At 36.3% G+C, this 72,089-nt stretch overlaps 1 protein-coding gene across 2 annotated transcripts; it reads right to left on the bottom strand.

Annotated features, from left to right (window-relative positions):
• Positions 1-32,726: 32,726 nt before the first annotated feature.
• ANAPC4 (anaphase promoting complex subunit 4) lies at positions 32,727-67,001 on the bottom strand. 2 transcript variants are annotated; one of them, XM_051965903.1, is made up of 29 exons: positions 66,777-67,001; positions 63,325-63,430; positions 60,516-60,648; positions 58,508-58,582; positions 58,344-58,370; positions 58,210-58,254; positions 56,958-57,042; positions 56,002-56,112; positions 55,172-55,255; positions 54,107-54,193; positions 53,515-53,579; positions 52,887-52,929; positions 52,437-52,513; positions 51,664-51,764; positions 51,528-51,579; positions 49,821-49,876; positions 47,245-47,291; positions 43,497-43,553; positions 43,057-43,113; positions 42,531-42,624; positions 39,515-39,612; positions 38,069-38,130; positions 37,951-37,989; positions 37,743-37,844; positions 36,622-36,696; positions 35,259-35,432; positions 34,055-34,178; positions 33,432-33,546; positions 32,727-33,158 (listed from the first exon to the last, which is right to left on the bottom strand). In XM_051965903.1, the coding sequence occupies exons 1-29, from the start codon at positions 66,882-66,884 to the stop codon at positions 33,151-33,153; spliced, it is 2,307 nt and encodes a 768-aa protein (XP_051821863.1). In that variant the 5' UTR covers positions 66,885-67,001; the 3' UTR covers positions 32,727-33,150. The 2 variants fall into 2 exon arrangements, with proteins under 2 accessions (XP_051821863.1, XP_051821862.1); XM_051965902.1 differs by having other exon boundaries at positions 32,727-33,546.
• Positions 67,002-72,089: the final 5,088 nt, after the last annotated feature.

Here is a 72,089-nt window from a genome sequence, read left to right as displayed (position 1 = left end):
CTTATTAGCTAGCTCTGACAGGTTGGGCAAGTAACTTTACCTCTCCACCCCCGTTTCCATATCTCTTAACTAAAGAGATCATATTTCTAAAGGGCTTTGAAAACCTTCAAGGGCAATATAACTGAGAGCTATTGTTATTATCATTTCAGGTAATTATTTGTTTCTCAAAGTCAAAGTCAAAGTCAATGTAAAACACTACAAAAGAAGAGAAAAAATGGAACAAAAAGTCCTTAATGAATATGACTAAGATACACCTTTGAGTCTAGAGAATACACCCAGAAAGTTGAGTTAAATCTGAAATTCAGAAAATGAAAGAACTTAATGAATTTTTATTCTCTGTTTTTCCCTGAAGCCTTAGGCTAAGCCCGCATAGAAATGAGCTCCTGAATTTTGTAAAAGATTCTCTGAGTTTAATCTAGGCCTAGAGGCAAAGCCCAGGTATTGATAAGCACCGGACCAACTGATAGATCAAATTGTCGAACAGTGGAGTGAGACAATCTTCTTCCTTGCCTTCCTTTTCTAGCTTCATTTCCCACCTGGCTCTGAACTGTTTTTTGAAATTGTTTAGCATTTTCTCCATCATGCTCCCAGTACCCTCATCATCCCAAGAGATCCAATCAGCCTCGGTACTCCTGCTTCAGCAGCAGTTTGAAGGGCCCTTTAAATCCCAAGTCCTATTGGACTAGTCCTGCATAAGTTGGGGTCCGATTTTAATGATTTAGAAAAAATAACAACAAAATTCATATGGAACAATAAAAAGTCGAGAATCTCAAGGGAATTAATGAAAAAAAAAATCAAATGAAGGTGGTCTAGCTGTACCTGATCTAAAATTATAAAGCAGCAGTCACCAAAACCATTTGGTATTGGCTTAGAAATAGATTAGTTGATCAGTGGAAAAGGTTAGGTTCACAAGACAGAATAGTCAACTATAGCAATCTAGTGTTTGACAAACCCAAAGATTCTAAATTTTGGGATAAGATTTCATTATTTGATAAAAACTGCTGGGATAACTGGAAATTAGTATGGCAGAAATTAGGCAAGGACCCACACTTAACACCACATACCAAGATAAGATCAAAATGGGTCCATGACCTAGGCATAAAGAACGAGATTATAAATAAATTAGAGGAACATAGGATAGTTTATCTCTCAGACTTGTGGAGGAGAATGAAATTTGTGACCAAAGATGAACTAGAGACCATTACTGATCACAAAATAGAAAATTTTGATTATATCAAATTAAAAAGCTTTTGTACAAACAGAACGAATGCAAACAAGATTAGTAGGGAAGTAACAAACTGGGAAAACATCTTTACAATTAAAGGTTCTGATAAAGGCCTCATTTCCAAAATATATAGAGAACTGACTCAAATTTATAGAAAATCAAGCCATTCTCCAATTGATAAATGGTCAAAGGATATGAACAGACAATTTTCAGATGAAGAAATTGAAACTATTACCACTCACATGAAAGAGTGTTCCAAATCACTATTGATCAGAGAAATGCAAATTAAGACAACTCTGAGATATCACTACACACCTGTCAGATTGGCTAAGATGACAGGAAAAAATAATGATGAATGTTGGAGGGGATGCGGGAAAACGGGGACACTGATGCATTGTTGGTGGAGTTGTGAACGAATCCAGCCATTCTGGAGAGCAATCTGGAATTATGCCCAAAAAATTATCAAATTGTGCATACCCTTTGATCCAGCAGTGTTTCTATTGGGCTTATACCCCAAAGAGATACTAAAAAAGGGAAGGGGACCTGTATGTGCCAAAATGTTTGTAGCAGCCCTGTTTGTAGTGGCTAGAAAATGGAAAATGAATGGATGCCCATCAATTGGAGAATGGCTGGGTAAATTGTGGTATATGAATGTTATGGAATATTATTGCTCTGTAAGGAATGACCAGCAGGATGAATACAGAGAGGCTTGGAGAGACCTACATGGACTGATGCTAAGTGAGATGAGCAGAACCAGGAGATCATTATACACTTTGACAACAATATTGTATGAGGATGTATTCTGATGGAAGTGGATTTCTCTGACAAAGAGACTTAACTGAGTTTCATTGGAGAAATGATGGACAGAAACAGCTACACCCAAAGAAGGAATACTGGGAAATGAATGTGAACTATTTGCATTTTTGATTTTCTTCCCGAGTTATTTTTACCAATATGTATTGTATCTAGGATATACTGCAACATATTTAACATATATAGGACTGCTTGCCATCTTGGGGGGGGGGGGAGGAGGGAGGGAGGGGAAAAAACGAAACATAAGTGATTGCAAGGGATAATGTCGTGTAAAAATTATCCTGGCATGGATTCTGTCAATACAAAGTTATTATTAAATAAAATAAAATAAAAAAATAAAAAAAAATAAGTTGGGGTCCGTATGTCAGTCACTCTGAATGGGAATTCAGCAGGAAAACAAGAGGCACCCCGTGAGGGTGAGGTTTGTGGACTCCATCCATCCCCCTCCTACCAAATGAAGAGATACTTTTAAATGGACTTTTCCCCTTGAAAACTGAGTAAATCTTATTGCTCAATTCTGCAGTAAAAAACAGAAGGAAATTAGTTAAGGTTCCTGGAGTTCAGAACACTTTGAAGCTATCCAGGACACCAGTCCACTGCGGAGGAGATTCAAGGTTCACAACATGAATACCAGCCAGAATAAACTTATCCTAGCTTCTGCTGCTGTTGCTATTTCTTCTTTCTGTTTCTTTTACTCCTCTTTCTTCTCTTCCCTGTTTAGCAAGGATTTAGACATAGATCCTCTAATGCCAAATTAAGCACTCTTTCCATTTGTATAAGTATGGTTCCTATAAACTTTATTTTTTAATTTTTATTTACATTCAATCTCTTCCGTTCTTTTTCTGATTACAGATGGCATTTTCTGTCCAAAGCATTGGGATTGCTTCGATTACTGAACTGCTGAGAAGAATCAAGTCTTGAATAGTTGATCATCACACAACTTTCCTGTTACTGTGTACAATGAATTCCTGATTTTGCTTGTTTTGCTCAGCATCAGTTCATGTAAATCTTTCCAGGCCTTTCTAAAATCAACTTTTTCATCATTTTTTAATCGAACAATAATATTCCGTTACTTTTATATATCACAACTTGTTCAGCCATTCCCCAATCGATGAGCATTTATTCATTTTCCTACTCTTTGCTACCACAAAAAGAGCTGCTACAAACAGTTATGCACATGTAGGTCCTCTTCCCTCCCTAATGATTTCCTTGGAGTACAGACCAAGAAATAGCACTGCTGGGTCAAAGGGTAAGCACAGCTTTATAGCCCTTTGGGCATAGTTCCAAATTGCTCTCCAGAGTGGTTGGCACAATTCACCACTCCACCAACATTGCATTAGTACCCCAGTTTTTCCACATCCCCTCCAGCATTTATCATTATTTTTTTCCTGTTATCTTAGCTGAGACATTGGCTGAGAGGTGTGAGGTGGTACCTCAGAGTTGTTTTAATTTGCATTTCTCTAATCAATAATGATTTAGAGCATTTTTTAATGACTATAGATAGCTTTAATTTCATCATCTAAGAAATGTCTGTTCATATGGTTAGATGATTTATCAGTTGGGGAATGACTTGTATTATAAATTTGACACAGTTCTTTTCATTTTTTTTAGAAATGAGGCCTTTACCAGAAATACTGGTTGTAATTTTTTGTTGTTGTTGTTGTTATTTCCAACTCAACATTAAAAGGAAAGTACAAAGCTGGGGTCCCAAAAATGGAGGTTTTTGCCAATGGAAGTGACATTAGCTTAAAAATGTAGATATTGCCTTATGAAAATGTAAAACCTGATATCCCTGTCCCCTTCAGTCATCAGGATTTCATTGTCATTACACAATGGACCCACAAATTGAAGGGTACCAATGCAGAAAGTGGCCAAAGAAGACTTATGTTAATCATGGATGTTATAAAGGATTTCAAAAAGACCTGAAGGTAATTGGAGACTCTTCAAGTTTCACTAGAATAGAGCTGAATCTTACTGATATGATATATGAATTCTCAGATTCCATAGTCTCTGCCAAGACCAAGAAGGAACTCCACACACACACACACACACACACACACTCTGTATTGGGACTTTACTCCAGCAAATTTTGTTCTCAGTATCTTTATATTATTAAAAATGATGGAGAATCTGAACATAGCTGTGGATTATACTTATAAGCATGTACCACATTCGAAATAAAATCTAATTTTGAATTTGTAAACCCTCTAAAGGGTTTCAGAGATACCTTCCTCCCCTCTTCTCTCCTCCCCTCCCCCCCAGGGATTCTCTGACCCACACTTTAAGAACCACTGCTTTTCTAACCAATAATTCTCCAAGAATTCCTTAAGCAGCTAGATTTTCCCTAGGATTCACAGTGAGTATGCAGCACAGACAAAACTTGGACCCAGACCTTACTCTAAGGACAGCTCTCCGCTATTTTATGCTGGCTTCTTCTCAAGCATCTAAGCCAAAAAGCACCAAAAAGTCTCTGCTCTCAGAATGCTGCCATTCCACTTGTAGGGAAAGAACAGGTACTCAGAAAAATAATCAGAATTACAAAAGAGCATCAGGGAAAAGGCTCCACTGAAGAAAAATTCACTTTAACAAGATGACTTGGTTGAGTGGTAAGAATAAGAGATGACTAATAGAAGATGGCATTTTCAGGTATCAAAAGAACTTAAGAAAGGCTCCCATAACCTTAATTGAAACTCTTGCAGCAAACTCATAGAAGGCTGCAAAATAATAGCAAGAGTTTATACAGCACATTCAGTTTTGCAAAGAGCTATACGTATACACTATCTCCCAAGATTTTCACAGCTCTTCTGTGATATAGATGGCTAGTAACCCTATCATATAAATGAGGAAACTGAATCTGAGAGAAGTCCAGCGATTTGCCTAGAAAGTGTCTGATATTCCTGACTCCAAAGCCAGCACACCTGGTCACTGTATTACCAACATTACCAAGAGTTGGGCAGAATGGGCAGCAGGTACGTATGGATTAAAATCTGGGTCACAGGAGAGAATACTCACATGGATACAATCCCAAAGCCATTGTGGCAGGGCCAGCACTATTCCTGCACTATTCCTACTGTGGTATCTGTTAGAGGCAGCTAGGAGCTTTCTCATAATATGTATAAGAACATTTCTTTAGGATTTCTGTAAATGCAAGTGCCACCTTACCTCTTTAAATGAAAATGGATTGATTTTTTTTTTTACTAGAATATCTATGTATGTATATAAATATAATTTTTGGAAGATTATCCTACCCATCCCATACAGGATGAGCCAATATAATTCTCAATGAGCATTAACCTTTTCACCCGTCTCTAGCATGGTTTAAAACCTTAAACCTGACTTGGAGGAGTGAAGAGTTAAATCAGAAATTCAGAACATGAAGAACTTAATGGCTGTTTCTGCGTTTTATCATTAAGCCCATTATGAATTAATGGACATCTGTTTGACAGATGAGCCCTGAGTTCTGGGAATGTTTCTGTCCAACAAAGGCCATAAGAATAGGCCTTATTTCTAGGAGAACAAGCCCAATAAATTTGACAGATGAGCTGTGGGGTACAATAAAATCTCTTCCACCCCTTCTCTATTCACATCCCCTCTTCTTCTTCTCCTTCATTAGCTGCCTCAACACATTAAAATGCTCAAGTTCCCAAAGATATTTTCTAAAGGAATATCTATGGGAGCACAGTTAACAGGCTCTAGCTTCCCCCATAAGTCCCTTCTTTAGATACTCTGAGAAGTGAGAAACACTGTTTGACAGACACCAGACACAAGACCTTTTCTGTAATTAGACAGCCATGTTTGATGCTCCTAGCCAGTGTTGAGCTCCCTCCCCAAGAACTGATCTGGTACAGACTTGAAGATTTGCAACTTTCAGCCTTCCTCCCTTCTGACGCCTCAGCCGGCTGTGAAGAATAGCCTCCAAAAAAATCTTTCAGATATATATTTTCTGTTGTTTTATGAACTCTCTCCCTTCCTTCAAGTGCATGCTAATTTATCAAAAAACTCACTCAATTTGGAAAAGCATTTGCCACCAGCAAATATAGGAATCAAAATGGTTAGGAGAACTTGGATCAATTTTCCTTTCCATTTTAAGGGGGAAGCAATCCTTTGGGTCCAGAAAACAATCTTCATTCATTCATTTGAGAATTTGAATCATTTCTCATTTGAGCCCCTCAATGGTCTTCATAGATGTTGTGCTTAAAAGGAATATTATATAAGGGGAACAGTAATAGATCTGGCTCTTGATAAGTTCAAGACACTTCAGACTGATGAATTAATTCTCACATTACTGAAAGGAATGGCAGATGTGGTTGCTAAAACGGCCAGTGATCTTTAAAGATTCACAAATGGAAAAGGAAGTATGGGATTGCAGACAAGCAAATGTTTTAACTAAATTTTCAAAAGGGCTCTTGCCCTTTTAACTACAGACTACCTGATGAGGTTGATTCCCTGAAAATTTCTATAATCTTTTTAAAGGGATGTTTTGCAAACCTCTAGAAAGAGAACCAATGATTACTAAGAGGCACCTGGGTTGAAGATCTGTTCTAAATTGAATTTTTTTTCTTTCACTCATCTTTTATTTTTCTCTTTTTTCTTTGCTCCTTACTTTTCATTTTATTTCTTTTCTTTTCTTTCTTTCTCTTCCTTTATTTCTCTCTCTCTCTCTGTGTGTCTGTCTGTCTGTCTGTCTCTCTCTCTGTTTCACTTTACTCTCTCCTCCCAAGACTATTTACCTAGTAAATCAGAAGAATTCCACTAGATTTTTAGCAAAGCGTTTGACAAACTTATAGCATCCTTGTGAAAAAGATGGAGAACTTATGACCTTAATGATCCCACAATTGGGTGGGTTTGAAACATGTTGATTAATCGAGTGATATTGAGATGATGGTCTCTGATGGAGCACAACAAGTATTTGTCCTGTTTCTTTCCAGTCTTGTTTTATCAATATTCCTTTTCTCCTCCCTCTGATCTCTCTTTTGACTCTGGTGCCTTCTCCTCTGTCTACATGCAATCAGCTTCCCTTGACTATCCTAGCCCAACCATCTATAATTGCATCACCCACTTCCCTCTCATTGCTAAGATTCTTGAAAAAGTTATCTATGGAAAGACAGTATAGGATAATGGATTAAGAAGTGGTTTCGAATGACCAGCAGGATGAATACAGAGAGGCTTGGAGAGACTTACATGAACTGATGCTAAGTGAAATGAGCAGAACCAGGAGATCATTATACACTTCGACCACGATATTGTATGAGGATGTATTCTGATGAAAGTGGATTTCTTTTACAAAGAGACCTAATTGAGTTTCAATTGATAAATGATGGACAGAAGCAGCTACACCCAAAGAAAGAACACTGGGAAACGAATGTGAACTATTTGCATTTTTGTTTTTCTTCCCGGGTTATTTATACCTTCTGAATCCAATTCTCCCTGTGCAACAAGTGAACTGTTCGGTTCTGCAAACAGATATTGTATCTAGGATATACTGCAACATATCTAACATATATAGGACTGCTTGCCATTTAGGGGAGGGGGTGGAGGGAGGGAGGGGAAAAATCGGAACAGAAACAAGTGCAAGGGATAATGTTGTAAAAAAATTACTCTGGCATGGATTCTGTTAATATAAAGTTATGATTAAATCAAATAAAATAAAATATTAAAAAAAAAAAAAGAAGAAGAAGAAGAAGAAGTGGTTTCGAGGGCAGGAAGACCAGGACTCCAGCCCAGTCTCTGATACAAAGTGGGTGTGTAGTCACAGACCAATGACTATCCTCCATTCCCCAGGCAACTCTCTAGGATTATGAGTTACAAGTTAGGTGCCCATAAACACTGGGAGAGGAAATACAATGCTGCCAACACTCCCACTGTCCATCATCCTTCTATTGAAACTGGCTAAGGTCACCAATGGTTTTCTAATTGTCAAATACAAATATCTTTCTTCAGTCTTCATTCTCCTAGATCTTTCTGCAGCTAATGACACTATTGACCATCCCTTTCTTTTTCTGGCCTTCAACACATTAAACTCTCCTTCATTTATTTGGTTCTTTCGCATTTTTTTTTCATGGGCTCCTAGGTGTTTTCCTGGCCTCTTGGCATGAGGTTTCCTCAAGGAAATTCCCCAAGGAATTGTCTTTGGTTGACCCTTTTTTCTCACTTGATAATCTCAATTACTATAAATACTCACTTCTGTGTGATAATTTACAAATCCACAATCTGTATTTGTTCTCATTAATATTTTACCTTTTCAAATATATAAAACAGTTTTCAATCTTCATTTGTAAACCTCTGTGTTTTAAAATTTTCTCCCTCCCTCTTTCACTTACCCCTTCTCCAAGCCGAGAAGCAATCTGATATAGATTCAATATGTGCTATCCTTTCAAAAATATTTCCATATTTATCATGTTGTGCAAGAAAAATCAGACCAAAAGGAAAAAAGAGAGATAAAGGAAAAAAACCTGATAACCTAAGCGAAATGGATGACTACCTCCAAAAATATAGGCTTCCCAGATTATCAGAGGAGGAAGTAAATTGCTTAAATAGTCCCATTTCAGAAAAAGAAATAGAACAAGCTATTAATCAGCTCCCTAAAAAAAAATCCCCGGGACCAGATGGATTTACATGTGAATTCTACCAAACATTCAAAGAACAATTAGCCCCAATACTTTATAAACTATTTGAAAAAATAGGGAATGAAGGAGTCCTACCAAACTCCTTTTATGACACAGACATGGTACTGATACCTAAACCAGGTAGGTTGAAAACAGAGAAAGAAAATTATAGACCAATCTCCCTAATGAATATTGATGCTAAAATCTTAAATAAGATATTAGCAAAAAGACTACAGAAAATCATCCCCAAGATAATACATCATGATCAAGTAGGATTTATACCAGGAATGCAGGGCTGGTTCAATATTAGGAAAACTATCAATATAATTGGCCATATTAATAATCAAATTAACAAAAACCATATGATCATCTCAATAGATGCAGAAAAAGCATTTGATAAAATCCAACATCCATTCCTATTAAAAACTCTTGAGAGTATAGGAATAAATGGACTTTTCCTTAAAATAATCAGTAGCCTCTATTTAAAACCAGCAGTAAGCATCATATGTAACGGGGACAAACTGCAACCATTCCCAATAAGATCAGGAGTAAAACAAGGTTGCCCACTATCACCGTTACTATTTAATATTGTATTAGAAATGCTAGCTTTGGCAATAAGAGTTGAGAAAGAGATTAAAGGAATAAGAATAGGCAATGAGGAAACCAAATTATCACTCTTTGCTGATGATATGATGGTATACTTAGAGAACCCCAGAAATTCTACCAAAAAGTTATTAGAAACAATCTACACCTTCAGCAAAGTTGCAGGATATAAAATAAACCCACATAAGTCATCAGCATTCTTATATATCACTAACAAAACCCAACAGTTAGAGTTACAAAAAGAAATTCCATTTAAAGTAACTACTGATTGTATAAAATATTTAGGAATCTATCTGCCAAGGGAAAATCAGAAACTTTATGAGCAAAACTACAAAACACTTTCCACACAAATTAAGTCTGATCTAACCAACTGGAAAAATATTAAATGCTCTTGGATTGGGTGAGCAAATATAATAAAGATGACAATACTACCTAAATTAATCTACTTTATTTAGAAGGGAAACAATCAGACTCCCAAAAAACTACTTTGATGAATTAGAAAAAATAACAACAAAGTTCATATGGAAAAACAAAAGGTCAAGCATTTCAAGGGAATTAATGAAAAAAAAATCAAATGAAGGTGGCCTAGCTGTATCAGATCTAAAATTATATTATAAAGCAGCAGTTACTAAAACCATCTGGTATTGGCTAAGAAATAGACTAGTTGATCAATGGAGTAGGTTAGGTTCAAAGGACAAAACAGCCAATAACTTTAATAATATAGTGTTTGACAAACCCAAAGACACCAGTTTCTGAGATAAGAATGCATTATTTGACAAAAATTGCTGGGAAAATTGGAAATCAGTATGGCAGAAACTAGGCATTGACCCACACTTAACACCGTACACCAAGATAAGGTCAAAATGGGTTCATGACCTAGGCATAAAGAATGAGATGATAAATAAATTGGAAGAGCATAGGATAGTTTACCTCACAGACCTGTGGAAGAGGAAGGAATTTATGACCAAAGAAGAACTAGAGATCACTATTGACCACAACATAGAAAATTTTGATTATATCAAATTGAAAAGTTTTTGTACAAACAAAACAAATGCAAACAAGATTAGAAGGGAAACAATAAACTGGGAAAACATTTTTACAATCAAAGGTTCTGATAAAGGCCTCATTTCCAAAATATATAGAGAATTGACTCTAATCTATAAGAAATCAAACCATTCTCCAATTGATAAATGGTCAAAGGATATGAACAGACAATTCTCAGACGAAGAAATTGAAACTATTTATAGACATATGAAAATATGCTCCAAATCATTATTAGTCAGAGAAATGCAAATTAAGACAACTCTGAGATACCACTACACACCTGTCAGATTGGCTAGAATGACAGGGAAAGATAATGGGGAATGTTGGAGGGGATGTGGGAAAACAGGGACACTGATACATTGTTGGTGGAATTGTGAACACATCCAGCCATTCTGGAGAGCAATTTGGAACTATGCTCAAAAAGTTATCAAACTGTGCATACCCTTTGATCCAGCAGTGTTTCTACTGGGCTTATACCCCAAAGAGATACTAAAGAAAGGAAAGGGACCTGTATGTGCCAAAATGTTTGTGGCAGCCCTGTTTGTAGTGGCTAGAAGCTGGAAAATGAAAGGATGCCCATCCATTGGAGAATGGTTGAGTAAATTGTGGTATATGAATGTTATGGAATATTATTGTTCTGTAAGGAATGACCAGCAGGATGAATACAGAGAGGACTGGCGAGACTTACATGAACTGATGCTGAGTGAAATGAGCAGAACCAGGAGATCATTATATACTTCAACAACGATACTGTTTGAGGATGTATTCTGATGGAAGTGGACCTCTTCGATAAAGAGAGCCTTAATTGATCAAAGATGGACAGAAACAGCTACACCCAGAGAAAGAACACTGGGAAATGAATATAAACTGCTTGCATTTTTGTTTTTCTTCCCGGGTTATTTCTACCTTCTGAATTCAATTCTCCCTGTGCAACAAGAAAACTGTTTGGTTCTGCACACATATATTGTATCTAGGATATACTACAACCCATTCAACATGTAAAGGACTGCTTGCCATCTGGGGGAAGGGGTGGAGGGAGGGAGGGGAAAAATCGGAACAGAAGTGAATGCAAGGGATAATGCTGTAAAAAATTACCCTGGCATGCGTTCTATCAATAAAAAGTTATTAAAAAAAAAAAAAGAAAAAGAAAAAAGAAAAAACAAACCAACAAAAAGGTGAAAAACAATAAAAAGGTGATAGACAAAAGGAACAGGGGAGAGAAGTTCAGAAAGCCATAATGGACAAGGTGGAGAGATCTCAATGGAGAAACTGATCTCCCATTGTGGACGAATAAGAGTCTCCAGTTTTCTCTCTGGATGTGATTGCCATTTTCCATCTCAAGTCTATTGGAATTGCCATAAATCACCACACAATCTATAATCTTGATCTCTATACTTATTCTCTAAGATTCTTTTCCTACTTGTCTTGGAGCTATCTCCCACAATCATGTTTGGTCAATTTCCCTTTTATTTTTTAAGTACTCTCTAAGTTTTCCTATGTTTCCCATTCCTTTTAAAAGGATATGAAAAGAAATATTAGACTGCCGACTATAATAGAAATTGTTCACTTGCACTAAAATCAGAGAAAGGCAGATTTCGATCTCTGTCAGAGCTAGCTGAGCTCTGCCACAAATCATTACATTCATTATACTTGAGTGGCAGGAAGCTTTTTCTTCCCTTCATTCCCTCCCAGAGCCCAGGATCACCCCGAATCCATCAGGGCTGCTTGATTGCTCACACGGTTTGAGTGAGATAGGAATCACTAACTCCATTACATCTGGTGAGAAAGAAGACCATCTGGCCTTACCATGTTCCAAGTCATTGCTTCCTGAGGTCCTCTTCCTTTTCCATTCCCTGTCTCTATGCCCTGCAGATCCCATCCCTATACCCACACATATTAACATCCGACTGGCTGACTTAATCCAAGGATATCTGATCCTTGATATCTGTACCTCCACTGAGCCCTTAGGCCTTGTGAGCCTTTCCACAGCTGAACTTTATTCTGTGGGAAGTCTCCCCCAATAATATAAAGTCCTTGAGAGTAAGGGTATCTTGCTTTACCTATCTGTATTAATAAGAGTTTTGCATAAGCTTAGCACATAGTAAACACTTAATAAATTCTTCCTTCCTTCCTCCATTCCTTTCTTCTGACCTTCTTTCCTTCCCTAATCTCTTCCTACTATCCTTTTTTTCTTTCCTTTCTTTTTCCTTCCTTCTCTTTTTCTTTCTTTTTTCCACCCTTGCTCTTTCTCTTCCTCCCTTCTCTTCTGAGTCCAAAACTGGATAACTAAGTCTCTACAGTAGTTCTGCACTTTGACGTCAGAATGGAGTCTCCAACTCAACATGTCTGAAACGAAGCACATCATGGTTTCCTAGATCTTCCGATTTCCTCCTTGTAATGTGATTTCTGACATTCACTTGTCACTCCAGCTTAGCATGGCCATTACCTCCTCCTTCTGCCTTATAGTCAACATCCAAGAGCTCAGTCTTTTCAGTTTCACCTCTGCAACTCTCTCAATTCTGTTCCACTTCTGCCCAGCAGCAGCTTCCTCCGGCTTTTCTTGCTGAAGCCCTCCCGTGAAGAGAGTACCCCCAGTTCTCATCAGAGAGATTATATGATGATTAATTCTGACGGACGGGGCTCTTTCTAACAATGAGATGATTGAGGCCAGTTCCAATGATCTTGTGATAAAGTGAGCCATCTGCACCCAGAGAGAGATTGTGGGGCTGAGTGTGGACCATAACATACATTTTCACTCTTTTTGCTGTTTCTTTTTTTTCCTTTTTGATCTGATTTTTCTTGTGCAAGGTAATTGTATAAATATATATACATATACTGGTTGTATATCCAGGAAGCTTTCCCTGATCCCTTCAGCTGTAACTATCTCACTTAATGGACCTCACTCCCCAATTCTCTTATTAAGTAACCACCGGTGTCATAATTACTTCACTTTCTAAAAGACAGGAGATGAGAGAGAAATACATATATTCCTAAGTATGTATGGGATATTAAGGGAGCATATGCCATCTTTGACAGCTAACAATCTCCCAGTTTTCAGCTCTAAGAAGCTGTAGCTTGTGTGGCAGGAATACCCCTCTCCCTGGGCCCTGTCAGTAACTCAGGGGGTACCCCACCCCAAGTGTGGGAAGACTCAACATCTTGTTACAGAAGCCAGAAAAGCAGCTGAGCAGGCCCAGGGGAGGCTTGGAGCTTGGCGCTCCAAGGAAAAGCGCCAAGGTCAGCCACCGCCACACACGGGTACATTTGCCACTGGACGGCAAAGACTCAGGAAGAGAGAAAGAGGCTGACTTCTTTCTGCAATCCACCAGCAAGTCAAGACACTGCCCATGGTGTCATTGGGCCTTTTCCAGAAAGAAAGGACAAAGAGCCATATGCACAAATGGGAATATGTATTTATGTGTGCATTTGTGATCTATATATGTATTTGTGCATGTGTATATATATATGTGTGGATTTGAGATCTATATATGTGTTTATTTGTGAATATACACATATTCTAAACTATGGCTCTCTTCCAATGCTTAACATAGTCCTCGCCACATAAAAAGCACGAAAAAAATCATTAGAAAGTGATTGTTGATTGAATACAAGCTAAACCCATATAAAGACTCCGTGTTTTTCCATACAAACAGTTTAGCATCCCCTACCTATTATTCCCCCCAACTGCCTTCTTCACTTTCCTCAGGGCCTCATCTTGGAGGATTTTAAAGAAAGGATTTCCTGGTTCAACTTTCACTTCTTTGATTCTCTCTTCTCAGCCAAATGGGTCTTAAAGAGCAAAAAACAAACAAACAAACAAAAAACACCTCATTCCCTCTGAGCTCCCCTCAGGTTATGAAAACCTCATCCTTCTGGTATCTTTTATCTTTCAGAGCAAGGGCCCAATAGGGCTTCCTGTTTCCCACTTTCTCCACCAGACAGTATCTTTATCTGGAGAGGAATTACCTTACTCCATACATTCAAAGGCAAATATAAAGGGAAAATTAAACAAAGCCTAGGAGTCACACCTCAAAGTTTCATCTTTGTAATTCAAAGATTCATCCTTGAGCCAAAAATAACACTAAGCTGTATTTTTTAATTGAAACTATGGAAGATGGGGGGAAAGAAGCTTAAAAACAGGACAATTGGTGACTGAAGATAAACTTTACTTCTCCCTCTTGCCAAGCTCTAGATGTTAAAAGATTTTGTCTTATAGTTCCTCAGAAAGTAGCTCCTAAAGCTATGAAGTTCATTTTACAGGTTCTGTACCATGTTCAATCAAGCATTTGACCAATAAATGTGCTTGGAAGACAATTTTAATGTAAACATACAACTTTCCTCTTGACTTTTTTCAACCTGACTCCTATAAGGCAGAGCTCTGCAGCAAGCCTTGGGAATATGCCCAATGGTATGATATACTTTATTTTATCAATAAATATATCTTGATGAAAATGACCCAGATGAGACAAAGACTCAAGTGCAGGCGTATCTCAAATAACAAGTTCCCTCTGTGTAGTCATTAATGGTTGGGGGGAGGGGGGGGAGAGGAGGAGGGGGAAGAGACATTTATCAGAACACCCTGGACCTCTTGATGTCTCCTCCAGTTCAACTGGTGATATCACTGAAAGGGTTGGAAACAAAAATAACAAAGTTTTCCTTATTCTAATGGAGGGAATATTTTGTAGCTAGTAATCTTGCCATCTCTTAAGAAATGAGTCTGCTTTGAGATAATTATGTCTACTGGCTAACTGTTAAAGGTAAATATACTGGAGGGGCTCATAGGCTACAGTTGTAGAAGTACAAACCTACAGAGGAACTTAATCCTTGAGTAGTAGTTCCTTTCCCAGGGACTCATCTTGCAAACTTTTTTTTTTTTTTTTTAAAGAAAATATATTTTATTTTGTTAAACATTTCCCAATTACATGTAAAATTTTTTAATACTTATTTTAAAAATGTTGAGTTCTAAATTCTTTCCTTTCTGCCTAGTCCTTTTTTACCCCCTTGAGAATGTAAGCATGTGATGTCAAGTAAAACATTCTCATATTAGCCATATTGCAAAAGAAAACACACAATACATAAAATAAAAAAAAAAAAGAAAGTGAACAAAAGTTTGCTTCACTCTGTAGTTATCAGTTCTCTCTCTGGAGGGGGCCAGCATTTTTCATCCAAGGTCCTTTGAAATTGGCTCGGATGAGTCTTGATGGGAGCAGCTAAGCCTCTTACCATCCATCATCATTACAATCTCGCTACTATTGTGTACAGTGTTCTGGTTCTGCATCAGTTCATATGGGTCTTCCCAGGATTTTCTTAAACCACTCCCCTCATCATTTCTTATGGCACAAGATTATTCCATCACAATCATATACCCCAACTTATTCAGGCATTCCCAATTGATGGGCATCTCCTCAATTTCCAATTCTTTGCCACCACAGAAAGAATAGCTATGAATATTTTTGCACAAATAGGTCACTTTCCCTTTTTAAAAAAATCTTTTTGGGATACAGACCTAGAAGTGGCATCTCTGGGTCAAAGGTTATTCCCAGTTTGATAGCCCTTTCTTCTGGTCCTTTTCGTCAGTCTTATTTCAGAATAGTTGCACCAGTTCACAACTCCACCAACAATGCAATAGTGCCCCATTCTTTCCATATCCTTTCCAATATTTGTTATTTTCCGTTTCTATAACGTTAACCAATTTTATAGGTGTGAATTGTTTTAATTTACTTTTGTATAATCAATAGTGAATTAGAGCATTTTTTTCATGTGAATATTTATAGCTTTGATATCTTCTTTTGAAAACTGCTTATTCACTGACCATTTATTAATTGGGGAATGGCTTTGGACTTTTATAAATTTAACTCAGTTCACTATCTATTTGAGAAATGAAACCATTAGCTGTTACCAGAGAAACTTGCAGTAATTTTCCCCTTAGTTTCCCATTTTCTTTCTACCTCTGACTGTCTTGGTTTTGGTTATATAAAACCTTTTCAATTTCATAATCAAAATTATCCATTTAAATTTCTATGACCTTTCTTATCTTTTGCTTGGTCTTAAAACTCTTCCCTTATCAATATATTTGACCAGGTAGATTTTTCTATGCTTCCCTAATTTACCTATGATGTTTAAATCATTTGTCCATTTTGACCCTATCTTGGTATATGGTATGAGATGTTGGTCTATGCTCTGAAAAGTTTAAGTGCCAATTTAGGAATAGCCTAGAGAGATTGCTAGAAATACATAATAACCAAACCACATTTGATATCAGCCAGTGGATCAAAGCAAAAGGCAGTAAAATTAGAAGAACATCTTGGTAAACTGGAAAGATCAAAGATCGCCAAGTTGATAAACAGACAACCAGCATTCAAGTCTTAAAGTCTGGCAATAATTATCTGTGTGACCTCTGCAAACTGATATACTTCTCCAGCTCTTTAAGTTTCATTATTTGTAAGATAATAGGGGGCTGAACAAAATTACCATTAAGGTAATTTAGCTCTAAATCTATGCTACTTTCTATAGAAGTGTAAGTGTATGCACCTCTTCCAGATTTCAGTAAATTTGCAGCTCAAAAGGAAAAATTACAGTAATTGTGAAATGGAAGAAATATGCCCTTAGACTGTATTAGGACTTGATAAGAGGGTAAGGCCCTTTCATTTGTTCCAGAATCATTCTACACAGTGTAAAAGATGTAAAACTTTAAATAGGTTCCCATGCATATGTAAATGCCAGCTTGAGATTATTTTTGTATCTTTTTCCCAGATACTCATTTGAATAATCAATAAGAAAAAAACTTAAAACAGGGATTACCAAACTATGCTAAAGGCTATATAACCAAAGATGACATTGATTTTTGCATTTTTTTAATGTAATAAAACTTTTAATTTAAAATGTAAAACCAATTTTAACTTTTGCCACCAAAAAAAAAAAAAAAAAAAGACAACTGGAGGCTTTGGCCTACAGGCATAGTTTGCCAGATCCTGCCTTAAAGTTTTAAAAATCTGGGTGAATGTCCAGTTCCTGTTTGTGGCCTTGCCTTCAAATATGAATGCTTGAAAAACGTCTTTGACGAAGGAGATGAAAACACAATTTTCAGGGGATGAAATTAAAGCCATTTATAGTTACATGAAAAAAAATGCTCTAAATCATTATGTGTTGGAATTTTACAAACAAGTCATAAGAATTGACAGAGACAATAATTATCTAATTTAGCATGGTTCAGTATCATTGATCTGATCCTACAAGATGTTATGGGCCAGAAGAAACAAGGTACTAAGTGGAAGTGAGAAACAATGCTTGTGTTCACACCTTTACTCATTGGAGTTCGGGCCTTGGGAGATTTCAGAGTTTAGTATGAGATATCCAAATTCACACCTCCATTGAAGCTCTTAGGGCCAGAGAGCACTCTGGGAGATATCCTACAATCCCACTCTCTCAGAGGAGATCATATATAAGAAGCAGACAGAGGCTCTCTCAGGGAGTTCAGCTGAATTACATTGAGAGGGAAGCGTCAAGTGAGTTCAGCCAGAGAAGCCCTCTCTCTGAGGCAAGAAAGATTCATTTACAACTTTTACTTTGGTGCTGGCTGGAGGCTGAAGAAAGCAGAGGCAGAAGCAAAGGACAAAGCTGCCAGAGCTCTTAGAACCAAGGAGAAAGATAGGCCTCTAAGAAAAACTAACCGGACTATATTGGAGACAATAAAAGATCTGAACTTTTAGCACCTGGCTGCATTTGGGTGATTATTATTTTTCACTGAAACTAAGGCTGTCTCCAGAAAACCTCCCCAAGAAACCTGCTCTTAGAGAGAACCTTTATATTTTAAAGAAGAAAAACATCACAATTATGGAAATCCCAAAGAAGTAATAGAGGGAAAAGGACCCACATGTGCAAAAATGTTTGTAGCAGCTCTTTTTGTGGTATCAAAGAACTGGAAAAGGAATGGATGACTATCAATTGGGCTGAACAAGCTGTGATACATGAAGGTAATGGAATATTCTATAAAAATGATGGACAAGCTGATTATAGAAAGGCCTGGAAAGATTTACTTGAACTGATGCTGAACGAGCAGGACCAGGAACATGCTGTACACAATAACAGCAAGAATGTGCGATGATCAATTCTGAAAGGCTTGCTTCTTCTCAGTGGTTTAGTGATCCAAAGCAATCTCAGTAGCCTTTGGGTCCAGAAAAAGAACTAAGAAGAATGTAAATCAACACATGTTATGTTCACTTCTTTTTTTCTGGTTTTTAATCTCTCCCATTGTTTTTCCTTTTTGCTCTGATTTTTCTCTCCCAACATGATTCATAATGTGTATTAAAAATAAACTTAGTTAGAAAAAGAAAAATGTCTTTCATAGTTACCATAAGTTAGAATGAGGTCTCCCATCAAGGGGTCTAGAGGGAAAAAAAAAAAAAAAAAAAAAAAAAAGATAATCTTCCTCCCACTTTTGGCTAGAGAAATGTCAAGTCTTGGAACATAGAACTAGGTAAAAAAGAAGTGGAAAGGCTTCTACCAGTTGGAAGCTAAGGGATTTTCCCCTCTCTTTTCTAAGAGAGCATGAGAATGATTATAGCTTTATTTGCAGGAGACATAAAAACTACAAGAGCAGTAGAATTACCCATTCAAGAGAATACTAACCATGCTGGAGGACAAGCAAGCACAGATTATCACCTGAATGAGCTGGACTTTCTCACCATGTTCAAAAGAGAACTAATTATCTTCCCCCAAAACTCATTCCTCTTTCAATTTTCTCTTTCTTTCTAATACCTATAAGCTAGAGTCACAACCTCAGTGTCATTCTGGACTCTTTATCCCACTTATTTAATTAGTTGCCAAATCTTGTCATTTCTATCTCATCTACAGACGTTATAATCTGTCATATCCATCTCCCTTTCTCAATTCACACAATTTTCTCTATTCACACAGCCACCCCCTGGTTCTGGCCATCAGAGGCTCTCACCTGGGCTATCACAGTAGTCTCTAACGGATCTCCTTTCTTCAATTGAGCTTTGTTTCTAACTTTAAATCATTCTCTCCACAGCTGCCAGAGTGATATCTTTTTTTTTTTCCTAATTACATGAAAAAACTTTTTTTTTTTTTTTTAAAACAAAGTGATTTTTCCTAAAACACAGATCTGACCAGGTTATTCCCTTCCTGTTACCTCTAGGAACAAAAACTAATTCCTTTATTTGGTTTTTGAAGTCCATCACAATTTGAGTCCAATCAAATTTTCTAGCCTTATAACTTATTAGTTTTTTTTCATGAATACCATGATTCAGCTTACTGCTCCTCACACACGGCACCATGTTTCCAGTACCTATGCCTTTGTATTAAACAGTCCCTTATGGCTGGAATGCATTCCCTTCTCACCTCCATTGCTGGGGGAAAAAAATCAGTGGATTTTGAGACAGCCACTTATTTGCTGTTTAACTTTAAACAAGTCACTTGGCCATTTGGGGCCAGATGATCTCTAAGGTCTCTTCTACTTTTAAATCTATAATTCTTTGATCTGGACACTTCTCTTAAGAACCACCTTCTAAAGAAATCTTTCTTGGCATAACAACAAAATTCCACCATTATGACTATCTGGGAGATCCTAGTCATTGGCCTCCCCAGCCTAGAAATTAGCATCTCTAGGGATGGGTGTTTCTCACTTTTATCTTTGTAACCCAGGGCTGGGGTTCAATAAATGCTTATTGATTGATTCCTAAAAGGAAATGCTCTTTTTATAACTTTAAATGGGAAATCGGAAGTATTGTAAAGAAGTTCCATATCTACTTGTAGATGCATAAATGTAGCTGGAGGTTGGGAAGAGCCTGAGCATCTTTTCCAGGGGGACAACCACACCCCCCAGCATTTACAATTCTCTTTCCATGGTTTGGGCTCCTCCATGGTCTTTTTCAATAATTGCCAAGGATTACTTCTCTAATTGCTTCAGATTACACTGTCCTTAAGCTTAGGGTCCTGATGACATCTCTTCAGTCCCAGCAGAAAGGTAGAAAGGTAATAATGGCTCTGAGAAATACTCACAGAACTAACAAGTCCATACCTGGCACAGCAGCCGGCCTCCCTCCCTTCAAGAACCTTCCTGAGTCACATGGGGATGCAAAGATAAATGGCTGAATAAAGCAATGAGAAGGACTGACAGGAGCCCCTGGACTGTCAGCCAGAGGAGGCCAGACTTGGCCCTCAGCAATCAGAGAGAGGCTGCTGGGGCTGCTTTGGGTCTAAGTGACTGCACTGATGGAGATTATGTCCACCCCTTGCCCTATGACCTACAGCTCAATTCGGCAGACAGGGAGCCTTCACTATAGCTAAAACTCATTTGCACATGTCAGCTTTCTGCCAGACAAATGCAGCCCGAAGCTGACCCCCATCTTCCTAAACTCCACTTCCTCACACGCAGGAGGCCTTCCCCTTGCCTTCCCTCACCAAACCCTGAAAATACACATTCTCAGAGGCACAGCTGCACCCCAAGACCTCAGCACTGTAGCCCAGGTCCCTGTTTTAGCAGCTAAGCCCAGGCACCCTTGTTAGCACCTGGAGAGATGGGAAGGGAGCCGAAGAAAGGGACCAACCATTTGTCCTCCAGACTTTTTAAAGAAAAGTTAGCCTTGCATCCTGTCACCTGCCTACGACCAGAACGTCCACAGCAGACTTCAGAGAAGGCCCTACACAAGCAAGGCTGCCATGCCAACTGAGGAGTATAAAACATCCCACAAGTGTAGGTGGACCTTGTGGAGACTTTCCCCACCCATCTCCATTTACAGAAAACTGTGAAGAAGTTACAGGGGACTACACTGACAAGGAGAAATGGGGAGAGCTCAGTCAGCTAGGCAACAGGCTGAAAATATAAAGAAAAGCAAGAGGGGAAGCAGGAGAGATTCTCATATTTATCTTGGAATTTTGAAGGAGAGAGGAGGGCTCCTGATGGAGTATTACTGAACATCAGCCTTATTTCTCATATCCCCAAAAGAAGACGACAAAGGAATTGTAGCTCATGAGAGAATCCTGGAACAGAATTCTAAAGAGCATTGCATCTGAGCTAGATGAAAGGACAAGGGGAGTCCTGGAAGCCTAGATCTGACCAAAGAGCCAGGCACATTCCCACCCACATGTCTTGGAGGGAGAGCAGGGCCTCTGGGACAAGGGAACTGGGATCCCTATGGTAGAGAACGCAGGAAGAGTTTCGTCAGGAGAAGCTGAGATGGAGGAGACACTGGCTACCATTTACTGGGAGCTGTTACCTTCAGATAAAAGGGCAGGGAATGTGGTAGCCAGCCAGAAAAGAGACTAAGAGAGCCATGCCATGAAAAATATATTGTTGCTACCCATCAAGCCATGAAAATGGCTTCTAGAAAAGGGGCTTTCCCCTATTTCTAAGAGGCTACGATGATTCCATTCTTTTCCCTTAACCATTAGATGAACTTGTTTATATTCTGGGCCTTGTGAACCTGTGTGCTTATAAGGAAGAACTAATAAATACATACCATATTTGAAAGTATAGGAAAATATCAGATAAAAGTAACCAGGCACAACTTCACTCAAAGAAGTCTCCCAAAGAATGCCTATGCTATTGATGACAGAAGGGAGCCCCCCAATATAAATACTGTACAATAGAAGAATAATTGCTATAATGTAAACTCAGAAAACTATAGAACTGAAAGTCATCTTAGAAGTCATCCATTTTATGAGTGGATGCCCATCAATTGGAGAATGGCTGGGTAAATTGTGGTATATGAATGTTATGGAATATTATTGCTCTGTAAGGAATGACCAGCAGGATGAATACAGAGAGGCTTGGAGAGACCTACATGGACTGATGCTGAGTGAAATGAGCAGAGCCAGGAGATCATTATACACTTCGACAACGATATTGTATGAGGATGTATTCTGATGGAAGTGGATTTCTCTGACAAAGAGACTTAACTGAGTTTCATTGGAGAAATGATGGACAGAAACAGCTACACCCAAAGAAGGAATACTGGGAAATGAATGTGAACTATTTGATTTTTGATTTTCTTCCTGAGTTATTTTTACCTTCTGAATCCAATTCTCCCTGTGCAACAAGAGAACTGTTCGGTTCTGCAAATGTGTATTGTATCTAGGATATACTGCAACATATTTAACATATATAGGACTGCTTGCCATCTTGGGGGGGGGGGAAGGAGAGAGGGGGGCGGGAAAAACGAAACATAAGTGATTGCAAGAGATAATGCTGTGTAAAAATTATCCTGGCATGGATTCTGTCAATACAAAGTTATTATTAAATAAAATTAAATTAAAAAAAAAAAAAAAGAAGTCATCCATTTTAGAGAGATTCAAGTGACTGTCTGACTTACAGCCCAGAATGTCCCACTGTCGTCCTGATTTCTACCATCGAGAAAGAAACCATGAATGCATGCCATTTTGCAAAGCTTAATAAGATATTTAGAGAGCTAGATGTCACAGTGGAGTCTGGAAGATCTAAGTTCAATGCTGAATTTACACTTATCATGTGACCTTGGGCAAGTCAATGAATGCCTCAGTTTTTTCCTCTATAAAATAGAGATAATGATAACCACCACCTCCAGGGTGTTTTTTGGTCAAGTGTGTAAGCCTTGTGACAGAAGATCAGGGAAATAGCACAGAACAAAAAGAGAAGGGTTAATCAAGCTAGTAAGGAATAGAATGCTTCAGGCCAGTGAATTTTAAAATTAAAGAGGATCCACAGGAAGTATGGAGCATCCCAAACCTGCCCAGGGGCGTTCAGTGCCTTGTAAGCAGGCTTGGACTTGGGAAGTCTGCCAAAGAAGAGCGCAGTCCCAGCCAAGCCCACGGGGAACCTCCCTGGCGTGTGGAGGTTTCAGGGGCCAGGGAGCACAACCCCCCCTTCTCCCCTAGCCCTCCCGGGGAGAAGGGAGCCCTGAGCACTCTCCCAGCCGAATGGCCCTAGGCCCATCACTTCACTGGCCAGGCCCTGAGCTAAGCATCGGGGATGTACAAACAGACAAACCGCCAACACTGACCTGCTCACATTTTAATGTGGGCGCGACAAGAAAGGAAAGAGAACATGTGCCCATCGCTGCCCTCTCCCTTTCCGTGAAGGCCGCTAGGGGCGCCATGGGGCACAAGGGCTCGGGACGGAGTCAGGTAGATTCATCCCAGAGTTCAAATCCCATCTCAGACACTCCCAAGCTGGGTGACCCCAGGCAAGCCGCTTCAGCCATCTACAAAATGAGCAGGAGAAGGAAATGGCCAGTACTCCTGTAACTCTGCCAAGGAAGTCCCAAATGGGTTCAGAAAGAGCAGGACATATTGAGTTGTTTTCTATTGTTTTCCAGACCATCGGAACAGGTTTGAATCATCTCATTGTTAAAGAGAACCCTGTCCACCAGAACTGATTATCGTCCAGTCGTCTTGTTGCAATGCACAATGTCCTCCTGGCCCTGCTCATTTCACTCAGCATAGGTCCTGTCAGTCTCTCCAAGCCTTTCTGAAATCCTCCTGCTGGTCGTTTCTTACAGAACAATAATATTCCATAATTTCATATACCACGATTTATTCAGCCATTCTCCAACTGATGGGCAGCCACTCAGTGTCCAGTTTCTTGCCACTACAAAGAGGGCTAGCCCAACATTTTTTGCACATGTGAGTCCCTTTCTCTCCTTCATGATCTCTTTAAAACATCCATGTTTTTGAAACAAAAGCACATTAGCTGACAAAAACTGCTAGGAAAATTGGAAAACTATAAGGTAAAGACCAATATCACACACTATATACCAAGATAAGCTAAAAATGGGCATATGATTTACACATAAAAGGTGACAATCTAAGCAAATTAAGAGCATGGATTAATTTATCTGTCACATGGATAAGGGAAGAATGTTGGTTCAAAGAAGATATAGAGAACATTACTAAATGTAAAATAGATCATTTTCATTCCATAAAAGTAAAGTTCTTGCACAAACAAAACCAATGCAACCAAAATTATAAGGAAAGCAGAGAAAACTGACAACATGTATCTCTGATAAAGGCTTCATTTCTCAAATATGGAGAGAACTCTCAGATTTACAAAAATTCGTATCATTCCTGAAACTGACAAATTGTCAAAGGATATGAACAGGTACAATTCAGACAAAGAAATCAAAGCTATTTATGGTCATATGAAAATATGATCTAAATTATGATTGACCAGAGAAATGCAAATTAAAACAACTCTGAGCTATCACCTCACACCTATCAGAGTGGCTAATATGACAAAAAAAAAAAAAAAAAAAGAAAATATTGGAAGTTAGAGGAGATGAGGGAAAACTGGGACTCTAATACACTGTTGGTGGTGTTATGAAGTGATCCACCCATTCTGGAGAACAATTTGAAACTGTACCCAAAGGGTTATAAAACTATGGATACCCTTTGATCCAGCAATCCCTCTGCTAGGTCTATATCCCAAAGCATCCACAAATAAAAAGGAAAAGGACTTTTGTGTACAAAAATATTTATAGCAACTCTTTTGTGGTAGCTATGGATTGGAAATCAAGGGAATGCCCATAACCTGGGGAATGGCTAAACACCTATGGTATACAATTGTAATGGAATATTATTGTGCTCTAAGGAAATGACAGGTAGAATGATTTTAGGAAAACCTGGAAAGACTCACATAAATTGATGCATAAGGAATAGAAACCAGAGAATGTTGTATCCAGTCAAAGCAATATTGTTCTATGGAGGATTGTGAATGATTTAGCTACTCTCGGCAATATATTGATCAGGTCAATACTAGAGGACTAATTATGAAGTACACTATCCACCTCTAAAGAACTGATAGTGATTGAATACAGATAAAAGCATGCTATTTTCCACTTTTTTTCTTCTTTTATTTGAGACTTCTTGTCCAAAATAACTAATGAAGAACTAGGGTAAGTGCAGGATATTTCCAACGAGGAAAAACAATATAATTCTTTTTTCAGCAAGGAACTTTTCAAGATGGGAATGAAAGGAGTGTCCATATAATTAGAATAAAAGTTAGAAAACGAGTAAGGGGACCAGCCAAAGAGATGCACATCTGGGAAGCACTGAAAAAAAAGATAAAGGGATTTCAAAGGCAAATGGGGTTTGGGTTGGGAAGAAGCAGAAGGGGAGTGACAGATGAAAAGGAGAAAAATTCTCAGACAATCCCAAAGGATCAATGATGAAGCATATTATCCATCTCCAAAGAAAGAACCGATTGAATACAGATTGAAGCATGCTATTTTTCCATTTTCTTTTATTTTAGTTTTCTTGTTTAAAATGACTAATATGGAAATGTTTTACATAATTGCACATGTATAACCCATATCTGATTGCTTATTGTCTTAGAATTCAGAACTCAAAACATGTTAAAATTTGAGGGGTTGGGGAATATAGAGGCTAGAGATAGGAAGTAGACCTTTGACTTCTATGGTGTTCTATGAGGAAATTCTTTTCTAACAATGCAGGTCTACCCCTTGTAATTTAGAAAGTTGTCTCAAGAACTGAAAGAATAATTGTCTGGTCCACTGTGACACAATCATTCTGTATCAAAAGTGGGACTTTTAATCAGAGAAATGCAAAGTAAGACAACTCTTGAGATATCACTATGCACCTGTCAGTTTGCATAGGATGACAGGGAAAGATAATGTGGAATGTTGGAGGGGATGTGGGAAAACAGGGACACTGATACATTGTTGGTGGAATTGTGAACACATCCAGTCATTCTGGAGAGCAATTTGGAACTATGTTCAAAAAGTATCAAACTGTGTATACTCTTTGATCCAGCAGTGTTTCTACTGGGCTTATACCCCAAAGAGATTTTAAAGGAGGGAAAGGGACCTATATGTGCCAAAATGTTTGTGTCAGGTCTCTTTGTAGTGACCAGAAACTGGAAACTGAGTGGATGCCCATCAACTGGAGAATGGCTGAATAAATTGTGGTATATGAATATTATGGAATATTACTGTTGGTAAGAAATGAACAGCAGGATGATTTCAGAGAGGATTGGTGAGACTTACACGAACTGATGCTGAGTGCAATAAGCAGAACCAGGAGATCATTATATACCTCAACAACAATACCATATGATGATCAATTCTGATGGACGTGGCCCTCTTCAACAATGAGATGAACCAAATCAGTTCCAACAGAGCAGTAATGAACTGAACCAGCTACACCCAGAGAAAGAACTCTGGGAGATGACTATGAACCACTACATCGAATTCCCAATCCCTCTATTTTTGTCCACCTGCATTTTTGATTTCCTTCACAGGCTAATTGTACACTATTTCAAAGTCTGACTCTTTTTGTGCAGCAAAATAATTGTATGGACATATATACTTAAATTGCATTTAACATATACTTTAACATATTTAACATGTATTAGCCTGTCTGCCATTTGGGGTAGGGGGTGGGAAGAAGGAGGGGAAAAGTTGGAACAACAGGTTTGGCAATTGTCAATGCTGAAAAATTACCCATGCATATATCTTGTAAATAAAAAGCTATTTAAAAAAAAAAAAAAAGTGGGACTGGAATCTAGCACTTTATGACTCCAAAGCCAGCAATCCATCATGTTGCCTTCCTACTAACACGAGATAGCATGTAAAAATGCCCTAACTGAAATCACTTTACAGGCTGAAGAACTGGAAGGGGCTTAGAAGCAATGTAGTACAAATGCCTACTGAGGTCCCAAGACATGAGACTATTTGCCCAAGGTCACTCAGTGAGTAAAATTGAGCCCAGGCTCTTTAAACTACAAATTCAGCTGGTTACTCTTCCCTCCTTTCTTTGACCTATAGGTCATTTCTCCCAAGTTCCTAGATTCTAGTTTTTTCCCCCAGAGCTTCCTGCTGTGGAAATTTGGTAAAGTTTGGGAGTGGAGTTGGAGGAGGAGAATAGAGAACCTGATTCTAAAACCGTACAGTGATTTCTCTGATTGCCTTGAATTAGCTCTATGTAGAGAAGGAAGTAAAAAATGACAATCTTATCATATCCAAGGAAACTAGAAAATGGAACCTATAGCATATATAATCTTTTTATAAGAATTAGAGAACATTTTAATATGTAATTGGGGGGAGATAAAATATTTTTTAAAGAATTAGAGAAGAGGAAGAAAAGGTAAGGGACAATTTTTAAAAGTGCTTGAAGCTTTGGCTAGAAATATGCCACAATAATGTCAAAGACAGAGGAAATGATTTCATATGTACAAAAATATTCATGATTATACTTTATACCAACAAATGATTAAGAGGAAAATTGACATTTGTTGATTGGAGAATGGCTAAATAAATTATATGTGAATTGATGGAATATTGTTATGTCACAGAAAAAAAGACAAACATGAAGATTTTAGAGAAATTTGAGATAATTTAAGTGAATGAATGTATGGAGAGGAAAATAGAAGAACCAGAAGAACAATTTCTCTCATGATCATAATAATGCAAAAGGAAAATAACAGAAAGACTCCAGAAATCTAGCTAATTCAGGGTAACTTCAGAGGAACAGTGATAAAGCCTGGCTCCCAACTCTTGGCAGACATGGTATGGACTATCGTGCAGAATGAGGCATCCATTTTCAGAATTGTCCAGTATCTTGACTTGTTTTGCTTGACCGTACTTTTTACAGGGAAGAGATCCACTGGGGAAGAAGGCAGTGTTTGGGCATTAACAATGGTGTAAAAAAGAAGAAAAAGAAAAGTATCAATAAAGTATTTTAAAAAGGAATGGATAAAAGCTAGAAAACAGCAACCTACTGGCTAGTTCAGCACTCAAGGACCAGTAATGGGGTGCCAGCAGGAGCCGACGACCAGACTGTATAAGAAATGACATTTTGCAACACCTGAATATACAAAGATTGATTGCTGCCAGCGGTATCATCTTTCAACACAAAGGACAGCAATCTCTACTTAGAGGTGCTATAAAAATTAGTCAAAAATTGAGATAAAAGATTAAAATAAAAAAAAGGCAAGTGTCTGCTGCCTCCTAAGCAAGTCACCACTTGAACTCTTCCCAGACTGGCTTGTCTACCTGAGGGACTTTAGCCTCTGGCACTTCAGGACTGATAACATTCAAGCAACAACAAAATTATCTAAACCTGTTCAGGCTAGAAGAAGCCAGGATACTGACTGGTAGATAGGAGACAGAGAGAGAGAAAGAGATCAGCCAATGCTGATGCACTTAGTAAGAGTAAAGATTAACTGCATTGAATTGGGTAGATGCTGCCCTCCACCTGTACTAATGAGTAACAGCTTGTAACATGCCGTGGCTAGTTCACCTTGCTGATCACTTTTCAATGGCTGACTTGGAGAAATCGAAGCCAACAGGGATATTCATTCAGAAGCAAATTTATCTAATGCTTACTCTGCAGGCATCCTTTGGAGATATTGCAGGTTCAGTTCCAGATCACTGCAATAATCCCAATATTGCAATTGTTTGGTTTTCCAATGCAGATAAAAGTTGTGTTTATACTACATTATCATCTATTAAGTGTACAGTAGTGTTAGTCTAAAAAATGTACATAACTTAGTTTAAAAATATTTTATTGCTAAAAATGCTAATCATCATCTGAGCCTTCCATGAGCCATGATCATTTTGGTGGTGGAGGATCTGGCCTTGATATTGATGACTACTGATTGATAAGATTGCTGAAGGTTGGAGAGGCTGGGATAATTTCTTAAAATAAAACAACAATGAAGTTTGCAGCATTAACTGACTCTTCCTTTCATTTAAAAGATGAGGCCATTGTAGAATTATTAATTTGCTTCTAAGTGAAATGAACAGAACCATGAGATCATTGTACATGGCAACATCAATATTATAAAATGATCAATTCTGATGGACATGACTCCTTCCAACAATGAGATGTTCCAATGCCAGTTCCAATGATCTTGTGATGAAGAGAGCCATATACACCCAGAGAAAGGACTGTGGGAACTGAATGTGATTCACAACATAACATTCTCACTCTTTTTGTTGTTGTTCGCTTGCATTTTGTTTTCTTACTCATTTACTTTCCTTTTTGATCTGATTTTTCTTGTGCAACAAGAGGATCGTATAAATATGTTTACACATATTGGATTTAACATAAAAAAGAATTATTAATTTGCCTTATTTTAATAATGTTTTGTCTCAAGGTACACAGAGGACCAAGGAGAGAGAGATGGAAAGGTACACTCAAAACACATTGCATTTATCAGGTAAGCATGGTCTTGTATGGGAATGGTTTGTGGCACCCCAAAACAATTATAATAGCAAAAATCTTGGCAGCAAGTTTCTTTGAAAAAGGTCTCATTTCTCATTTCTAAAGAATATACAAAAACAGAGTCAAATTCATAAGAAAAAGATCCAGTTGAGGTTAAAAAAATATGAACAAAATTTTCAAAGGAAAAAACCAGAGCTATCAATGACTGAAAAAAATGTTCTTTGTTACTAATTTGATAAATAAAAATGAAAACAACTCTGAGGAACTATCTCACATCCATCAGATTAATTAAGAAAACATAAAAGAATAATGACAAATCCTGGAGAAACCAGGAAAAAAATAGGTACGTTAATGCACTGTTGGTAAAGCTTCAAAGCAGTCTCGATTATTCTGGAAAGCAATTTTGAACTATCAAAAAACTATTTAACTAAAAATACCCTTTGAGAAAGTCAGTAATATCACAGGTAGGTCTATCCCTCAAAGAGATCAAAGAAAGACCCATATAAACAAAAATATTTATAGCTGCTTTTTTTTTGGGATAATGAATTGAAAATTGAGGAAATATTCATTAGTTGGGGAATAGGCACACAGTGCAGTATATGCATGCAATGGAATATTATTGTGCTGTAAGAAATCAGAAAAAAAAAGGGTTTTGTAAAAGTCTGGGAAGATTTGTATGAATTGATACAAATGTAAGTGAATAAGATCCAGCAGAACAATAATGGCAGCAGTATGGAATTTGACTTAGTAAATGATCAACGTAACACAAACTACATTTCCAAAGGACACTCACGATGAAACTATTCACCTCTAGAGAGAGAGAGCAGATGAACTCAGAATGTAATTTAAAGCATATTTCCTTTTTTTTCCCTTTTATTTCTTTTTAAAAAAAATTTTGGGAATACGGCTAATGTGGAAATTTGTTTTGCATGACTATACAAGTTTGTATCATCAATGGATGGGGAACAATGCAGAGAGCAGAGAGTGTTTGGAACTGAAAATAAAGTTGAATACACACACATATATATGTAATATGTACATATATATATGTAAATATGTATATATGTAAAATGCATGACTTAGTTATCAACAGCCAGGTATACAGAGCAGGAACTACCTTGGGAACTTCCATGACTACAAACCACTGGAGAATGAAAAGCACAAGAGGGCACTTTAACAGCTTGAGTTCCTCTATACTAGACTCTAGAACTGGAACCATGTTTGCGAGAAAATGAATGCGTGTCAGGATGAAATGTGCCCCTAAAAATTGGTCCCTCTCTGACCACAGAACTTAAGTGGTGATTCTTCTTGGATATATCTTCTTCCTTTTTTCATTTCTTTTCCTTTCCAGGAAAGTAAAAGTATCGCTGTTTCCTGAAAATTATCTCCAATAGTTTATTAACCACCTTATTTATTTAAATAGGTAAGAAGGTAGCAGGGTTTAATTGTTGCATTGTTAGACTGTATGTGTCATTGGGCAACTACAGCAGAGAGAGACAATAGGACAGTGACTAGAAGAGAAAGAGATTTTACAACTCGGGCATATTTTACCATGCAACTTCCTGCTTGGGGGCTCAGAGCTATACAAAGAGAATTACTGATTTGTAGTTTTACAACTTTCCAGAGCACAGAAAGAAGTTATTTCTAGGACTTTTCTCGCTAATAACTGAGTCACAGTTCTGGCTGTGACTATTGCCATTTTTTTTTTTTTCTGTTTCCCACCTGGCTGTTCTCATGTTCTTCAGAAAATCATCATTTTTGTCTACAGTTATTTTAAATGGAATCTATCATTCTATCTCTTGCTGCTGAGCTTTGTCAGCTATATATATAGAAATGCTGATAATTTATATAACTTTATTTTATATTCCAGAACTCTGCTAAAGCTGTTAATTGTTTCAAGTAGATTGTTGGATAATTCTGTAGGACTTTTCTAAATATATCATCATATCAACTACAAAGAGTGATAGTTTTATTTCTGCATTGACTATTCTAATACCTTTAATTTCTTTTCTTTTCTAATTGCTAAAGCCAACATTTATAGTATGATACTGAATAACAGTGGTGATAATGGGCATCCTTGTTTTACTCCTGATCTTACTGAGAATGCATCCAGCCTCTCTCCATTACAAATATGAGTGCTGGGGGTTTTTAGATAGATGCTGTTATTATTATTTTAAGGAAAACTTCCTTTATTCTTATGCATTTTTTTAATAGGAATGGAAACTGTATTTTTTCAAAATCTCTTTCTGTATCTATTGAGATTATCATATGTTTTGTTATTGATATGGTCAGTTATGGCAATAGTTTTCCTGAACCAGTCCTGAATTTCTGGCATAAATTCCACTTGGTGATAATATATTATCTTGCTGATAAATTGTACTCTTTTTGCTAATATTTTATTTATTTTTTTTGCATCAATATTCATTAGAGAGATTGGTTTGTAATTATCTTCCTGTTTTGGTTCTTCTGGTTTAGGTATCAGTACCATATTTATGTTTTCCACACATAAAACCCAGGATGCTCAAGTAAATATTTAATATTCTGCTCTCTATAAACAAATTAAAAAAGATCTCATGTACTTTTAAGTTTAATCTGTCTAACTAACATTATCTTCAGCACTTTCTTAAATCTAGATTATCAACAAAACAAGAGTCCAAGCCCTGAATGTAGAACTGGCTGATTCCCAGTGAGTAAGCTCACACTGAAATCAGAACAATTGGTTCTCACAAGCCAGGTTGGGCCAGCTATATCACATTCTTGATATAATCCACAGTTCTTTTAAATATCTCATCCTATCTTCTAACTAAAAAAGTATTGTACAATGATCTATCTATTAGCAGTGTGTAAAGAAAGAAATATTATATGAAACAACAGCAAAGCACGGAATAGTCTTACATGTGAACTATTCATTTGATTGCACTTTCCAGCCTGAAGAAATCTTGAGTCTTTATAAACTGATTTATGTATGGACCAACACATTGCAGCAAGGATTGAGGTGAAAGGTGGGAGTATTTGACAGTTGCACAGGAATAATACCCATTAATTTGGGAGAGGACATTAAGAAATCAACAGTGCATAAGAGTTCATTAACACTAATGCTAAATCATATTTAGTTGAACCTATTACTCCTAATGTTCCCAAGAAGTAAAATTGTACAGATGTCTGCTACATGTCTTTAATACCCAATAGCTCTAGCTGTGAATATTCTTAATTCATAGAATCAAAAGCTCAATTAAGAGAATGTGAAAAGTTAATCATTTAAGGACAAGTAGTATTTTGGGTATTTAATTGATAAGGGCAACATCAATCTTTTCATAGTTTGAAAGCTTAGCATTGCAGGCATTCACATTTTTAACTGATAATGGAAATATAACAAACACAAAGCATTCAGGGGTTACAAAGAAGAAATGGAATAAAAATAGTACATTTTGTTGATTAAAAAATTTTTAATGCTAAATAAAGAAGCTGAATAGCCTCCTTCAGTAATAAATGACAACTGTTTAAATATGTTTACATGTAAATTAATTGTGCTAAGAGGAATAAGTCCTGACACTTACTTTTTGAGAAGCAGAAAAGACTGAATTCCCTTCCTCAAATTCAATTAATGTTTGCTTTAAAAACTACAGTTCTTCAGGCAGTTTTATAAAGAAACATCAGCAAAAGGAAATGTCCTTCCAATGGTTACATTTCTGGAAGATGAAGCAGATTTAAAGAAAATATACATTGTTCACAATATAATTAACTGTTTATTTCTTTGGTACAAAGAAAAAAATTAAGGTGTTCTAAAAAAAAAATCTTAGCCCACCTACTTATTAACATAATGAAAACATTATAAAATAATTGCAGCTGAGATTATGAATCTAAGTTAGATTCCTGATCTTCCACTGCATCCACCAGATCGGCAGATTCATTGCCAACACTTTCTTGGTTATCTGCAGACTGAATTAATTCTTCCTGCTCACCAGGCACATGATGGGATGAAGATTCCTCCTCTTCGTCATCATCTTCCTCTTCTGCCTCCCCATCATCTTCTACATCCATTTCAAATACTCTAACATGACGAAGATTTGAGCTTAACTAAAGAAATATAAAAGGATTTAGTTTTAAAGATATTTAAAACATTAAAAAATGTTATTTGAACAGCCCCAATAAATATATTTTTCAGTAATTGTAAAACAGAAGCAGAAACTGAAACTTTCTTAGAAAAATGGGATTCTTTTAAAGGGAAATAACTTTTTTTTTTCAAAGACAATTGGGGTTAAGTGACTTGCCCAGGGTCACACAGCTAGGAAGTGTTAAGTGACTGAGGCCAGATTTGAACTCAGATCTTCCTGACTTCAGAACTGGTACTCTATCCACTGCCACCTAGCTGCCCCTAGAAATAACTCATTTATCTTAATTTATGCTAAAATTACTAAGTTTAGGTTTCTGATATATAAAAAGAATATGTGGATTATAAAGAAACAGAGTATTTGATTTTAACTTAGTACTCTCTAAACACAAAACTGAACAGCTAAGGATCCAAAATATCCAGGTAATATGCCATAAAAAATTTTAAAAGCCCTATTCAAATATAAATACTTACTACACAAGAGACTTTCCGAAAACCATTGACAGCAACATACTGCGCTTTCATATTCTCCAGTATTCTCCACTGACTCTCCAGGAAGACAGTATGTGTAGGTATAAGATCACTCTGTTCATCAAGCCTACACAGAGTAAAACCATAAAAAGTAGAATTATTTTTCCCCTCATTTTTTGTGCCTTCAACTTCTATCCAAGTTCATTTAGAATGCTTCTCTTGAAAAAGGAAGAAAAAATCCTACAATTTTAAGATCACAGGCTCATAGATTTGGAGATGGAAAAGATTTCAAAATTCATCTAGCCTAATCCTCTGATTGTAAAGAGCATGAAACTGAGGCCGGGGAGGCTAAGATCGTGCCCAAGATCCCACAGTTAGTGAGATCAGAGAGAAGATTCAATTTTGGGTCTTTGGCCTGGCTAAGCAAAAGCTAGCCTGGGAAATCATCTTTGATTAAAGAATCACCAAGATCTTCGTCATCTCTCTAAATATTTTCTTTTTGTTTCAATATTTTCTATTTCCAATACCATTTTTCCTAGTTTTAGTCTTCATAATGCTGCAATTTTAAACAGTTAAATGCCTATAATATTAACTTACCTAAGCAAGTATTGCTTTTATTCTCTTTGAAAACAGGTTAACAAACTTTAAGAGAAAGAACTATCTGGTTCCTTAAGTCTCAATCATATAAGACTTTTCCTTTGAAGGTGGGAATATATGGTTCTTATGGGATGGGGAATTAGTGGGGATGGATCTTGATTTGTACCATCACAATGAACAGTAGAGTAGAAAGTGGTAGTTCCCCCAATTCTACTGTGTATTTGGCATCCCATTTTGAAAGAAGATAAAAGATAAAAAATTATATATATAATTCCAAAAGATAAAAAAATCACACACACACACACACACACACACACACACACACACACACACACAACCAGCCTTCTAGTCTATCTATATTAATGCTGTTCCAGGGCTCTCCTGGGATATGGATATGAGGAACTCATTTCACTCCACCCAAGTACATCTCACCTTGTTCTAACAACAGAAGGCAGAAGAACGAAGGGGAATTCCCTGCTTTTCAGTTACCCAATAGGTTACCCTTACTAATCATACCCTGAATAACTGACTCTACATTCTACATTAAAAAAAAAACAAAAAAAAACATTTAATTATTAGCTGAGAGAGGTAACTACCAATGTCCCTCTACCTTTTAGTGGTTGTCCCACTGAACTCCTTCTCTGGAGCATCTTCCTTAGTATACACCAAAGACAATGGAAACTGAGCTAAGATTCTTTCTTTGCCTTCTTGTTCTTCATTCTCCTTCAGAACAACTGTTATCGTTTCATCATCATAAAAATGTGCATCAAGACAGCTGTAGGGGCTGGAGTGAAATGGAATTTATTATATTTAGAGGTTATTCATTAACTGAGTGATCACTTTAAATACAGGCATTAAATAGGCAGGGAGGGGAAAAAGAAAAAGATCAAGTCATATCTTATTTTAGAATATTTTTCAAGATTCATTATATTTGATGCATTCTATTTTCTTCTAAATTCCCACTGACCTGCTGTTCTGTTATTTATGACAGATTAATCGAACTAGATTTTTGATTACACATTCATGATTAGTTTATGGTCAGAGAGCCTGCTTGAGATCAATGATCAGATTTAAGTTCTTACTCTACTTAATCACCTCCTCTGCTGAAAGTCCCAGAGGACTCAGTGTTAGGTATTCCTTTATGGTAAACTGAGCTGAATGGCATCAAGGTGACTCCTAGGTTTAAAGAAAATTCAGTTTCACTCAAACTGTTGGACAGGGAGGTAAAAGTGAGATTTCATGTAGAAAAATATATAAATCAAAAGGCTTTGCTTCCTTTTGTTAAGGATGGACAAGAGAATTTTTTAAAAGAATTCCATATTTAGTTTTTCTACTTTATCAGCTGACTCTGGAAGATGAGTTATTTTTCATTGAAATTATGTACACAGAATATCTTTAATTGGATACACAGTTAATCTGGTATAGCCAGAATCAGAACTTTTGAAACCCATACTGTCTCTTAAATCCCCAGGGCAGAACTGCCACCTTGGCCCAAAATTTAAGTGTCCTAATTACCATCCATCTTTTCAAGTATTTTGAGAGGCAGCACGGACAATATAGATGGACAGCCAGCCTCAGAGTTTGGAAGATTTAAGTCTCAGTGCCCGGCCAATTCCCTAAGATTAAGTTAAAAAAAAAAAAATATGAACCTACAAGGCTAAAATTGTCTCCATCAGGAAGTTTCTTACATCAATGAAATCAGAGCTCTTGTCTCTATCCCTATCTTTATGAAACATATTATCGTCCCATAATTAACTCAACTACAGATTAAATTATTCTTCCATGTACTATAAAAATGTAAAGAAATTTTTTTTCACCATAGCACACACTAGCAACATTATCATGCTTGACAGTCCTTAAGTTCCATTTTACTTAATTGAGATATAAGTAAAATATTGATATTCAAGAGTAAAATATACCACTAAACTACTATTAATTAATTGTGTGTTCTCTAGACAAAGCTCAAAATATACCTATTTTCGAAGTTTTCATTTGGTGTATTCAAGAAATTTCCAAATTCAACAGCAAGTAGTCCATTACTGACAGACCTTGGAGAAAGGAAGAAAAAAGATAAGTGTACTCAGTGGGTCAATCTGGATAAATCAATAATTTAAAGGTTTTTTCCAAGAACCTGATTGGAAGATTCAGTGCATTACTTACATTATACAGTCTACCCTAAAGAAATACAAATTTAGTTCTCCCTGCAGAAAACATATTAATTGGATTAAAGCATCAGGAAAAATAGAGGCTATCATCAATATTTTATAACTTCTAAGAATATTGTCACGAGTAAATTAAGAAGGATATCCAGCAACTTTCTTTTTGTCCCCTTTCTTTTTGTCCCCTTTTCTTATCAGGTTTATCTTAACTTCATGAGATTTCCTTAGAACTCAGGTATAAACCCCCCATTTTTCAAAGGAACTGAGAGTACCTGGAATCACTGCTTTTTGAGCTCACTAACTGGCCTTGGCAAAACCAAAGAAGCCATTATCAGTGGGAAAGCAGAGTGTGTGGCTTCTTTGCTCACCAGTCTGAAAGCTGAAGTGACTCATACTAGAGCAAAAAGAGAATTAGATATCTTAAGGACATGGGCTCTGTCCAGTAGCTAGTTTGTGATGATTGCTAAGACACCTAACCCATTCAAGAACTGAACTCCCAGTCCTCTCCTTCATGAAACAAAGACCTTAGATTCAATGATCACAGAATCTAAGCTCTCTCCCTGAGGGAACAAGTAACCAATTCTGTTGCTCATGGAGATCAGGAAAAAAAAAAGTAACATTCATTGATCTGATGCTTGTTTTGTTTCCTCTTACCACAGGAGAGGCTACACTTAATGGACAGATTCCAAGCACTTTCCAATACAATAAAAAAAAAAAAATCACAGAACTGGAGACTATTTAGTCCAGACCTTTCCTTTTATAGATGACAAAACTAAGACCTAAAGAGACTAAGTTATTTGAGATGATGCAGTTAATTAGTGGCAAAATCTATATTCAATTAAGAATACAAAGGGGCAAGGAGAAAAACTCTGTCTGCATAAGGAATGAGCTCGTGCATATCAGTTATTATTCTTTCATTTTAATATAATACTAACCTCGAGATGTCAGTGTGTCTCCTCAAAATGTAGATTCTAGAAGCTGAACTATCTGACATAGTAAAGAGTACATAATGTAGGTTTGAAGATTTGTCATTCCAGCTGGGAAAAAAAAAAAAAAACAAGGAAAAGTAAAATAAGTGTAAATCTGGGATTCAATAACTTTTGTTCTGAAAAGGTGTCAAAGATGAAATGGACAAAGACTCACAGGAAGGGCAGTTGGAACAATCGAGGGGTAGAGTCCTCACTGAAAGAAAAGAAAAAAACAAGTCAGCAAATCCCGAATTTACTACAGAATTACACAGTGAAAATGTAGAGAAAATTACCTTCGAGTAGCTTTGTATAAGGGAATACAGACAGCTTGATTCACTGATTTTCCAATAACATTCTAGAAAAATGAAAATATTTTAAAACTGAATAGAACATGTTTCTTGAGACAAACAGAAGTGTTCTATGAAAAACAGACCAAACAATAAAAAGTGATTAATGCTTACAATTCAGTTGCTGTATAAAATTAAATGATAATATGAGTTCTACTAATAAGTACTTTACAAAATACTTGCCCCATAATACTCTCATGAAGTCTGAAAAATAAAGTGTTGACCATATTTACCACCTTTCTTCAGAACTTCTTTAACTTTTCACCTGCTCTTCCAGTTTTCAATCTCCCTCTTCTCTAATGCAGCACGGTGTTACTTCCTTGTCCTAAAGTTTATAAGTTCCCTACTGTTGACTCAACAGAGTATCAACTTCAAGGACAGCCATTTAAGGATTATTGCTACAACATGGCCGAATCTACCTTTCTGACTATGCTATGGACCATTTCAGTCCAAGCAGGCTGTGCACTATTTATTAATTTGTGGCACCCAGCCTACAAAAGCATTTGCATGGGATCCCCTTCATCTCCAGCCCACAGAATTGTAGGACCAGCTGCATCCTACTCCTTCCATGAAGCTTTCTTGATACTTGTCATCTCAAAGTGATTTATTCCTCCTTCAATAGTTGGAGAAACTCTCCTAAGCACTTAAATTATATTCTAACTTGTTATAGTGAGTCCATTTAAAGACATATCTTTTCACTCGACTTGATATCAAGTTTCCAAGGACTCAGTTGTCTTTCTTCTCTTTCCAGTTCTTAGCCCCAGCCCAAGATACTTAGAAGACATTTACTGAATTGGAGGGAGGCTCACGGGATGTGGCTTCTCTGTCCACTGCCACAGAGCTAACAAGAATGAGGGCCATGGAGGCAGGCCGGAATCTTATGACCCCAAATCCAACCCTTTTCCCAATAAACATCATCACCCCGTTGCTTCTCCAGACCTATGCCTCTTCTCTGGTAAATTTAATGAATGTAGCAGAGGAACAGGACATAGAAGAAAACTCCCTCTTCTAAGCTTCCATCATCCATTAGGCAGTCCTTTAAACAAAACCTAAAACTTGAATGATACTAATCAAATCCCTTTATGCTATTACTGTTCATGATTAGTTTGTTCAGTAATTAAAATACTCCAATGCTTTTAAGGCTTTCTCTTTTTTTATCCATTTTTTAAAAATGTCCACAATAATAATCAATCATTTATATAAGTAAGATATACAGACATTCATGCTCCTGAATTATCCTTCCTGACACTGTCCAAAGAATATTTCCAACACATAGGTCAATTTTCTTGCTTAAGAATCTTAAGTGTTTCAAATAAAATTAAAACTCTTCCTGAAATTCAAAGTCTTCCATGATCTGGTTCCAATCTATTTTGAATTTTATTTGAAACTTACTGCTGGTTTTTGTAAACAACGATCAATAATGCCTTCCATCTGTCTTTTCACAAAATGCAACGACTTTTCAGGATAATAGGGAAACAGCAAAGGACTTTCTGTAAATAAAAAATTATGATTTAATATACAAAAAGATTAAAAAAATTTAAGTATTCTATTAACTATCTAGTTGACATAACCAACATTCCTACTATCATTACAGAATTCAATTTGGGCATTTCAATATCTCTCACACAGACTAATTCAATCACTTAAAAAGTATTTAATTGCTTATTCAGTACATTTGATTGACCACATTTTAAAAAGAATTCCATAAATTTTGGCTAAATTTGTTTTTAAGTTTTGTCAGGAGAGCATCTATAAGCTGGAAAATTCAACTGTGTGGAATACTACCTTCACACACAAAACACAGAGACATGGACTGGCTCTCTGATTTCATTGATATAGGGAAGAAACACTCTTTCCCAAAATAGACATCTTCTCTGTGCTTTGGTTAGAGAAGTGCCCCAAGAACTGAGAAGGGAAGTCACTTTTCAGACACTCTCACCTAGTTTTCTCAGAGGTGCACTTTTATCTACCTTTCAACACATACATAGTGAATCACTGCCCTTTTCAAAAGTCTTATATTAAGAAAAAAATTGTGACAATCTTGTAGTTTAAAAAGTTACTCATCTGGATACATCCTGCTATTTCTTCTAACCTACTAGACTATTGAGAGCATGGATTTTATCATTTTTTTTTTTAAGTATTTCTAGTGGTATCTTGAATGTTTATTGAATGGGAAAGAATTCTAGATTTACTCCCAAGAATACCAGTTAGTGTGGAGGATAACAAAGCAGAGTCAAGCAACATTCCTCTAGTGTAACTCTAGGAACTGGGAATAAACAATCAAATCTGTCTAGAAAATACAGCTTCTTTAGCTCACAGCATCCCCTCACCCTGGATCTCCCTGCCTCTCATGCTTAGCCAAACTCCTAGAAAAAGCTGCAGCTTCTCCTTGCCTCCACATCCTTTGCTCTCACTTACACCTCAACCCTTTGCCATCTGGCTTCCGATCTCATGACTCACTGCAGCCACTCTGTCCAAAGGTGCTGAGGAGTTCTGATGGTCTTTTCTCAGTGTGTTATACTTCATACTGTTGGCCCTTTTGACCCCCACAAAAATCTTTCCCCTCTGTGCTTTCATGCTGCTGCTTTGGAGGATTCTGCTATCCAATAGCTCCCAGGTGACCTTTACCAGCTCACCCTGCATCTCGGTATCCTTTGCTGTATCCCCACTCATACTATCCCCTGTCAAAGCAGGTCAGGCTCAGGCTTCCATGGTGGATCCCTTTCTCTTCTCCCTCTATACTACCTGGTGAAATCCCATGGATAATATAATGACCACCTCCATGTTGATGATTTCCCAGTCTATGTGTCCCATCCCTCTGCTAAACTCTAATCTTGTCTCTCTCACTTTCTTTCAAACATCTCAAACTGGATGTCCCCTAGACTTTTTAAACTCAACCAAAAGAAAACTCATTATCTTTTCCCCATAACCTTTCTCACTTCCTCCTCTCCCTATTATGGAGCAGGGCAATACAATCTCCCAGGCCTCTCAGACTCAAACCAAGGAGTTATTTTCCACCCCTTACCACCTCCCACCAGCCACAGCCAATCTGTGGCCGGCTGATTTTACCTTTGCAACATCTCCCCCATATGCCCTCTTCTCGCCTTCTCTTACACTGCCGCTACTCTAGTGCAGACCCTTACCACCCTATGCTTGGATTGCCACAATAGGTGCCAATGGGTCTCCTTGTCTCCATCCTCTCCCCATTCCCTTTCCATTAAACCACCAAGCGATTTGCCTGTGTGCAGTTTCAAGCATGTCATGTAGCTCCTTCTCCAGTAAATGCCAGGATCAAATACAAAATCCTCTAACATTCAAAGCCCTTCACAAACCAGCCCCTCCCCCTTTCCTGTCATCTTACACCTCACCTACTACCATCAGTCTTCTCTACACCTCCAGGCCATCCAGTAGTACTGCTGCCAAAGAAATTTTCCTTAAGCACAAATGTGACCATTAACTTCCCTCCTCCATGTCAGTGACTTCCCAACACCTCTGGGATCAAACATAAATGTCTCAGTATACCTTTTAAAGCTCTTCACAAACTGGTCCTGAGCTCTCTCTCTCTCTTTCAATTCTCACTGGACTACTCCCCCTGCTGTGAAGATTCAACCAAACCGGCCTCCTCTCTGTGCCTCCCATGATCCCTCACACCTCCTGCTTCCATGCCTTTGCACTGGCTAGCTCCTCTGCCTTAATTCTACCTTTAAGATGGAGCTCAATCAGTCATCTTCTTCATAGTCTTTGCTCATCTTCCTAACTGCTAGTGTCTTCTCTCACAAACTACTCTGCTTTTGAACTATTTTGTATATATATGTATTTATTAAATTTCACACACATAAAGATATATATGTTTATGTATATTGGGGGGTGGGGTGGGGCTGGACTAGTGTGTACAAAAAAACCCACATTTGCTCACACCCCTAATAGAATACAATACAGCATATGCATTTTCTATTACAGAACATGAGTTACAAAATACAACTCAAATAGCTTATTTGAAGGTCAGATGTGTGGGAAACTGGCGTTACTATTTAGATTTATCTAGTAATCAAATGGACCTATGATGTCAGTTTTCAAGTAAGCTCTTTCATTCTTTGTATTTGTACCCCCCCTGGGCTTGGCACGGTGTCTGGAACATAAGAGGCCTTTAATTAATGCCTACTAAGTGACTGCATGTTGGTATGTACAATTTAATGATGTTATCCAGACACAGATCTCTTTTTTGATTTCTACTTTCTCTGTTTCTTTTTACAACTGAAATGAACACAAAAGCAGTTACTGGCTTCAAAGGAGCTTGGACAGGGCTATAAAAGACACTCATTAAATACTTGTTTTTATTTAAGTGGATTTATGTAGCTTTAAAATGTGACCAAAGTCTATTTATTGTACTAATAGTATTATTAAATACCTTTAAGGTGAGTACTATTCTGAAGAAAATCATACCACTGGTTTCCCTCAATATTAGGTGGTGACACAAGATCATCATCTTCATCTTTCAAATACTAGAAACAAATTATTTAGAACTTAAACTTAAGAAAACAAAAAACTGTGTCAAAGAATAGGAAGCACTTCTACTTTGTTATTATGTATAGAGGATCATTCATCTCACTTTTAGATGTAAAAGTGATACAAAATCAGATAACCAACATAGCATATATAAATTAAATAAAAATAAAGTATTATAAACTAAAATCTCTATAAAAAGAGACTAAGAATTTAAATGTGAAATACTCTATTTCTAGGAAATACAGTTTAATCATGTTATTAGTTATATAATTGTTTTAACAATTGTTTATAAATGATCATTATCTATTGTGAAATCTAGCATACTGCTACCTCTCAATAACATATTTATTAAACTAATACTACTATAAAAATTTTTATAGATTGTTAGAAAAACAGCATAATAGCCAAGTTCAATAAAAACCTTTTACCTGACCAACTCTTTCTACATTGAAGTACTTTCCTTTTCGATTATAAAGCTCTGGAGCCTAGAGAAAACAAACATATTACACGATTCAACACATTGATCTCATTTACTTAAAAAAAATTATCAGTTATAGTTTTATAATAAAGCATGTGCATTTTCCATTATATAACATGAGACCAAATATAGCTCATATCAACTCATTTAAAGGTGAGATATGTGATAAACAAGCATTACTGTCCATTGATTTTACTCAATAATTAAATGGATCTGTGATGATGTCAATTTTTCAGTTATTTTAAACTTGATACAGGCTTTTGTTTTTATTTATTTACTTTGACACAGACTTTCATTAAACTAGAATAAATGTTATTACATCTTTATAATTAAACAGGGTCACCACTTTGGTTCTCAGAAGACAATATTCTAAACAATTTTGGTCCCTACCTCATTGAAATGCTCCGTAAGAAAATCAGCAACAAATGAGATATCTTTTTGAGTCATCTGCCAAAAAAAGAAAAAGAACAAAATGTTCTTAAGAATAAAACATTTATTCAAAAGGAAACTTCCTAAAAACCAGAAATGTTAAAACAACAAAACATCATTCTGTCAATAAATGATACAGAAATTTATATAAATTGGTTTCTTCAGACTAAGCTCTAACATTTAAAACTCATACAATTAATGAAAAGCCTATTTATTTATTGACTCAATCAAGCAAATGGCTTTTAAATTCCTTATGTCCTTAAGAGTCTCCAAAGGGAGTTCTCAGAATCAAGAGTGAGCCAGTCTTACTCCATAAACAGTACAGAACTATTCTTTCCAGCATTACTGCTTTCCCAGGTGCCATCTTTCCCATCCTATTTTCAAAACCGCTTGATTCTGGTTTCATCCTTTTAGAGGCCATGATACAACTGTGATTGGGGTCACCTACTTCAATCCAACTGGGGTTCTCTAAAGCTATAAGGTTTTCCAAAGTACAAGGAACAGAACAGGAAACTGGTACCCCATATGGTGTAGAATAAGTATTTAATAAATGCTCATTGACTGATTGATTACTCAGACTGAAAATAATCCTACAAATGATATACAGAGTGTAGAGCATTAGGAAGATTGATCTTACTCAATTAAGGCTGATTTAGTCCATCTGGCTCCAGGCTAGACAAGACCTAACCCATCTTAGTCACTATTTTTTAAGATACCAAGGGGAAGGACAGTCTGTCACAATCTGCTAAGCCATTTAAATGTTTCACAGTTCTCAGAATTAAAAGTAAAAATGTTCCTCACCAGGAGCCAAAGTTGCATTGCATCAATTATTTAATCTCTACATCATCAAGAGAAGCTACAAAGGAAAACAGACTTTAAAATGAAGACCATAAAGACTCTTGTTCTGTGTATAATGAGATCACTCATTCATCAGAGCAAAGATCAAAATCATAACCAAATGAAAAGGATAAAGATAAGAAGTCAAAAACATTTTAACCTGACCTGAGAATGAAAAACTGAAAACGAATAAAGAAACTGACATGGATTATTTTTATTTTCTACTGAAGTCTAAGCAATTGCAACAACCTGGTGGAAGAGTCAAGAAAATGCCTCAACCAGCAAATATATAATCTCTTTTCTGAGCTGAAAAATATGATAACAAAGGAAATATCAATTTAGAATATAAACTTATTTGAAAAAATTAAAAGAGGAAAATAGTGCAAGATTATAAGTATATTCCCTGAAAAAGGAAAAAAGAAAGGTTGTAGAAGGGAAAATTAGCCTATGGAAAATTTAGCATGAGCTCCACCCAAGACAGACTATCAAGAACTTTTACAGGCAAACAGGAAGAATACCAAGAAACATAAAAGGGTTTAGGTATGTCAGAACTGCCATAATGACAAGAGCAGAATGACATTTGCACTTGAACATAATTGCCTCCATTGTATGGCACCACTAAGCAGAAATGGCGCAGAAGAAACCAAGCAGCTGAATTGGAGTCTGTGCTGATTATCACACAGTCCAGATTTCACAAATTTAGAACCAGAGGATCTGAGAGGTCAGAGGACCTGGCTGGTTTCAATTCCAGCTTGCCACATTTTCGCTGCTTACTCTTGGTGCTATAGTTAAAATCTAGGTTCTGATGTACTTTTCATTCAATGAAGAGAGATCAACAGTCCCAATCAGCTATTTTGCAGATGAGAAAGCTGAGACACAGAGAGGCCCGTGTGCCCATTGTCACGCAGGCAGTGGCTACACTGGGATTCAGATTCAGATTCTCTCACTCCCAATCTAGGGAGTATCATTTGCATCATTCCCACTAAAGGAGTGGGAGATGCCAAATGATTAGAAGGAACACAAATGGGTTTATTACCAAAAATAGGTGACTAAGAGAGCATCAAGAACTATTACCATCAGCTACTAATACTACAATTATTATTATTTTTACTGACCCAAATGACTACTTTTCACTTATTTTTCCCCCATGTAAATCTTAATATTAAAAGGGGATGGGGAAAGAAAAAATTTCTCACTTTTATTTGATGTTCTAGAACATGAAAGCAGAAGACCCTGATGTAATCATCACTACATGTCCTCTGGGTGAGAACTTCTGCACACACCTGCCATGCACTTGGGAAAATCTTTTAACTGTTCAAAATAAGCCAATGTCCTTTGTTTAAGTTTCATTTTTAAGCTTCGTGAGAATGATCTACATAAGGATGAAAAATACATTTGAGGAAAATGAGATGGGAGCAGCCAAATTTTTACAAAATTTTCGACAGCAGACTATAGCTTCATTGATATAACTGATTAAAAATTATGGAAATTATAAGATGTCCCTGTTTGTTGATTATAAAAACAAATTCAGTAGATCAAGATATAGATTTAAATGTTCTCTTCCAGTGAAATGTATCCTATGCATATGTTAAGATGACACAAAATTTACTAAAAAACACCAAAAGAAATAACCTTATTTTGAGTTTCTCTGATTATTAATATCAAATAAGGTACAAAACCAGGAGATTTGCTCATCAAAAGTATCCACCAATGTCACAGGGTGTCCATGAGGCCAAATGGTAACAGGTATTCCCTAGAAATCAGGACATTCTCCAAATCTGATTGCATTAACTCAAGCTTCCTCAACAGGATCTACAAATACTCTGAACAATCTACAAAGAGAAAACCAAATGATTGAAAAGGCCTATTGACCAAGATCATGGGGAAATCTGGAGAGGCAGCCCACTGATTATCCCAACAGTACATGTACTTTAGAAAAGTATTACAGAGAACAGTGAACTGGGCACACAGAATGGAGGGAAAAAAAATAAACTGGATCATATGTGGAAATCTATGAAGAGCTAAGCAAACAACTCAGGCTGCTCCCCAAGACAATAAGTAATTTAAAAAAACACTCATGTTTTCCAGCAATACTACATGGCTATGGCAGCAGAATTGTACAATTTCTAAAGAATCAAAACTACTGGTGACCCAAAGGATAATAGAAATGTATGCAGGCTGTAGTCATCTTGCCATTGAGGACTTACACACAAAAAATAGTGTTAAAGATATCATTCAGAAGGGCAGCTAGGTGGCGCAGTGGATAGAACACCAACCCTGAAGTCAGGAGGACCCGAGTTCAAATCTAACCTCAGACACCTAACACATCCTGTGTATTCTGGGCAAGTTGCTTAACTCCAAATTCAAAAAATGTATGGTCAGAAAAAAGAAAGGTTCAGTCAGATAGTCAAAGAATGGGATAACAGACAGACATCTCAAGTGCTACAAGTGCTGAAGAGCCTCCAAGGTGGCAGGCTAGATCCTATCCAAAAACTCACACAGAAGAACAATAAGAAATGCATGAGATTAAAAAAGCCTGAATGGATTATGATCAGTACCATGGAAGAAAAGAAGTACTACTGGATCCTTTGAATTACTAAAGTACAATTCAATGATTATTATAATATATTTTGCAAATAGGAGTTATACAGTTGACAAATCATATCAATCTTAAATCTCTATTGGGGCAGAATATAGATCTTGCAGGAATTTCTTTTCAGAAAAAGTTTTAATAACATATACACTGTCTGCTATAAAATAAATATTTGATATTTACTGAATTTCTAGATTAATTATGTAACATTGCTTGAATTGCCAAGGTAGTTAAACTTTCTAAATATTAGAAATTACCTGCATTAGGAAAATACACTACCTTGTTCAGTTCTGGAAGCACATGGTCTTCTGACATTCTCAGCATTGCTGGGAAGATAAAAGTTAAAATTATCTTTCAATGAAAACTACAAAAACATTTAGAAATAAGAAAAAATTTCTTCTTTCAAAATAGTACCTTTAGCACATAGTATCCCGTATTTATGTCTTAGGAAAAATTATTTCCTCTAGGACCAGACATTCTAAATTAGGATATACCATTTTTTTCTGTGAAATTCCTTTATTGCATTCAATCAAACCTCATTGACTTTTCATCTATTTTTTTATTCAGAATTCTATGTATTTCTTTGTTCAAATGAAATAACACATATAAAGAGCTTTATTAGTCTCAAAATGCTATATAAATGTTAGTTTCTACTATGGTGATGCAAGTGTCAATTTTAACACAGCTTCTCCCTTTTAGTTAGATAGAAGTTTAATTTAAATATTACATTTTCTCCTCAAAACTTTGTTCTTTGTAAGACAATTAATTTTTTCAAATTTTCCATCAAAAACATTTTCCCTAAAAAAACAAAACAAAACATTTCCCCTGCTAATTATATATAAATGCTTCACTTAAATGAGCTAATATTTTAAGAGTTACATATGTCACTGACTCTTTATATCTACTTTTAGATATTATCTTGGGGAAAATGCTCTGTGCAATGCCCAAAACAATGATGAATACAAATAATTATTAAGTTTTTAAGTATTGGATGGGGCTTAAGAAATAATCTGATTCACAGATTAGAAAACTAAGTGACAAGCCCACACTACAAATTAGTGGCAGAAACTGAACAAGGATTCAAGTTTTTTCCCCATATAAAACTATGATGATGAAGATTCACCAGAAACTGGTCTATAAAGTAGCATAAGGTTGACTTTGGCACCAGGAAAATCTGAGTGAGAGTCCTGCCTCAGATGCTTGCCAGCTATGTACCCTGGGCCAGGCACTTAAGTCTTATCTGCCTCAGTTTCCTCACTGATAAAAGAGGGATAATAACACAGTACCACTATCACAACAGAATTTCCAGGGTTATTATTAACATCCATTATTATATATTACACAGGAATTGTGGTAAAGGCTCTCTAGATTTCCATCATGGTTCATAACATGGGCACATCACTTCACTGACCTAAGCCTCCTCACGTATAAAGTGTGGACAGTGACAGCCTCCACCTCCCAGGGCTGTTGAGAAACTAAAATGATACCATAAATACAAAGCTGTCTACATTGTAAAGGATTATCTGTGGCGCAGACATCGCCTTAAGAGACTTTGTTCCCTTCGAGGATAAGTGGGAGCCAACCAGGAGGCTGCAGACATGGGGCCAAAGGCCCATCAGGTAAACGCCCTAAACACTTTTGCTATGGGCTTGGGGCTTCATTAGAAATGACTGTTCAGAAAATTATTGCCTGTAAGGTTATTCAGTTTCCTTTTCGGGATTATCACAGCAAACAGTCAATATGCCCAGAATCTCAGGACTTGAAGGCCAATCCCGTGACAAGTAGTGACCCGCAGCTTTGCTCTGCCCCCAGCTCATCCTAGGGGGCCCATCTTGCCCTAACAGCAAGCCTCCATTCACTTCTTTACAACTTCTGCCCACTGCCAGTCCAGTCCTCGAAAGGATGAAAGACTTTAGACAATTCTCCCATCTCACAAACTATCTCCTCCCTAGAACAACCACTTTTCCATGGCTACTAATCCCTCCTAGGAGGCAGACAAAGGCATCACTTATGCCACAGACAAGGGGACTCCAGAGCACAAATGCAAGGCGGCTCCCTAGTTCCAAATCGCCCAGACTCTGTCACTGAATCTCTGTCCCAGCTCTTGTCACTCAATGTGCTGACTCTATCAAATGTCTCATTAAGGTTCAGGCCCCTGCAGCCTTTTCCTGAGCTGTCTCACGGCCATTCTGGAGGCTTTCTGAGATCACTGCTGACCAGACTCCAAGTCACACTCATTGGTCTGGTTTTCAGGTTTCATTCTCTTTCCTCTTTAAAAAATTAAAACAAATTCCTCCTTCTCCGATCCTATAGCATCTCTCTGTTCTCCCTGATCCCCCAAATAGCAATAAGAATAACTCCCAATTATCAGTATTCCAGGAGAGAGTCCTTTTGGCTCTGGTGACCAGCTCACGCAGGGCAGCTGGCAGCTACTTTTCTTGAGTAGCATCTCTAGTAGCCATTTCTGTCCTGTTGATTTCTATCTAAATATCGTTTTCCCTGGCAGAGAAAATGGAAACAAGACAACCATACCTAAAAAATTCAAATTACTTTTAAAACTCAAGACAGCAATACCAGAGATAACATGAGCATTTGTATTATTTGCACATGGATCTATATAAATATATGAAATTATGTCATGAATAAATATGTGTATATTCTTTGTGGTTTGAATTTTTGATAACAGGAAGTGTTGCATGAGAGATTTTTTAAAAAATGTAACTTTGAATTATACAGAGGAGTCGTCAAAAAAAATACAACTTATTTTAGTAGAATAACACTAGAATTAATTTATTACCCCTACTCATTAAGAACAGAATTAAAACAAACAGAAAGAAATATTCAGATAATCTTACCTACATACAGCCACCGGAAAAATGCTTTGAAGTTTTTCATACTACTATCTATAACTCTAAACAAATAAAAGAGAAAAGGTTAGTAATAAATTTATTTTGGGTAGTTGGTTCCACTTATTTTTTACTTAATGTGAGATAGAATATTTAAGACTAAAAATTAATGTACATAATTCTCACAGCCATACTTCATCTTTACACATCAAGTAGGGCTTTAAAGACAACATTCATCAACCTAACAAATCCAGAAATACTCCAAAAGAGAAAATTCACTTTCATTTTAACCTCAAGGCAAGTAACTCAAATTCTGATTCTAAGAAACCTTGCCATAAAAATAAAGTTCTTTCCAAACATTCAGTAATGTGTGAAATCCTTTTTTGACTTTTCAAATAAAAGGAAACCAGAAAAACTGTTTTCAGCATTATCCTCACAACCCAAAAATATGCTCACTGGTCAGGAAAAGAAAAAACATCACCACCAAGAGAAAATCATTATTGTGGAATTTCTAGTGTGGCAATTCCTGTGATCTCAAAGGATGCTATTTTTAGAATGTAATTTCTGATTTTCACAAGTACCAAAACAGGATTTCAAAAAGTGAATTTCCCTATTATCTACAGATTTAACCCCCAAATAAGTTCTGTAAAGCAATTTTCATTTTGCTTAAATCCCTGTCTGGATATGAGCCATTTAAGCTTATAAATATTAGGATCATTATTCAACATAAAAGATATGACACTTGTACTGCACTTATCTTCTCCAAATCTCAAAGTCCTTTGCAAATAAAAAATCAAATAATACTCCTAGGGAGATTAGGTTGCTATTACTGACCTTATTATATAATAAGAACTTATTAGTGACTGATTTTAGGACCAACATGACCGCATCACTACTATTTCAAAGAAAAAGAAATTCTTCCCATTTCTATGAAGTTCAGGAACGTCAGAGTAAACCAGCACAGCCTAAGAACTGGAAGTGATATTACAGGCTGCATAACCTAACCCACAGGGAACTTGCCTGACGTACAAAAGTGAAATGTCTTGCTCATGATCACATATTTAAGAAGCAACACAAGGATTTTAATCCAGGTCTTGCAGACTGAACCCGACATTTTATGCTCTACACCCCACCACCACTATACTCACGTGGCGATAACTAGCAAATGAATCTGTGAGACTCAAGTCTACATTAGTTACTTTTTCAGCAACAACACACTGCTAACCTATTTTGAGTTTACATTCAACTATGCCAAATTTCTTTTCCACTTTATATTTAATATATTTAATCAATATTTAAAGTTTCATTACATCCCTTCCTCTTTCACTACATACTATATCCTAATTACCTGAGTACAGGCACAGGCATTAGCAGCTTTGGCTAAGTGACTTTAGACCATTTAACTTTTATTGCCTCAATTGTTCTATCTGTAAAATGGAATGAATATTCAACTGTAATTACCTTAGGAAAAGAAGATTTAAAATGTAGAAATTGGCAAAATTATCTTCACTTAATATTTATTGACAAAATGTATTTGCACTTAGGCTGTTAAAATAAAAGAAGATAGTTCTATTTTTTTTGGGAAAAACATCTTTTTCTTTTGGCTTTCTAATTTTTTTCTCTTCAAAAAATTAGATTGGGATCTTATTATTCAAGTTTTTTTTTTTTAATTAAGAAAAACAAAAACAAAAAATTTTGTACATTTATGATACTTACTGAAGAAGTTCATTTGCCTTTAATATGAAAGAACCTACAGAAGTAATAGCATCTATGAAAAAAAAAAAAAAGGCAAGATGTTTACTTGTAAACAAAAACAATCTTAATGTGATCTATTGAGAAATAAATCAATTACCTTCAATTCCAGTGGCATCTAGTCCAAGAGGTTCGTATTTTTGTTTCCAAGAAGCCATTCCTTTCAATTCACTCAAATGGTATAATAAGGCCTCAGAGCCACTACCAAAGTAGAAGAAAAGAGAATTTCTCAGTTTTTCCCATCATTACCCACCATGATCATGGGTACTGAACATATAGCCTAAAAATTTACAGTTTTTCAGACTAGAAACTGACAATAAATTTAATTTGGGTTTTATTTTCTAATTTAAGTTCTAAGATACATTCTAAGAACTTGAATGTATCATTCTGTTTTCATTTTTCCTGAGGGATGAAATTAAAATGCAATTCAAATTACATTACAATAGCTTATCCAGATATTATAAAACAATCTTATTATATTTAAATCTAAAACTAAAAGGCCTGAAACCACTAAGATCATGTGCAGGTTTTCACCATAGTTTAAATCTTAAACTCCGTATTACTTCCTGATTTATTTCACTTCCTCAAGGCACAGTAACAATCCCATTTCCAAATCTACTAAAAATAGGTGAGGGAAAAAAAAAGTCAATTTACATGTGGCAGAGAAAACAGTATGGAGGTGATGGATAGACTCAGTCATTTGCTCTTTAAATCCTACTCTTAAGATTCAATGCAATTCAATGATTCATCAAAAAAAGGTATAAAAGTTTAGAATCATGGCTAAGGGACAGTCATTAGGAGATAAATCACTACAAGATTCTAGTTAAGTTCATTTCAACAGTTACAATGTTAAAGTATTCCAAATAATCATACCTCTGCAAGTGACTTATGACCAATTTCTGTATACTGGAGTATGAAGACTCTATCGACTGGCCAAGTTTTTTCAAGCCCTAATTTTTAAAAGAGAAATAAATCAGCATGCATCTAAGGGACTTTATGCCAATTCAAAGGAAGCAATTAGATATGTGTGTTAATATTCACAAGAGGGAGCATGGCATAATGGCTAAAGTGCTGGCCTTAAAGCCCAGAAGAGCTGGGTTCAAGTCCAATCTCTGACATTTAAACCTTTGGCAAACCATAAAAACGTTCAAGTTCCAGAAAACACTGAGATTCTGCATGTAAATTGCTAACAGTGGTAGAAAGGGACCTTCTCATCTGGGAGTTCCCTATACCACTGAAAGTACAGATCCAATCCCATTCTTTGAAATTCATAGCCAGTTTCAAACACATATACATTTCCAATACACATATTATTAACTATACCTTTACTGTTAACTGGTTCATTAAGAGGGACTGAAGTTCAAGGCTAAAATAAAAAAAAAAACCACAACACAGCATGTTAATAATTTTTCTCTATTTAATAAATCTCTTTTTTTTAGGTTTGTAATTATATTTCTTTTTTGTTACTTTTTATTAAAGCTTTTTATTTTCAAAACATATATATGGATAACTTTTAACATTCACCCTTGGAAAACCTTGTGTTCAAAATTTTTTCCTCCCTTCCCCCCATTCCCTTTCCTACTTGACAAGTAATCCAATATATGTTAAACATGTGCGATTCTTCCATACAAATTTCCACAATTATCATGCTGCACAAGAAAAATCGAGAAAGAAAACAAAATGCAAGCAAACAACAACAAAAAGAGTAAAAATACTATGTTGTAATCCACACTCAATTCCCACTGTCCTCTCTTTGGGTACAAATGGGTCTCTCCATCACAAGACCATTGGAACTGGCCTAAATCACCTCATTGTTGAAAAGAGTAACGTCCATCAGAATTGATCATCATGTAATCTTGCTGTTGCCATGTACAATGATTTCTTATAAAGCTCTATTTTTTTTAAAGAAATAGTACATATTTAATATATAAACTACAAAGTATCTTCTTACCTTGCTTTCCCCCATAAGAGCAGCTGCATGAATTCATCCTGCACTGAGGTTGCTGTGTTCTTTTCCTAGAGGGCAAATATTACGGTGATTATTGTACTTATTTTACCAAGATATGAAATATTTAAAATTGCAAACATGCTTATTCAGAAAAAGAATACAGTTCTTATATTCTTCTCTAAATTTTCCCTAAAAATTCTTCTTTAAATTTGTCACTAGACTATCAATAACTAAGAAGAGAACTAATTAGCTATTATATAACATTTCCTCTTCCTAGCTGTTTTCTTATTCCATATGCTTACCTGTCCTGTCATCAAAATCCCTGTCCAATAATCCTCTCTAGCAGCTTTCCTCTGGTGACCACATCATTCTCACAACAAATAAGCCAACCATTTCATATAATTAAGTCAAAATGGAAAGTATCAATGACATAAACTATTCCCCTGTTTTTAAAATTATTGAGAAGTTAAATCAAACCGAACATTTTATTATTCTCAATTTATGGGTTTTCTTAAATTCCTGAGGCATGAGCTAAAAGTAAGTAAGGAACTTAATGCAGTTCTAACTTTTCAATGAGGGGCTTCAGTAATATTACCTGTACAAATTTGGTGAGACGAGAATCCATTTGCATCAATATTTCTTCCCAAGCCTCACACATGCATGTCAATGATAACCTTATATACTATACATGAAAATGAAAAAAAAAGCAATAAAATATTTTAACTTGAAATGTCAATTACAAATTTGTATACTTATTATGATCTGACTCATGATAATCTGAAATTTATCTTTTAATGAATTTAGATCCGAGCATCACAGAAAAAAAATGAAAACATAAATAATAGTAGTCAGTATCAAGATATATTTCAAAAACTTTTCTTCTTTCTTCTTCTTCTACTGAAATTTCCCATTTAAAATTTTCCACAAACATATTTCATGTTATACTAATTGGCAAAATGAGTGTTTGGTCAAATCATGAAGGCCTATATAAATCTTCAGTTTAAAAATGCACTGTTATTTAGAAGCTGTATAGTTTATAATACCCTCTAAAATGTTTTCCAAATTAAACTTTAAAAATTCTTAAAGCAGTATTTGAACTGTCATCAAAAATGTTTACTTTTTTGTTTCTTAGAAAGTATCAATAAAATTTCCATTCCATACATGGATACAAAGTGACCCTAATATAAGCTATCACAGTGTTACTGAATCTCAAGAAGTGAAAGTTTATGCCTTTGGCATATAAGGAATTGAAGAAATCAATCACTTCAGTGTTGCATATCAACATGAAACCCCCTGCAATATCCCAATATCGGACACCATTGTTCGTCTGATCCATGATAATTACAGCAGTACTACTTCTTCTATCCCTGCCAGTTTTAGTAGCCAGTATTACAATACTCTTAACAGACTACAATCTTAATACATTTTTTGACCCTGCTGGAGGAGGAGACCCAATTCTATCATGCTGACTTCTTCTACTAATAATTATTGCCGGCTGAAACCACCTAGCCCACGAACCCTTAACATGAAAAAAAATCTACCTAACTATACTTATTATTCTTCAACTCTCCCTAATTATAGCCTTCACCTCATCAGAACTTATTATATTCTACATTTTATTTGAGACTACTCTAATTCTTAACAAGTTTTAAATAAATACCTGCAAAAGGGTCGAAATGTGAGTAAACTTTCTGGCCATCCGAGTCACTTCAGGTAAATAAGTAGACAACAGGCTAGTATCGAGCTGTAAAGCACAACAGACGAAATTGGAGTGAAAACCAGAGTCTTACTTCTTATCTTATTTACAGCAAAATCATCACCAAGAGATGTATCCAAGTGTGGCTCTTTTCAACAGCAAGAGGACTCAGGACAGTTCCAATGGTCTTGTGATGGAGAGAGCCTTATGCCCCAGAAAGAGTACTGTGGGAACTGAATGTGTTTCACAACATAGGATTTTCACTATTTTTGTTGTGGTTTGCTTGCATTTTGTTTCCTTTCTCATTTTTCCCCTTTTTGATTTGACTGTTCTTGTGCGGCATGCTAATTGTGGTCCTATGTATAGAAGAACTGAACATGTCTAACCTATGCTAGATTACTTGCCATATTATGTATTTATGGGATCTTGGATATGGGTGAGTTTTATTGTCAAGGAAGAAGTTCTGGATTCTGATTCTGTCTCAGACAGAATACATGTGAACAAATTCTATCTACTATGTGACTATGGGCAAGTCATTTCTCTCGGAGCCTTGAGCTCTCTCAGTAGAGATAATAATACCATCGGTACTTATCTCAATCATGTAAAGCTCAGAAATGGGAACATATGCGAAGAACTTTGCAGGTCTTAAAAAGCTTTCTAACTCTCAGCACTTAATATTATTAAGCTACAGATCATCAAAATGGTTCTCAGCCACTGAAATCACTAGATAAGAATAACATATCTACAAGAAATAGACTGTATTTCACATTGCTCTGAAGCTCAGTCTCACTCACCTGAAAATATGAAATTTCTGACATAATACTGGTAGAATCTCCCGTCTCTGTAATAACTGATAATGATTTCAAGTCACTTGATAAGCATAAGCCGAGACACGAACCAGAAACCTGAGAAGGTAAAAGATTCCAGTCATAAATTTTATTTGTTCATTTCACTCAAATAACATTTTTAATATTAATGCATGACTTTACCTTTGTGTATAATATATGAGGCAAAAACCTATGTAAAACCTAGAAAACCTGACAGCTCATGGAACAGAAATCTCCATGAATCAGGATCTTGCCTGCCTTCTACAATGGGCACTGGGGTCAAACCAACCTGCACATTTAGGGCCTTCATTCAGGCCTTCTTCTCTCCCTTCTTCCCTTGGGTTACCTAAGAAAGTCAGTTTCCACAACTCAAGAGTTCAGCAGCAGAAATTCTTCTCCCTCTCCCTGGGAGATACAGGGGGAGGGTAGAATTTAGGAGGGAACAAGTTCAGCACTAAGCATTTAGCTCTAGTGCTGGGAGAGAAAGAATACTAGCTGTGACTAATTTAGCTTAGCTGTATTTTAGCCACCAATTCTAACTTTTATTCTCCAGCTACTGGTAATAAATAAATAAACAAAAAGTGAGGTTATAAAAAGACTACAAGCATTTCAATCATTTTTTTTTAGTCTTCAATTCCATTAGCAACTAATAGTTCCTGCTTGTTATGAGTATTATGTCTCTTACTTTTACACTTTGTATGAATTATAGCTGAAATCTCTAACTTCCAAATTTAATTAATTCCTAAGATTGTAAGAAAATATTCATCATTCTTTTCAGAAAAAATACACAATTCAGCATTTAAGAAACAGTTATTTCAATCACTGAAAATTAGAATAGTTAATGTTTGAATCTTCTCTCACAAACCAATTAGCTGCTATATTTAAAAAAGAAATTATAGGGAAAATATAAAAGGAAAACTCACCCCTGTAACAGTGGCAATTTTGTACATTCCATAAGCATAGATCTCAATGAACTCAGAATTTCCTCCAAGGACAAGAGCATTAAGCCTAATTAAAAGTAAGGCAACAAGCTGAGGACCAATCAACAATAGAAATAATCAAGTTCTAAAACTCAGCTCTAAATGACTTCTCCTATATAATCTACATATGAAGGCTCTCCTGCAGTGGAAATTGATAAAGCAAAACAAGTCTCCTGATTTGTTGGTCAAATTCAGCTAAACATGCCTAATCTTTTCCAAAGCAGTATAAAAATTCAACTGTGCAAATGAGCAAAGCCTGCTACCTGGAAGATAACAGGTTGTAGGCAGATAATAAGAATTATCATTAAAGTCCTAATACAGTGCTTCTTCTTATCTATGGCCAGTATCATCACAGCTTTACTAAGATGACACCTGACATTTCTAGTCTAAGATTTATAAAGCACTCTGCACACATTAGGGCTTTGGATTCTCAGAACAAACTCACAAGGTTAACTATTATTATCCCTGATTTTTAAAGATTAAAAAAAACAGAAGCTTAGAAAGGCTGACTGAAGAAGTTAAATTTTATGATGTTCTATCAAGCTGTGCAAAGTTATACCTAAGATGAAAGTTTTCCTTTCTATCCTTGTAGAGGAAAATAAATAAAGAAAGAAAAGGTTTACTGATTTGTCCATGCCATGTCCCTAGTCCTTCTCTTTATGTACCATTTGTCTCCACCTCAACAGTAAATATAGTTGATGGGGCCTAAAGATTTAAAAATGCAATGCATGCCCTAGGATTCAAAGATAAAATTTCATTTAAGACTTCTTTACTCCATTAAAATTTCTTCTTTTGAAGAAAACAGGAAAGGGATGCTCTAAGTCTTTTAAAACTATTTTTAAAACTGACAAAATGAAAGGCCATAGAATAACATCAAGTTAAATGATAGATATTAAAAGAATGTGTAATGTGAGCAAAGAAATTATACCAAAAAAAGCTAATTGATACTAACACATAAAATTATCCATTTAAAACTTCCTCCTTAAATTAAGTGATTTTAAATATAAGACACCCATATTTGATATTGAATTACTTGCTGTCTAGAGGAGATGGTGAGGAAAAGGGAGAGAGGGAAAAAAATTGGAACACAAGGTTTTGCAAAGGCGAATGCTGAAAACTATCTATGCATATATTTTGAAAATAAAAAGCTTTATTTAAAAAAAAAAAATGTTTGACATTCTTCCACGAAACTTACCTGACATCACCCAAGAGCTTCATAATTTCATCTGACTTTTCTTCACTAAAATATGAAAAATAATGATTACAATTCAGATTTTATACTAAACAATAATTCTCTTACTTGAAAAAATACCACAGAATCTTTCTTACCTAAAAATTTTGGCAGTGGTGCTATAGCTGAATAAGAATACAAATTAAGAAAATTATTATTTTAAATTAAATAACTAAAGATATTTTCATAACAGTTAATAACAAATTTCAAATGAATAAAAAAATTACAACTTGTTAAAAAGCTTTCCAACTTTGATACTCACTTTTTTGGCAAGGCAGGTAGTTTAGGCAGAAGGAGATTTGACTCATCCTCAGCATTATAAAAAGATGTTAAAACACTAGAGAAAAAAAAAGAATGGTCTAAAACACTAAAGATATGACTTACAATTTGAAAATATTTTAATCTTTCAAAGAAATACACAAACTAAACAGTAGTCAGGTTTTATATTTAAAATAAAAATCTTGCTATTATATTCATTATAAATTAAGAATAAAATATTCATGTCTTTTTTTCATTGAGAAGTATGTAATTTTTTTTTAATACTTAGTTCAAAATAAAGGCTATAAAGTAAAAATGAAATTTTATCCAATCTCTAAACAGCTATAGCTACTATTTACATTATGAAAAAAAAAATCACTTTAAGATTGATTTGGGCAAAATCAACATAACACAAAGATTTAGGTAAAATTAGTAAGGTTAGGCAACAAGTTTTACAACAAACATACAGCACTTCCAGAAGAAGAGATAATTTACTAATAACAAACAACATATTAAGAGTTTTCCTTATTCACAAACAACTTTAGTCTTGCAAAGGATAAATGTATACATTTTATAAATTTAAAAATAGAAATAAATGACTTATCTAGAGTCACAAAATTGCTATAAAGGAATATAGTTCAGGAACTCTAAACACTCATCCAAGAATTCATGTCACCACTCTAAGTATCAAGATTTGCTTTGAAGAATACTGCTATAATTATGCTAGCTTATGGTCAGTTCTGTGGTTTATACCCAAATCTCCATTCTAAAGTCTTGACTAAGCAATTCCACATTTAACACAAAAGTAGCCCTGAAAGCTTTTGGATTCTCAGCATACTATTCATAAATCTGTATATAAATCATCACTACTAAAGTAATTTTTCTTAAATTCCTAAAAACCACAGGATAACAATAAACTGATTATTTAGGAATGATTGAAAAGAATAACTTGTCAAGAAGAGCCTCTACTGAATTTTTAAAAATAATTTTAATATCTTTCATGAAACAGAGATGGTCAGATTTTACTCATATGTATAAGTAGAAATACACACACACATATACAGAGTCCTAAAATACTGTGGCTTAAGGAACTAGAAATTGATGCTTCTCAATTTGGAAATGAATGAATAAGTTATGGTATATGAATGGAATGGAATAATATTGTTTTATACAAAATGATGAGCAGGCTGATTTCAGAAAAGCCTGGAAAGACTTAGATGAACTGAGAACATTATACACAGTGACAACAAGATTATGTGATGATCAACTGGGATGGACTTGGCTCTTTTCAACAATGAGATTATTCAAGGCAATTGAATGGACTTGGGATGGAAAATACCAATCACATCCAGAGAGAGAACCATGGAGACCGAATGTGGATCAAAACATAGTATTTCCCCATTGTTTCTTTCTCATAATTTTTTTTTTCCTCTTTTGAGCTGATTTTTCTTGCACAACATGACAAATATGGAAATATGTTTGAAAGGACTGCACATATTTAACCTACATCAGATTGCTTGCTGTCTTGGGGAGTGAAGAGGTAACTAAGGGAGGGAGAAAAATTCAAAGTCTTACAAAAATGAATGTTGAATATACTTTAATATGTTTAACATGTATGGGAGTGCCTGCCATCTAGGGGAGAGGATGGAGGGAAGGAGGGGAAAAGTTGGAACAGAAGTTTCTGCAAGGGTCAGTGTTGAAAAATTACCCATGCATATGTTTTGTCAATAAAAAGCTATAATAAAGAAAAAAAAATGAATGTTGAAAACTATCTTTATATGTACTTGGAAAAATAAAATACTATTGAGGGGAAAAAAAGACATTTGTTTAATAAAAGAAAAGAATTTAGGAGAGTATTATATTAAAAAAAAAAAAAAAAAAAAAAAAACTAACTTTGGTAAAACAGGGAGAAATACGGTGCTGCCAGAGGTATTCCTAAATTACATTGAAAGTTACCTCTGATAGGTATTTTGAGTTTACATTAATGCAGATTTTAAAGTTTCTTGACCTACCTGCTTTCTTCAGTAACTTCCATCCAATGCATGTAAGTAACAGGCGTATCCACAGAAAAAGAGTGCAAGCTTTCAGGCTTCTCAACATCACACAAAATAACTTTCTTGGTATCAGCAAGGCCAAAGGCCAAAACTACAAGAAAAAGACAATCAAATACCTGGTAATTAAGCATATGAAAACGTAACTCTATTGATAGCATTGATAATAAAGTGAATTTTGGCTCAAGAATCCTGAATAGTTAATAAGTTAATATCAATAGTTTTAATTTGCTACTGTTTAATTTTGTCCATTTCAAATAAATTCTCATCACAGGTATTGTTAGTTAAGAATTCTAGCTTATGATGCTATTAATAATGCAGCATTAAGCTCCAGGGAAAATTTTTAAGACAAAAAAAAAAAAATAGACTATAAAGGACCTATACATGTTTTAAAAAAATAAACAACAACAATATATTGCTATATGGCCATTCTTTATCAACAAGATATAATGGAATCTACAAACAAGCCTAGAAGAAATTACTTTATCTCCATACTTTTCAATACTTTTTCTATCCTATTGCTGTTTTTATCAAATGAGAACACAGAAATCAGAAGCACATTTGTCTTTGACAAGAAATAAATTTTACATTGTAGAATCTCTGAATGGATCAGTAAAAAAATATTAATACTTCAAGTTATTTCATTAAATTTCAAATGTGGACTCAGGTAATATCATCCAGTTATATACTAAAGTACAACTTTGTACAAGATTCTTATAAATTCCTGATTATCCCTCCCAAAAACAAACTATTTGAAATAACTCTCAATAGCCTTTTTTTGACAAATTCATATTTAATTTTTTAGTGATAACATTACTCATTATTTAACCAACATTTACTGTATGATCTTTCATAAACCTTTGCTTCCCTAGCATTTAGTACAATGCCTGATACACAGATGTTTAATGCTCATTTACTGATTAATAAAAATTTTTGATTTAAGAGTACATGTTAATTTCACTATGGTTCTTTCCCAGGAGAAGCACACTGTATAAATAAAATGCAACTGAACAAATTTCTTCAGATTATTTGTACAAAGGGACAGGGGAGAGCCCAAACCACTAAAACATTAAATGAAATCAGTGATGATTTTCATTAATCATAAAAATTAGAGACATTTTTTGGCGTTTCAATGTATCTGTTCTCATCAGCGTGGATACTATGTCATTTACTCATACCTTCTTATACTGTGTGATACTCATTAATATCCTATATAAATCCTCCAGAGGATTTCTCCAACATACTTCTAGATCTTTTAATGTTTGTGTATTTTATGAAAACCTTTAGATCATGTCATTATTTGTTCTCACTAAATGACAAAAGAACCTTCTATGGTCACAGATATCCTCGATGATATTCTTCACAGAACTTTTCCCATGTAAATCACTATTGCTAACAAACAGACTACAGTAAACTTGCGTTTATATTGTATCTTTCCTTTTTGTTCTTTGGGTAATCTCAGTTTTGCTACTTACAAGCCTACTGTATTCTGGGATTTGTAGACATTAAACATCACTGGAGAAAAGTGGAAGATTTGCTTTGGGAATATGGAGCAAACTATCTGAAGCCCCACACAATTTCCCAAATACTATTCAGTTCACTTTCATCCTATTCAATTTTGTCCCAGTTCATAGTTTATCTGAATTGCCTTTTCAAGATATATGTAATTATGGACTAAACCCAAGGGGCTGCTCAGCCAACTGCACGTCATAATTTTCCAAATAATCCTTCATTTGCTTTTTTTTTTCCTTTCCAATATGGCCCTTTAGGGTAATTTCATAGGAATAGTCAAGGATCTCGCTATTTGAAGCCCTGAAGTATTATTCAGATTTCAAAATATTCAGCATAATATAATAGAATAATCAACTGTAGATTAGGATCAAAAGGGATCAAAAAAGAAGTATCTTGAATGTAACAGAATACTATTGTTCTAAGAAACAATCAGCAGTATGATTTCAGAAATGCCTGGAGACACATGAACTGATGCTACTGAAGTGAGAACTGAGAGAACATTGTTCACAGCAACAACAAGATTATGGGATGATCAACTCTGATGGACTTGGCTATTTTAAATAATGAGGTGATTCAGGTCAATTCCAATAGATTTGTGATAGAGAGTCATCTGCATCCAGAAAGAAACTGTAGAGACTGAATATGGATCAAAGCATAGTATTTTCACCTTTGTTGTTGCTGTTTGCTTGCTTGTTTTTTTCCTCGCATTATTTTTCCTTTTTGATCTGATTTTTCTTGTGTAGCATGATAAATGTGGAAATATATTCAGAAGAATTACACATGTTTAACCTATACTGGAAAATGCACTGTCTAGAGGAGGAAGGAAGAAAAATTGGGAACATCAAGTTTTGCAGGAGTGATTGGTGAAAACTATCTTTGCATGTATTTTGAAAAATAAAAAGTATTATAAAAAATAATTTAAAAAATACAGACTGGGCCAGATGCTATACAGTCCAAAAGAATGGAGTAAGGAGGCTAGGAAATGTCAAGCAAACAAACTAAATACTAGAATCTGTAAGGTCAAGTGTCTTGTGCAGCAAGATAATTATATGAATATGTATGCCTCTATTAGATGTAACATACTTTTAACATGTTTAACATTTATTAGATTACTTGCCATGTAGGGGAGGGGGTGGGAGGAAAGGGAGGAAATTTGGAACACAAGTGCTTTGCAAGGGTCAAAGTTGAAAAATTATCCATACATACGGTTTGAAAATAAAAAACTTTAATAAAAAAAAAAAAAAAAACTTATCATTACTTTTCCCATCTGGTCTCCAAGCCAAAGATGTCACTTCTTTTCCAGTATTTTCATTTGGTGGTAAACTCCATACTCGCTGAAAGTTTGCTAGTCGATGAAGTAAAACCTGAGGAACAGATTAAAAAAAAAATTTTTGTTTTAAATATAAAGACAACAAACCCAATCAGTCAGTAAGCATTAATAAATGCTTACTATCTACCAAGTACTATGAATAGTGTCAGGAATATGAAAAAAAAAAAAAAAATTCTTCCTGACTTCAAGAAGTTCATATATTAAAGGAAGAGTAACTTATGGATAGCTATGTACATGCAAAACATATATAGAACAGAAAGAAGATAGTCTCAAAGGGAAACCAGTTATATCAAGAGGCAACTAGGAAAGATCACTGCACACAGTGGAACATCAGCTGAGTCTTAAAGCAAGCCAATTATAAAGATTAAAATTCCTATTTTCTAAGTCATCTATTAGCTATGGAAGGAACCCACAGTTGTTCATGGACAGTAATATCTGAAGAAATTATAAAAAAATATTTTTAAAAACTGAAGAAATGAGAAAATACACTTAATTGTGTATCCAGTAAATTATCTAACCTTTTTATGTTGACAGGTCAACAATTAATAATATAAATGTAAATGCATTTTAACATTAGTGCTGGATGTGGAAAGGAATATAAGTATTCGTCTTCTCAGTCCATGACAAACATCCCATCTAGAAGAACTGAAACTATAAAGTTTTTTTTTTAAAGCATTTTTAGTATGCAGAATAATTATATATGCTTCAATATAAAAACAACATAAGATAGCTCTGCTAGTAATGGATTAACAAAATGAGATCTCTTGAAGAAATATTAGGGCACTGAGAATTTTTAAAAAATTAAAAAACATCCTGCGAAATAAAAAAGACAATTTCAGTAGTTATAAAAGGAGGTTGGCAGCAGATGGCCTAGTTTGAGGTAGATAGAGAACACTGTTTTCCTCAAACACCTGTTCCAATAAATCTTAATTCTGGCAGCACTTGGGATAAGAGCTTTTGTAGAAATAATAGCAATCCAAATTATTTTATGACAGGGAAACGTTTTGGAAAAACCTGACAATACTATACTCATTCTAAAGTATAGCAACACCATAACAGCTATTCTTAATCAGATTTGGATCAAGGACCTATTTGGCAGTCTGATGAAACCTATAAAGACTTTTTAGAATGTTTTTAAATGAATAAAATACATAAGATTGCTAAGAAAATAAATTATATTGAAATGTGGTTCTCAAAATAGTTTTTTAGAGTTCGAGTCAAGGTAAATAACTTCTCCCTTAGAAAATCAAAACCTGCTCTTCTATGAACTTCTCCCAAGCTTGACAATAAAAGATTCCTTTAGGTTCCTTCTAAGTAGGGTTTAATGTAAGAGAAGTTTTATAATGGAATGTTAGCCTCCTAAAGTTGATCATTTAAGAACTAGGGCATAGGATAATAGGACCTTAACAAGTAACAGTCAATTAACAAGCATTTAATAAGCACCTATTATAAGGGAATGGCATTAGTAATTGAGAGGATTAAAAAAAGCTTCATGTTAAAGCATATTTAAGCTGCATTTTGAAGTGAGAGGGATTCTGTGAGATGAAGATGAGGAGGAAGTGCTTCACAATCATTGGGGACAGTGTAAAGGCATGGGTGAGGGATGTGAAGTATAAAGAAGAGAGCGAGATTAAGTTTGGCTAGATCCCGGAAGGGAGGAGGGGAAGTACTGTACAATGTGGTTGAAAAGACATGCTGGCACAAGGTTTTGAAGGGCCAAGGTTCCAAACCTGGGAGACTCAAAGAGTGAGGATGGCTTCGACAGAAATTAAAAAATTAAGAAGAGGGATTTTGGAGAAATGATGAGTTTGGACGGGTTGTGTTTGAAATGTCTCTTGACAATTAATCAATATTTACTAAGTACCTACTACGTGTTAGACACTATGCTAGGTGCTAGAGGTTCAAATATAAAGAATAAAATTATCTCTATGCTCAAGGACATAAATATGATATAAATATTTAAGTGTTCTTCAATATCTATACTATTTGTCTTCTCCTGTCACTCTGTCCATCACCCTAATTAAAACTCTCCAAAGTTGTCCTGAGTCAAAAAGATACAGGTTCAATTATTATTTCTGACACGTAATAGCTGCATAAGCAGGAAATCAATGAAACTATCAGCACCTCAAAGATGTCCATCAGTACCGGTGGAAGAAACTTCCCCAAATTCCTTACAAGGATGAAATTAAAGATTAAAAAAAATAGCATAAGAGTCTCCATCATGTAGTTCCTAGGACTAGTAGCCTACCTTTCCAGACTCATGTCCCACTACTCACCTTCCTGTATCCATAACCTCATAAGTTATAGAGCCATCAGTTAAGGAGCATTTATTAAGTATCAACACACTGAGCTAGGCACTGAAGGTACAGAAACAAAAGAACAGTCCTCAAAGAGCTTACATTTTAATGGAGACAAAATACATATCAGTACATAGAGGAGTACAAGTTGGCACTAGCAATGACAGAGACTCCGTGAGACACAACGTCTGGGAGACATTATGGGGCAGCCTGGGACACCACGAGGACAGAAGACTAGTTCAAGATCACATAGTTGGTAAATTGAGGCACAAACCCAATTTTTTTTTTTAACTACAAATCCAGTGGCACATTCAATTTTCCCATACATATATCCCATGGTTTCACCCATTCTCTAATTTTCAAACGCCTTCCCGGCATTGCTCTTTACAGGCTCCGTGGAAAACCTCTAACTCTCTTCCCTGTTCCAGCATCATCCTCCCCTCCCAAAAACCCAGCATCCTTTGCCCCCGGAACTTCAAGACAACTCTACCAGGTCCATGACATCGGGTAAATCACTTCACCGCCTGAGGCAAAGTTTTTAGCTTTGTATCTTCAGCAGGGTCTGAAGCCCTTCACAGAGACTTGTCGAGCCTCAGCTTCTTCATCTACTCTCTTTTAGCCTCATGCCATGGATACTAAAGGGGTTTTTTTTGGCCTTTCCCTTCTTTGTCTTTTCACGTAGATATTAGAAAGGGCTGAAAGTGGATAAATATGTAATATGCAACACACACACATGCATGTTACATGTACACATACACATGCACACACACACACATACACATACATTCGTATAATTTTTGGAAAATATTTTAACTTGGATGGGAAACCAAAGTCGCACCAACTTGAGGCTGGGGATGGCAAACCTTTCTTCCATTTCCGGACCTGTTGTTTCTTTTTTATTTAATTTTATTTACTTTGAATTAATTTTCTTTTATTTAAGGTGCCTCCTTCCATATGAAAGAATTTTTATAAGCGTCTCCCACGACAAAGGAGAGGTTCCTCGGGTTTGGGGAAGGGCCTAACGGGGAGAACTGCAGGGGAAACTGAGGCCCAGGTAGGCCAGGGGGGCCTGCCTTCACTTACCTCCCCCACTTTGTTGGCCAAGGCAATGAGGTCCCTCTTGGGAGACCAGGCCATGAAAATGATCTCCTGGGGCAACTGCTTCTCTCCCACCTGTCGGAAGGCCGGCATCTTGGGGAGGGGTCCCGCGGGGACAAAAGACCCTCTCCTCAAACTGGGGCCCGACTCCCTCTTCTCCCTGTCAGCCGCCTCCGAGCCCCGCCCCCTACCTCCCGCACAGCCGCATTGCGAGGATCAGCCGGCGGGCAGAGAGGCACTTCCGGGGCGGGATTTCCTGCCGGAGCGCCGGGCGCGCGCCCGCTCACTCACCTTACGCGCGCGCGCACACTCTGTGATGACGTCACGGCCGTCGCGTCTCCTGCCCGTGCAGAGCTCGCTATAGAAGAGCTTTGGTCCTTACCCTCGCGGAGCTTATAGTCAAACTACAGGCAAACAGCGCCCCTGGTGGCCGAGCTCGTTCTTGTAAGCATTCCAACGACGGCAACCGGTGCATTGTGCATAAAATAACGTAGTGAAAATAGCATCTGTTTCCGAAGGAAACCAATTAAATTGCAACAGTTAGTGAAATATCTTTTTTAAAAGCTCATGAGCTCCAGGTGAAGGGCCCCTGCTTCAGAAAATGGCGTCCCTGCGGCTGTCTTATTTGCACCCTCCAAGCCGGCAGCAATGCTCAGTCTTGCATGCCTACTGAAGGAGGGAAGTTGTAGTTTAATAACTGCTTTTTCACAACGGAGACGGCCAGACCAGGCCCTCCTTCCACGCGCTCTGAAAAGGACAGATTGCAAACCAACATTCATTTTATTTTTAAAGCTGTCTACTGTCAAAACATGCAGAATTTTCCACACTGACCCTTGTAAAACCTTGTGTTCCAATTTTTTTCTTCCTTCCCTCTCTCCACCTCCTCCCCTAGACAGCAAGTAATCCAATATATACAAACATGTGCAATTCTTCTATGCATATTCCCACATTTATATTGTGCAAAAAAAATCAGATCAAAAGGGGGAAAATGAGAGAAAAAACAAGAAAATGAACAATAACTTCAACAAGGAAAAGTGAAAATCCTCTCTCTGGCTGCAGATGGCTCTCTCCATCACAAGACCATTGGAACTGCCTTGAATCACTTTGTTGAAAAGAGCCGTATCTGCCAGAGTTGACTATCACATCATCTTGTTGTTGTGTACAATGATCTCCTGGTTCTGCTCACTTCACTTAGCATCTATCCATGTAAGTCTTTCCTGAAATCAGCCTGCTCACCATTTCTTATAGAACAATAATAGAATAAGGTTTTTAAATGCACAAAACAAAATACAGAGGAAACCAAATTATTTTGAAATAAAGATGTAATTTTCCCCCATCCAATTTCAAGGACTCCCTGAAATCTATCCATGAACTTTTTGCAGGGGAGGTCTATCAAAGACTTCAATTTAAGGATCCCAGAATCAAGAAAACGTTCTTTCTATTGAAGTAATATGAACTTTACCCAAAGGTTTAATTGGACTAAGTACATTAATAATAAATTTAATTAAGGCAAAATAGGAACAAGTGCCGTGAGAGCCTATGTCCCATAAGGGTGCCCTGTGTCTTGAAGAGAGGAATGGACATCTCTAGTCTCTTCTCCCTGTTTCTGCAAAGGAAACTTGAATTCCTTCCAAAAGGGAAAACGGAAGCTTAATTTGCTACTTTGAGATGATAAACAATATTATAAACAATTTAGGGAAGAATTGCCAAAGTGGGTGAGGTTTTCTTGTAGGAGAGAAGCAGAAAGAATCAATCTGCTTTCCCCAAATTTAAGTGTCAAGAAGTTGTGAGGCTTCTGGGACTATTTACATGACAATGCTGGAGGACTGACATGGAGGGGAAAAATGTCTGAGAATTTAAAATAGGTCCTGTCATTGATAAGAAGAACAGTGAATAAACATTACCTCTTTAACGTTTTATTCTTAGTATTGATTTTGGTAGTCAAATGGTTAAACTGGCTAAGTATATCTGTGCATGTTATGAGAATTTTAAAATGTATTAAAATTTTCTTTATTAATTCTTTGGGGGATGGGATGAGGTATTAGGACTTTTTCTCCTAGTTAGGTTATTGAGCAGGCTGAAATCCCATAAGATGTGAAATTTTACTTCAAGCTTGAAACACTCCTCAGAGAAACAGCCAAAAAGGGAGTTAAGGCTTAGTTTATTTGAGGAAGAATTCACTTAACACTGACTGCAGGCATGTAAATCTCCCCTTGTCAGTCAGTCTATTGTGAACCCTCTAAATGTGGCTCAATTTGTAAGCTGACTTGGTTTACCTATAGAGTCTGTTTAACTAGGTTTGTTTCCTTAGGGGATGTATGATAATATAATTCTGCCTAACTACATTTAAATTTTACAACATTGCACAAAACATGGGATTATGTGTGTGTATATATATGTGTGTGTGTGGGGTGTATGTATATATATACATACACACACCCACCCACACACACACACATATATATAAACTTTTATGGTTTAAGAGGATGTATGAGATTGCAATGTGTAAAAATTATTTCTCTGTCTCGCTGATGTAACTTTATAAAAAGCCTTGTTAGAGTACTAATCTTTGTTCAGGGATAATTTTTTAAGTCTTGAACCTGGGCTTAAACATAATAAACAAGATTTTTATCTTTATAATTTCTGCGTTATGGTAGATTTATTTTAGCAGCAGTAACTTATTCCATGAACTCTGAGGAGATATTTCTCCCATAACAGGAGAATGGACTCAGGCTCCCTTGCTATAAAGGAGAGGCTCTCATAATGATATTGGTTAAAAACCTTGACAGCTCTATTTTATCTGTCTGTTTGTCTAGACAGATGGGGCAGGTAGGTGGTACAGTGGATAGGGTGCTGAGCCTGGAGTCCGGAAGATTCATTTTCTTGAGTTTACTGGCCTCAGACACTAGTTGTGTGAACCTGGACAATTGTTCGGCTCAGTTTCCTCATCTGTAAAATGCAGTCTGAAAGAGATTCAGGATCCAAAAAAACACATTAGAATTTATTTCTAAAGAATTTGTGGATTCTGAACTTCAATCCCAAAGGCACTTTCAAATACAAAGCTCCTCCTCCCCATTTTAGGGATCCCTGAGGGTCCCAAAGGGCTGCATCCTTAGCTCTCTACTCTTCCGCTCTTCTACTTCACTTGGTGACCTTATCTCTGGTGGATTTAATTATCAGCTCTATCCTGAGGATTCTCAAATCCACCTCTCTGCTGATGTCCAATTTTACATCTCCACCTAGTCTTAAACCCAACAAGTGAACCTTACTCCTCCTCCCCACTTTGCTGTTACTGTCAAGGATAAGTAATCTCATCCTCTCAGTTGCTCAGGTTCTAACTCCTCACTTTCACTCTCCAAATCCAATATATTCTGCAGCATGTCTCTAAATACTTCCTTCTCTCTCCCAACACCCCCACCCTTTGGACAACTGAAATATCATTGTTGGATCTGCTTGCCTCAAGTGTTTCTCAATTCAACGCATCCTCCATTCAGCTGCCACAGAGATTTGTCATCCCCACTCAATAACTCCAGGGGCTCGCTATAGCTTTCAGGATCCAATATGAAATCCTCTGGCCTTTGAAGCCCTTCAAAACCATTCCCCAGCCGCACCTTTCCTATCTTAATGTCTTCCCTGACTTCCTTGAAGCCCTAACTAAAACTCCTGCTGCAGGAAACTTTCCAATACCTCTGAATTCTAAGGTCTTCCCTTTTAAATTATTTCCTATTTTTCCTGCATGTAGCTTGTTTGTATGCATTTGTTGTCTCCCCCCTTCAAAATGCAAGCTCCTTAAGGGCAGAGACTGTTCTGCATCTTTTTGGACAGTATCTGATTAGCACCGGGCCTGGCACACAGACTTGCTTACTAAATGAAACTGCAGATCTCTAGCCTATCTATACTAAATTCAACATATACCTTTCACAACCTTCCTATTTATGAGTCTTTCTGTTCCTCCTTTTATTCTCTTTTGCACATTTTACTTAAAGGATGCCTCAATGACCCTCCTTTTTCTCCTTCCTACTCTCTTCCAATGGAAAAGTAAAAGCATTCTGTAAATTGCTAGGCAATCTGCAAATGTAAAATGGAGCTATGGGGTAATGGACTCAATCAACATGTTTTAAGGATGCATGGCACTAACCAGATGAATGGACTGAATTTACCTTTCCAAATGTTGAGATGTGATCTTGGTTTACAAAGCCGCTGCATCAGACCATGATTATCCTAAATTGAAGGGGTTCAAACAGTAAGACTGACTTCTCTTCTGCTCTCTGCAGCAGCTCTTGTGGATGAAGCTTACATGACTTGACCCGAACTGTTTCTGATTTACCAGTTAAAAGCCTCTCATTTAAACAGGAAGTTGATTTTCCTTTATAGGAGTGATTGTCAAAGGATGTGCTACGAACGAGCTCCGTTGGGTGTGCTGCGAAGTTGTGGATTTTGTCATTTTGAAAAATATATAATTTTAATATGAATTTTACTTACCCAGCATACATCACACGGTAAGAATAATGTTCACACAAAAAATAAAATTTGCTTATTACACTAACCTCAAACCACATCAGACCTTGAACTCACAAAGACCTTAACACAAACAGCTGTTATCATTGAAGGGAAACTGCAGACACTCCAGTCTTCTTATTCTCCCATAATGGTACCAACTTAACTGCTCAATGTGCCATGATTCCTCACTACAAAGAATACTGCACCATGAGCAGAGTTTGAGAACAATTGGCTTACATTCTCTCAAGCACTTGCTGGGAGAATTACCTTCCCATTTCAGATTTAAAGTTGTTAAGCTTAAATTTTCAAATCGTGTAATTTTCACAGAATCACAGAGTTTTCAGTTATGAGGAACCTCCCCAGCTATCTCGTAGTCAACATCCCTGGAAGAATCCCCTCTCCAACTTGCCCTAAGCATGGTCAGTCCAAATGTGCTTGAGCATTTACACCCCAGAAATCAGCAAGTGCTACAAATTCAGGGCATGATCTATTGGTTTGTTGGTTATTTAGATTTAAGAAGTGGAGAAAGTGTTACTAATACAGATGAAACTTATAATGTGTTGTAAAGTTTTTTTTTGGAGAGCCAGTTAGTTTTCAAGCATTTACCAGCACACCCTTGGGAGGAAGGCAGTGCTGTCTAAGGCAGTCCATTCAATTCTTGGACAGCTCTAATTGTTGGAACGCCTTTCCTTTTTCTAGCTGAAATCTGCTTCTCTGTAACTTCTGCTGATTGCCTCTAACTTTCCTTTAGGACCAGGCACTCACCCTGACACAGTATTCTAAACATCCTGGGCCCTG

This window comes from Antechinus flavipes, chromosome 6 (assembly GCF_016432865.1).
Source record: "Antechinus flavipes isolate AdamAnt ecotype Samford, QLD, Australia chromosome 6, AdamAnt_v2, whole genome shotgun sequence".
Classification (NCBI taxonomy): domain Eukaryota; kingdom Metazoa; phylum Chordata; class Mammalia; order Dasyuromorphia; family Dasyuridae; genus Antechinus; species Antechinus flavipes.
This window is presented reverse-complemented; position numbering and strand designations above follow the sequence as displayed.

Excerpts from the sequence above, each read along its gene's own strand:
- ANAPC4 (XM_051965902.1), bottom strand. The coding sequence starts at position 66,884 with ATGCCGGCCTTCCGACAGGTGGGAGAGAAGCAGTTGCCCCAGGAGATC. Across the intron at positions 58,255-58,343 it reads ACCACTGCCAAAATTTTTAG|TGAAGAAAAGTCAGATGAAA; the intron begins GTAAGAAAGATT and ends TTCATATTTTAG. Across the intron at positions 37,990-38,068 it reads TTATACAAAGCTACTCGAAG|TGAGGACTCTACCCCTCGAT; the intron begins GTAATTTTCTCT and ends CTTTTCTTTCAG.